The 61306-nt window shown below is 28.9% G+C and overlaps 7 protein-coding genes and 1 pseudogene across 11 annotated transcripts in view; 4 read left to right on the top strand and 4 right to left on the bottom strand.

Moving 5' to 3' along the window:
- Positions 1–693: 693 nt before the first annotated feature.
- LOC145189694 (low-density lipoprotein receptor-related protein 6-like) lies at positions 694–11080 on the bottom strand. Its single transcript, XM_090090304.1, has 19 exons — positions 10881–11080; positions 10226–10434; positions 9247–9434; positions 8391–8794; positions 8135–8260; positions 7750–7959; positions 7349–7544; positions 6838–7162; positions 6525–6708; positions 6003–6396; positions 5441–5838; positions 4594–4719; positions 4023–4413; positions 3247–3455; positions 2830–3057; positions 2604–2744; positions 2134–2223; positions 1925–2050; positions 694–1794 (listed from the first exon to the last, which is right to left on the bottom strand). The coding sequence occupies exons 1-19, from the start codon at positions 10936–10938 to the stop codon at positions 710–712; spliced, it is 5088 nt and encodes a 1695-aa protein (XP_089946430.1). The 5' UTR covers positions 10939–11080; the 3' UTR covers positions 694–709.
- Positions 11081–15405: 4325 nt separating this feature from the next.
- On the bottom strand, positions 15406–18983 carry LOC149887206 (uncharacterized; annotated as a pseudogene). The gene is made up of 3 exons (XR_016453708.1): positions 17053–18983; positions 16630–16953; positions 15406–16467 (listed from the first exon to the last, which is right to left on the bottom strand). The product of XR_016453708.1 is annotated as an uncharacterized LOC149887206 (transcript).
- A 3440-nt stretch (positions 18984–22423) lies between these two features.
- LOC145182652 (protein ZBED8-like) lies at positions 22424–23326 on the top strand. The gene has a single exon (XM_080057839.2). It carries the CDS (start codon positions 22424–22426, stop codon positions 23324–23326), a length of 903 nt encoding a protein of 300 aa, XP_079913965.2.
- A 256-nt stretch (positions 23327–23582) lies between these two features.
- Positions 23583–24113, top strand: LOC149887205 (EPM2A-interacting protein 1-like). Its single transcript, XM_090091484.1, has one exon. The coding sequence runs from the start codon at positions 23583–23585 to the stop codon at positions 24111–24113; it is 531 nt and encodes a 176-aa protein (XP_089947610.1).
- A 641-nt stretch (positions 24114–24754) lies between these two features.
- On the top strand, positions 24755–37516 carry LOC145190103 (meiotic recombination protein DMC1 homolog). Of its 2 annotated transcripts, XM_090090267.1 has the most exons (15): positions 24787–25585; positions 26692–26805; positions 28989–29039; positions 29298–29393; positions 29524–29606; positions 30241–30254; positions 30527–30565; positions 31095–31136; positions 31298–31536; positions 31955–32069; positions 32154–32185; positions 32294–32312; positions 32905–32914; positions 33027–33143; positions 37298–37516. In XM_090090267.1, exons 1-15 carry the CDS (start codon positions 25580–25582, stop codon positions 37365–37367), a joined length of 1047 nt encoding a protein of 348 aa, XP_089946393.1. In that variant the 5' UTR covers positions 24787–25579; the 3' UTR covers positions 37368–37516. The 2 variants fall into 2 exon arrangements, with proteins under 2 accessions (XP_089946392.1, XP_089946393.1); XM_090090266.1 differs by lacking the exons at positions 29524–29606; positions 30241–30254; positions 32294–32312; positions 32905–32914 and having other exon boundaries at positions 24755–25585; positions 30497–30565; positions 32154–32207.
- A 4150-nt stretch (positions 37517–41666) lies between these two features.
- LOC145190415 (V-type proton ATPase 116 kDa subunit a 1-like) overlaps positions 41667–61306 on the top strand; it is a 20896-nt gene continuing 1256 nt past the window's right edge. The window contains exons 1-19 of one of the 3 annotated variants that reach the window (XM_090090240.1): positions 41667–41839; positions 46351–46371; positions 46619–46697; positions 47529–47626; positions 47941–48069; positions 49128–49195; positions 51971–52180; positions 52734–52827; positions 53998–54075; positions 55381–55806; positions 56318–56475; positions 56551–56656; positions 56980–57098; positions 58372–58417; positions 59126–59209; positions 59304–59390; positions 59491–59706; positions 59784–59988; positions 60131–60200. In XM_090090240.1, coding sequence (XP_089946366.1) covers positions 41744–41839; positions 46351–46371; positions 46619–46697; positions 47529–47626; positions 47941–48069; positions 49128–49195; positions 51971–52180; positions 52734–52827; positions 53998–54075; positions 55381–55806; positions 56318–56475; positions 56551–56656; positions 56980–57098; positions 58372–58417; positions 59126–59209; positions 59304–59390; positions 59491–59706; positions 59784–59988; positions 60131–60200 — 2390 coding nt within the window. In that variant the 5' untranslated portion in view covers positions 41667–41743. Of the gene's footprint in view, positions 41840–46350; positions 46372–46618; positions 46698–47528; positions 47627–47940; positions 48070–48785; positions 49196–51970; positions 52181–52733; positions 52828–53997; positions 54076–55380; positions 55807–56317; positions 56476–56550; positions 56657–56979; positions 57099–58371; positions 58418–59125; positions 59210–59303; positions 59391–59490; positions 59707–59783; positions 59989–60130; positions 60201–61306 lie in introns of all 3 variants that reach the window. The other 2 variants (XM_090090239.1, XM_090090241.1) reach the window with 2 other exon arrangements.
- Positions 42227–44742, bottom strand: LOC149887204 (uncharacterized). Its single transcript, XM_090090242.1, has one exon. The coding sequence runs from the start codon at positions 44740–44742 to the stop codon at positions 43471–43473; it is 1272 nt and encodes a 423-aa protein (XP_089946368.1). The 3' UTR covers positions 42227–43470.
- On the bottom strand, positions 42227–45477 carry LOC149887203 (uncharacterized). Its single transcript, XM_090090243.1, has one exon. The coding sequence runs from the start codon at positions 45475–45477 to the stop codon at positions 44821–44823; it is 657 nt and encodes a 218-aa protein (XP_089946369.1). The 3' UTR covers positions 42227–44820.

Genomic DNA, 61306 nt, shown 5'->3' with positions numbered 1-61306 from the left:
ATTCGATTCCTTTGTATGCTCAAAAACATCCAACGCCCAAACTTCTCCATAAAGAAACTTAAAATACCAAAACTGTATTTTTAACTTCTAAGGTCACAGACAGCAATTAAAATTCAACGTATGCAAATTTTACAAAAAAAAATGCGAAAATGCCAAAATAATACATCATTTTCTTCTTAAAGATGATGCTATATACGGTTATACAGCTAACGATTACAAAATGCTAAATGATTTTGAAAAATCAATCGAATTTCTTTCGATTGGTTTTCCAAAATAATTAAGAACCGCAACAAGAAGAAATTAAACAACAAAAATAATAACACTTTCTTTTTTCTTTTTATCTCGTCCATTTCTATTTACATGAGCAGACATATATATATATATATATATATATATCATACATTTATACTTATATATCGGAAATATTACGTTACAATATATATAAATACATATGGCAAGTAATATTAATATGAAAGAAAGCGACCTTAAAATACGCATGTATATAGACATTCATTATGTGATTCACTTACATATGAAAAATAAAAACAGTGTTTTATCAATTTTGCATTTTAAAACGATTTTTTTTTTTTAATCAATAGAAAAATTACAAGAAAAAGGACTATAAACAGTATTCACAATTCCTTAAAAATTATCAAAGCTTTTAATGCTTCATCTCAATTCCTAAAAATAAAATTTTGTCTGCCAGGTTTTAGGCAATATGCAACCTTTCATTATCTGTTTGCATGAGAAAATCTCTTTCACAAGGTAAGTCATCTTGAAAAACATTATCTGTTGAAAGAAAGTAGTTCGTATCGTGAGATGTAGACATAAGATATTCAGTTCCTGGGGAAGGAGGAGGGGCATAACTATGGTAACAGTCACTATCTGCAGTCATGCTCAAATTTGGTATTGATAGACTACTTTCATTTTGTAATGAACCAGAGTCACTTGCAAGAGAAGGCAAAGGTCCAACAGAAATCTCGTCTGCAATACGATGCATATTACTGCTTTTTATCCATTGGGGAGGCTCTCTTACATTTAAATACTTAGTCCTTGGATAATATACCTTTGAATTGCAGAAAACACTAGCTGACGAATCTCTGTTTAAACAAGAGCTTGCAACCGATGGTGTAACATCGTTGCTAACAAAAGAGGTTGATATTGAGGGGACAACCCTAGAACAGTTCTGCTCTGCAAAGAAATCTTTTTGTCTATATTTTGATGTACAATATGAACAGTTTCCATTACAGCCACATTGATTATTAACACAATTTGAAACATCAACATTTGAAGATGTCATTACAGACTCAATATCACTGGGCATATACAAAGGCGTAGCAGGTGGTGCTGGAATTTCTTTTTCATTGCAAAACCTGTAATTGTTTGACCTATAATTGTTTGAAGCACGTTGGCTCACACTTGACATGATTGTTGACACTGTAGAAGGAGTTGGAGGATTTATTGCTTTTGTACTATCAGAAACATTATCTGAAGAGCCCGAAATGTAACGATAAAAAGGTAACAAATTATTATTTGCTTTAGATTTTGTATCTGGTAGGACTATGAGTTGCTCGGTATAAATACCAAACTGATATATTTCTTGCTCTTTTTTTAGACGCTCTAATTTTCGATGACTCATTTTACAGCAGAAGTATAAACCAAAAACAAACATTAGGGTTGTTAAGATAGCACCAGAAATAATTCCAGCAAGATATTTTGAAAAACTGGCAGTAGGATAAACTTTAACTCTCGGAGGCTTCCACAGAGTTCCTTGCGTTGGCTTTGTGAAGGAATCTAAATAAAAAATAATGAAAAAAAAATTTGAAGAAAAAAAAAAAAAAGACAACAACTTGAATATAGTAGGATACTCAGCCTTCAAAAATATTTTCCGCTTTATAATATCTTTTAATAAACATCTATTTACTATTGAAATGGTCACACATTGCAGGTTCTTCATCATCACCTTGGATGCAATCTATTGTTCCATCACAAACTTTAATAGCACTAATGCATGTGCTACCCAGGCATCTAAACTCCCCACTAGAACATACTATAACAAAAAGAAAATATAAGAAGTGATAACAAAATAACAAGTTACAACAGATAAACAAGCAACAAATAACCATTACTTACAGCAATCATCTTCAAAGCAATCTATACATTGTACAATGTTTTTCACACATAAATTGTTACACAAAAATGGACAGTTGACCTCATCTTGAGCTAAAAATCAATTAGTAATTAATGGAAACAAACTGACTTTCAAATAAGAAAGTTTCTAATAATAAAAATAATCAATAACCATAAAAATTCAAGATTAAACTAGTAGATTACACAAATCAACTTTCACAATCACCACATCACTTTTTTTTTTTGACAATAACAAAATGTATTTATATAATTCAACAGAGATTTTTTGTAAACTATTTTTGTTCTGTAATAATGTATTTTTGTTGTTGTTGCTAAAAGAACAACTGGAAAAATGCTATTCTGTTTAGAAATAAACCAATGATGAGTTTAACTTATCTCTCTTAGAATTTTATTAGGGAAAAAATTTACAAAAAAAAACAAACAAAAAAAAAAAAAAAACAAATCAAACATACGTTTACAAATTTTTCTGTCGCTGCTATCTAGTGTAAAATTGAGAGGACACAAACATTTTGCATATTGCTCTCCACTTTTCATCATGACTGCAGAACAAATATGGCTACAACCACCGTTACTTTTCTTGCAAGGATTCTTTTCTAAAAAAATTTTTTACAAAATTGAAACCTTTTTTTTTTTTTTACATTCCAAATTTAAAAGTGTTTTTTGTATTTGAATCCTTACCTTCCCACCGGAAGATGTCTACAATAAGTAAATCATTGACTTTTTTATATTTTCTCTCAAGCACTTTAATTTCCTTGCTCACTTCTGTGTCTAATAAGGCTCTTTTCAATTTTGTCTCATGGTTAATTATGTCATGATCAAGCCAATAAAGATATGTATCAAAAACACTGATTGCAACTGGGGTGAATTTCTGGCTGTTAAACTTGATTTGCAAACGATGACTTTGTCCTAGGTTATTTATAGGTACAATTATAACCTCATTTGGATGCTCACACTCACCAAGGGGTTTACTCAATCATACTCACATTTCCTTTTCTAGCTCAGACTCAATAACAAAGAAAATAAAAACAGAAATGATTATGCTGAAAAAAGTAATAATTTATCAACAATTAAACCAATATATGAACAAATAATGACCTTGTATATCAACACTTTGTACTGTTGCTTTGGCTTTATCAAGCCAGTAAATACGATTCTTCTTATGGTCAACAGCAATATCGTAATACGATTTTTGATCAGAAATCAAACCTATTTTCTGAAGTTCCCATAAGTTTGAACCATCATAGCGAATTGATAAAAGTAAATAATGCCCAATATTTTTTTGTTCACTTATGAAAAACAGCAGCCTAAGAATAAATAAAAAATTGTAAAATGTATTAAATTGCTGGAACAATTAAACATGTATTACAGATTTATTTATGTGATGTAATGATTTTATGAAAAACAAGTTCTTACTTTATTATGATCATCACAGTTAGAAAGATTGCAAACAATAAATTAATTTTTACAACTTGTGATTAACTGAAGAGTGAAGATACTGCCAGAATACAAAGTATGTGAACTTTAAACTCAAGGAGATATGCATCATATTAAAATCCTTGGTTGTTGAAAACAACAACAAGAATACTCATGAAGAGTAGAAAAGGTTGTATACAAAGACATAAGTTTTATTTGTGTTCAAGGTCATGTACTTGAGAGGCTTTCTGACACGTGTAATATTTATTTAAGAAACATTTTGTCTGTTTATTTGCTTGTTCATATCTTTAAATTTGAGAAGATTTATTTTATAGAATGGGTTTAAATGAAAAGGTAAATGCTATTTCTTCTTATTTTCTACATTTTTATTATAGTAACGCAAATTAACGCCACTCTCTATAAAAATATTTTATAATATAACATATTAATATACTAACCCCTTCTCTGGTAGAATGGCCAGGTTCATTGGGTAAAATCCTTTCATATTAAATACTGTTCCATAATTTTGAGAGTTGTTAAGCATTACGTATGAAATTGTATGCTTAATCCCATCGATCCAATAGAGGCAATTTGTGAACAAATCAATAACAAAAGAGACAGGAAATGCATCTGCAGCTCGCAGATCAACCATTTTTTGATCTCCATTTTCAGAGAATAAGATCTGATGCTTTGATTCATCCAACCAATATAAAGTTTGTGTATTAATATTATATTCAAAAGAAGATATATATGTTGGAAAATTTAAATGAATTGGAACTTCTGTTAATTTAGAGAAGACAACTCGGTAAATTGTTGTTTCTTCACTGATCAGAATAAATGTTTGAGGACCTGAATAAAAAAGTTTCAGAACCTAAAAATATTAACTTTACTAAGTAATTATAGTTAAAGAAAAAATTTAATGACTGATCAAATACAAATCTATTGGAACATTTTAGAAGTTGAAAAGAAATTTCCAGAGATTACAAAAGAAATATAAATTGACAAAACAAAAAAATAAAAACAACTCACCTTTACAAGTGCCATCAACAGGGTTAAGTTTATAGTGAGTCTCACATTCACAATTTCTTTCTGATGCATTTACTGCAAAGCATAATTGTTCACACCCACCATTATTTAATTCACAGATATTCCCACCTAGATAAGAAAAACATAAATAAAGTACTACATACTTAAAACAATGATACTAAGATAATAAAATTACAGAGAGCAAATGTACTTTTAAAAAAAGCATAAGAATAAACTCTTCACATAATATTACTTGATTTTTATTTTTCTCATTTCAAAGGCATTTCTAAGATATTTTGTTGATAATCAAAAACTCAAATAACAAAAAAATCAATGAAAAAAAACAAAAAAAAAAAACAATCAGATAAATGTTTTAAAATGTTATTTACCCAAATTTTGCAAAAAATGTTTTTTAAAAAAATACTTTTTTAAGTATAAGTGACTTTATGAAAATAATTTTTACTATAATTTATATATAACATTTTACAATATAATTTAATGAAATATTATTACAAAATATTTTACAGTTTAGCATTGTTTTAAAACAATATTAAACTGTAAAATTTTTTCATTCTTTATATATTTCTCAAAATATTCGGATTTTAAATATTTTTATTCTAAATATTTTTACTTTAAATAACATGATTTTAAAAAAATATATTGTTGATAAACTGGTCTTTTTAATTAAAATGAAAATAGTGTTTTTTAACTAACAAAGAGGGTTATACAAGTTTTTAATGACAAGTCATTAGTGACAAATTTAAAAAATTTAAAAAGTAATTCTAATTAAAAAGAAAAAAAAAATCTTTAAAATTTTCAAAAATTGACTTTAAGAAAGAAAAATTGTTACCTGCTTGGATGTTAGTATGTAAAACAGCTAAGTTTTCGCATTTGCCATGAATAGCAAACTTCAATTTCCCTTCTCCATTCTCTTTCCTCACAGAAGATATTCTGCCTGATACTTCAGAATTTAATGATTCGCAAAAATATAATCTATCAAGATAAACCAACAGACCAACTGGTTCATCAAGACCATTAGCAACAACTGTTGTTGAAATATTATTGGGATTAATTCGTTGTATTTTATGACTATTTCCCCCAATCCAGTATATGTTGCTATCGTTAATATCAACAGCTAATCCCTTGACCTCTTCAGTAATATTTATGATAAACCGTTGCAGTGAGCCATCAAGATTTGATTCATATACAGCTGAATGATTAGTAGCCTCTTCTATCCAATATAACTTCCTGAAAAATTTTTTTTATTCTTAATCTTGGCCTGTTATTAACAATTTTATACAGACTTTTTGCAATTAAAGTAAAATTAAACAAATATTTCTGATGTAAGTCTTTTCCACTAAATTCTATAATTCATCAATAAAACCATATTCATTTTAAGGATATTAAAATACCTTGTTAGAGGGTTCAAAGCCAACAAGGTGGTGCGAACATGTCTATCAGTACTGATAATAGTTTTTCGAAAACGCCCATCTAATCTAGATACCTCAACTTTATTCTGTTGACTCCAATAAACATTAGCACTAATTTGATCTATTGCTAAACCGCCAACAAAATTATTAAATCCTGTTTGAGAAATAGTTATATCACTAGTGTGGTTAAGAGGAGCACGCTTGATTGCACATTGGCCTGAATTTTCAACCCAAATCATTGTACCACTTTTCAAATGCACTGCCATAAAAGTCAAATCTCTACCGCTTACTTTTAGAATACCTGTGCTATTAATTTGCTCCAAAGAAAGAGTACTGATTGATGTACTAGAAGAATATATGAGATGGGCTTCAAGAGCTAAAAACAAGTGAAAAAATTTAAGTATAAAATGGCTATATAATTTATTACCAACTAAAATTTGCAGATCTTGAGCATTCCTAAAATAATCTTTGAACTAAGCTTTTTTTTTTCCCCACTAAACTTACGTTTACAGCTTTTCTGATTTGGATTTAACTCATAACCATTTGGACACCCACACTTGACTTGGCCACTGGGCTTGAAAAAACAGAAATGAGAACATCCAGCATTACCATAACATGCATTTGTACCAGAGGCTTTAATACTTGCAGCTTTCACACCCATAATGTCAGGGATATCATTAACAACCAACTTTTTAAATAAACAAAGAGTTTATATTTACAAATAATAAAGAAAAAAAAACAAAAACAGACTGATTTAAAAAAATGTATATGATAAATTTTTAAAATATAAGCAAATTCAATTTAGGATTAAACATACAATTTTTTTTTCATTAGATATATCCATCTTGTATAATGATCTCTCAGTCCAATCAGTCCAATAAATAAAGTTATCTAAAACCGAGACACCAAACATGTGGGGTGTGCTTGACCTTAGATGACCTCTAGATTTACTGTTCAAATCATAGTACTCTATCATATCTGTACCTCCATCTACCCAATATATACGTCGTTTTTTAAAGTCAAGAGATATACCATTAGGCCAATGAAGATTTGAATCAACAAGTTGAACGCGGTTTTCTCCATCCAAATCTGAAGATTCAATCTTAGGGTTTTTAGAACTCCAATCAGTCCAGTAAAGTCGACTAAACAAGTAAACAAAAATTAAAGACAATTTAAATCAGAAACTTATTTGATTTTAAATCATACATCTCAATCAAAAATCTTCACAAAATCATCTCAATCAAAAATCTTCACAAAAAATCTTTTAACTGACATTTAGTAGAAATAAAAAAAATCATTTCATTTGAACAAAAAAAAAGGATTAATACCCATATTCTGGATCAACAGCAATTCCTCTTGGTGCATCGAGGCCACCATCAACAATAATGGCACTGGCTGAGCCATCTAAATTTTTCACATATATTTTATTATACTTGGAACACGTCCAGTATAAATTACGCGCAATCCAATCAACTGCTAAATGATCTGGCAAGGTAAACCCATCTTGTACTACAGTCTCAACAACTAAAAAAACAAAAATACGTGTTTCGTTTGCGATTCAAGTAAAACCTGTTTTTAAATTTTTTATCATTTCTTTATGTTATTTTATTCACAAATATTTATTACATTGTTGATGAACACAATAAGTGTCAATTACAAGAGTTAAAATAAGGTTTAATAGTTAAGTTATAATAAAAAAAACTGCAACTAAAATCTTATTATTGTTTACCTGATCCATTAAGGAATGCTCTTTTGATAACACCATATCTATTATCTAATGTATCAGTCCAATATGCCATCATTTCTACTGGGTCAAAATCTACTGCAGAAACTGTTCTTAAACCAGATATTGGAAGCTTTATGCTAATAAAATCTGTGGTGTCCAAGGAAACAATTTTCAAATCAGGACGTGTTGCTATCAAAACAAACTTCTCAATAGCTAATAACAAAATTTTATTACTATAGTTTACAATCACTTTGTATATTCAAGAATAAAAAAAATTATTATAAAGTAGTAAATTAAAATAATATAGAATATAAAAAGAAGGAGAAATAAAAGATCATCATTCAAATTATTTAAATTTATATTTAAAATTTGACGTGAATTTTTTTACCACTTGCACATGTCTGCCCATCATTTAAAAGCTTGTAACCTGTGGGACAACTGCAGGAATACCCTGAAGGCTTTAAAAGACAAAGGTGGCTACATCCACCATTTTTTCTATGACAACCAGAATTAACTAAGAAAAATAATATGAAACTACAAACAAACAAACAAAAAAAAACAAAAAACAAACAAAAAAGATCACATTAAAAAATTGTGTTTATCTTCTGAATGTAAAAGCTAATAACTAATAACTTAAAACATACAAAAAGGTTGCATTTTTTTCCCATATGCTTTGATGGATGAAACTTCTAACAATCCAGACACCTCTGTTCGACAAAGTGAAGTAGAACCATTGAATTTATTGCAAGATGAAATGGAGTTTTTTTTTAAATTAGAAAAATAAATTCGTGAACTGACTATTGCCATGTTTATGATATGATTGAAAGTACTATCTTCTGCTATAAAAATAATTTTCCGATCAGTGCCATCAATGCGCATTGATTCAAGTGTGAGCTTTAGACCATCAAACCAGTAAATTTGATCTTCATCAGCAATTATTATATTTGGGACTAAAATGTTTTTGCTTACAAACACTTGAGGATCAGTTCCATCCATATTCATTTTCTCTATACGTGCATTATCTCCCCAATCAGTCAAAAATAAAATGCTAGAAAGAACAACAAGTTATTTAGATTATTGTCTTTATGTCTTTCTGAATTCAAATAACTTCTTATTTAAAAAAGTTTATAGAAAAAAAGTTTGTAGATTAAAAAAAACTTCTCTTAATAGTTTTTTTTTTTTAATAAAATTTTGAAGAATTTCTTAATAAAATTGGTAATACAAAAGAGCAAAACAAAAGTAAACAACTGTAAATTATGATTTTTATATAAAAAGTAGCATTAAGTTTTAATATAAAGGTAGAGATTTACTATTACAGAAACAAACAATTTCCAAGTATAGGAAAAGTTCAAAACATTCTTCAGTTTCCAGAAAAAAAAAGATTGCTTTAAGTTTTTCATACTTGTTTTCTCCTTCTCTGGCCTGTTTTGGAACCCTAACTAGTTTTAAATAATATGCTCTATATATGCTACTGCATTAATTAGCACAAGCTATTTTTACCCTTTGCTTGGAAACACTGTCAGTCCTTTTGGGTTGTTAGACATTCTATAAAATAGAACAGATCTTTCTAAACCATCAAAGGAACAAACTTCTAGCCTATTTGTGAGTTGATCAGTGAAATAAAGCTTTTTTGTAATCCAATCAACTGCTAGATGCTTAATGTCTGCTTGCTCGTTATCCAACACAACCTTCATGAAATAAATTAAGATTTAAAATAAGTAAATAACAATAATAATAATAATAACAATAATTATAATAATAACTATGATAGTAATAATAGTAATAGTAATAATAATGATAATAAAATAGTAACAACAACAACAACAACAACAACAACAACAACAACAACAACAACAATAATGATGATAATAACTCAAAAAAAAACAACATTAAAATACTAACTTTTATAACAAACAGACAAGCAGCAAACATCTTTTTAAGTATTAAGATTTCCAATTAAAAAAAAAACCTAACTAAGATGATAAAACCTGACTAAGATGGTAAAGAATAATAAAAGTAAAAAGCAAGATATAATAAAAAACTTATTTATCTATTTTTTTTTTTCTTTTAAATATTTTACAATATGATAAATTTTTCTATGAACAGCACTTCAAATTTTGATATTACTTATTTTAAACTGGCAAGAAGGTTATACTTCCAACTAATATATATATATATATATATATATATATATATATATATATATATATATATATATATATATATATATATATATATATATATATATATATATATATATATATATATAATTACTTAATTTAAACTTTCTGTACAAACCATACAAAACTTTCTGTACAAACCATACAAAACTTTCTTATATAAACTGAAGACCTAAAAATACAAATCATAAAATTTATACTTTGAATATATTTACTACTAATAATTTAACTCAAAGATGTAGAACATAACTGAAGTCTAATTTTAAAACATTTTTTTTATCAGGGTTAGTTAAAAATACCTTATCATCTTTTGTTATAATGTTCAAGGAATGTATTTTTCGAGACTCTGAAACGTAGAATAAAGTTTGAGTTTCATAATCAAAATCTATTTCGACAACATCATGTAAATTTTCTGCCAAGGTTATATTTTTTTGTAGAGTGACTTGATAGAGGAGAATTTCATGATTTGTAGCATATAGAACTTCATCACTATCTTGAGCAAATGAAGCTAAAAAGTTTTCAGTTTTATAATAAAATAAAATCAGTTATTAAAAAAACTTAATACTGTAAAAGTAAATACAACTTTATTATGTATTGGTTATTATATATTAGTTATTATGTATGTGGTAAACAGCTGTTGAACACCCTAAAACAAGTGGAATATTAAGCTATTATATTTTTATTAAATGTAAGAGGAAATGGTTAATATTATTATATTTTTTTATTAAAAATTCCCTGGTTAATATTATTATATTTTTTTTATTAAAAATTCCCTTTTTTTGTGTGCATGCTATACATCCTTGTGTACAGATTGGCTATAATATGTGACAAAAACTGTAGTCATGAAAGTTATTTTCAAAGCATTACTTTATTTTCAAAAATAGTTTATCAAAAAGTAAATTACATTCGCAAGTAACTTTGCCGATAGGATGTGTAATTATTTTAACAACTTACCAAAAAAGTACTTAAAATGCATTAGGAATAGCAATAAACGGTTAAATGAAAACCTCATGCTTTGTATTTAATACTATCCATTGCTAAATCTCTAAGTACAAATTACATAAATAAATAATTGTGTGTCAATGAGATATACACTTGGATCACACACCATTCGCCTCCATTTTAGTTCTGGTTTTTCTCCGATTATTTGAAATAACTTTTAAAAAATAACCGGGGGTTATTGCTTCACATGGAAATTAATTTTAAAAGTTAAACAACTTTTCATTTAAATATTCATTAACTTTAAATAATATGATAACGTAACTCTCTATTTCAATTTTTTTATCAAAGTTTAAAAATGTAAATATTTGGTAAAATCATATATTTTAACGCTATTTTAAGGTTTGGTTGGTTCTTCGTTCTTAAGGTTGTTGCGATCGAAATTTGCGAATAAAAACACCTTAGGCTCATTAAATCTAAGCTCTAAGATTATTCGAGTCCGTTTTAAAAAGTTAAATTTTTTATTAACAATTGGCGTTAATAAAAACGAAGACCTTTTTTTTTTTTTTTTTTTGAGCACAGAGGTCACCATAGTAAAATGATAACATTAGCAATACAAAGAATCTGAAGCAACTTAGTTTTCATATCTATTTGGCTTTGATATAGTAATATCTTTTTAAATTTATAAAAACGTTAAAGGATTAGCGTATATTGAAAGAAGGAAAGATTTTGTTAACTTTCCTATTTCTTTCCATATATTTTATGCTCACAGTTTAAGTTCTGTGTTATCGTTCTTGTAAACGATATGTAATGGGCAGTCTCATAAACTTCCAGCGCGTTTAAATATTTAACTAAAAATTCAAGTTTAAATTCTTAATTTTCAAGGTAAATACTGCGTTCCTTTTAACATTATAACAAAGGATGATAAGGTAATTTTACTTAAAGTTCAAATTGAGTAATTATATTTACTTATTTAGTTAAAAATGTAACCTCCTTGCCTGCTTTAAAAAATTATTATCGAAGCTATTATTGATGACCTTGTGAAAAGCTCTCTCTGCTATATATATATATGTATGTGTGTGTATACATAAATATATATATATATATATATATATATATATATATATATATATATATATATATATATATATATATATATATATATATATATATATATATATATTTATATATATACATATATGTATATTTATTTATATATATATATATATTGTTTTTAGAGAGTGAGAGGAGAGAGAGAGAGAGCTATCTACAAACTTTACACTGGAATCTTATTACTGAATACAAAAAATAGTTCAAACTTGATTTATTTCAAAAGACTGATATATAATTTCGTACTTTATTCGTTAGTAACGGAAAATAAAAACGCCAATGTTTTCCTTAAATCCCTAGTATAGGCGTTAACTAAAGGGTTATAATACATCGTCCCCCTTAATGTAAAACTAACCTAATCTAAACTAATGTAAAACAGCTAAATATTCGATGTTATTATTAGGTTTAAACAACTCTAATGCAATAGCACAAAGTCTTGTAAATATCATTTAGATCTATTCTGATGGTATGAGCCCTTCATTTTACCAGGGGAAGGTTTTAAGCAAAAGTTTGGTTCCAAAATTTTGATCCTGCGGGGTACCTTATTTCGTGAAGGCTCACCTTGGTTACTACAGTAAGTACCACAAGGAGGCAAAATTTTGAAAAACTCCTTTTACAACTGTTCATCATGATGGTTTTGTTTTCAACTTTTTAAAACTGTTTTCAACAATGGGTTTATTTTCAACGTTCAATTTTTTTTAACTTAATATCCCGGGCAACGCCGGGTAGTTCAGCTAGTATAATATATAAGTTAAATCTTCTAAAACTATATGAAGCGTCTTGAGCTAGACTAGCTCCAAGGGGCGACCTCTTGAAAGTAATTCTGGAAATTCAACTGAAGCTGTAATTAGATGATTGTATCTATAAGTAAATATTTTTATACTAATAAATACTAATTCCATATTAATAGTGCACTTTTGTAGGTGCTTAAAACGTAATTGGGAAATTTTTAGGGTAAAGGCCACTCTGGCTCTATACGCCTCTCATTTGATGCGTTTATAGACTGTTTCTCCTTTCATCATTGGATCTGATTTTTATCTAATAGGTTTCGTTATCATATTCATCATTTTAATAAAGTTTTCAGCTCTTTTCTAGTCCTTTTTTAAATATTCCGAACCTGTGCAGATAATTGTTATGAAACTATGGAAGAACTTGCAGAGTTTGATGAAAAATAAGGGGAAAATATCTGATCTTCGCAAACTCTATAAAATGATTAAATTCTTTTTTCGACATGAGAAATATAAATGTTTTCCAAATAGACGCAATGTGATAATGACATAGTTGCAAAACTCATGACTATGTATGCATTCTTGGGTCATTTCTACACTCTTGCAGGGATAAACGCTTATTGAGGAGCAGATGCACGCATAAACAACCTCCAGTTTGTTAATAATTTTAGAACCCTTTTACTAACGTCTTGACCATCAAAAATAGAAATTCTGGCCATAAATAACTACTTTAGATTTTTCGCTTTTAAAGTGGAAACAAAATAATACTAAGAACACATTTACACTTTGTTCACTTGAAAACAAAACAAATCAGCAAAATCATGTGGAAAGCATGATTGCATCAAACCAATTTTTGGAGCAATTAATAGAATTTTAAAGCATCTACTAATAGAGTGAATTCAACGTGATATCGGGACTAAAGTCTGTAAAGAACTACCTTTTTCTGTCCCCCTAACGTTGTCCATTAAACATAAAATGTTAAAGCTTCACATGTTCTACAGAGACTATTATGGGAAGTGTAAAGATTGAAAATATTTGAACTCTCGCAGCTCTGGCTGTTATCGGGTTAGCCTAACAATACTGACAACCCATACTAATCTCTTTAAATGATAATTTTGGCAAATTTTGAGAAGTTTAGATGATTATTCCACTTCATCAAGCTCCATTATCATCCAATGAAACTCGTTTGATTTCAATTCTTTTTTTTGTTTGTTGTAATCTTTAAGGTACTGGAGTACACTTCTAAAGTTGTGCACAGAGCAGCAGACAATGAAATTTTATAAGAAATTTTGTGAGAAGTTCTTGTGACCTGCAAAAGCAAAACTGTTTGATGCTATTACTTTTGTTAAACCAGCTCGATCTTTATTTTATTTAAAACATTAATAATAAAAAATAATAACAGCAGTTTTTCTTTGTTTATATGCCTGTCTGTCCAACCACTTTTAGATAAAGAGAAAATATTAGTTTTATAAGAGAATTGTACTGAAAGAAAAGGAAAGAGAAAAAGAAAGTGCAAGGTTTTTAAATGAAAATAAGAAACTGTTTCATGCAGACTATTAACATTTTGAGAAAAACAAACGTTTACATTCTGATGTACAAACTCAAGATTTAGAATTTTTGATTAACCAACGGGGATTGAGAAATTTGATTTTGGAAAAAGAGACACAAGGTTTGAAAACAGGTTATCAAGATCATGCAAAAAAGAAGTAGAATGGATGAACGTTTGAAGAACTGGATTCAGGATGAAATGATCAATACAAATGACAACGAAGAAAATAAAGATGAGAATGATAAGGATTAGCAGTAAAGAACAAAGAAACCTAGAAAATTTGAAACTTGAGTTCTCTAAGAACTTCATGGATGGCCCTAATTTTACAGCTACACTAAACTGAACTGGGAAACCAAGAAGAAAAGCAGTAGCTTTGGTTTCTACAATCTTAAAGAAAGGCAATGTAAATGCTGATAAAACTGATCTTAATAACTTTTTCTCATTCAAGTGTGAAGAAAAGTAGGAATTAAATTTAATAATCTGTTCTCTTTTAATTGATCCCCACTAAATTATACAAAGTATCTATGTCATTATAAGAGCATTATAGAAAAATGTAAAAACAATCACAACGTTTATCAATTTTATAAATTGTTTGAAATCGGTATTTACAGACCGAATTTCTATTACCGATGGTCTAAACCAGGGATGGCCAAAATGTGGCTCGCGAGCCGCATGCGGCTCTTGGAATTTCATTTCGACTCTTTTTGTATCAACTTTACTTAATCGCAAAACTTATTTTTTTGAAATGGACAAAGTCACTGATAGTCCGGTAGAATTTAGTCTTAACCTAGAAAAAATTAGTATAAAGACATGTTATATATTGTTGGAAAGCTTATTTTTTCCTCTTTTAAATGAGTAATTGGTAATTTTTTTTATTTTGGGGAAAAAAAGTTGTGACGTCATAAAGATTAGCAGAAAAGCACCAAAATTGACGTTTTTTTACTAAAAGAATTTATAATTCAAGCAAGTAAATGTAATATATTTTTATATTTATTACTCCTAAGTATTAGTAGTTGGTTTAATGAACTGAAAGCGAAATAATAATAACTAAAAGTACGGTATAAAGGCAGAGGGGGACGCTACTTTAGCCAATTTTTTGAAAATTTGACTTAAAGATGTGTTTACAAAACAAATATATTCAAAATATATAAAATACTGTTAAACGTAATTATTCTGTAATGTTACCAAGAGCATCTTAAAAAATATTTACAAAGAAGTTTATCTTTATGCATTAAGTTTATCTTACTTATTCTGATTAAATTAAAATTTATGTAAAAACATCTGAGAAGTGACGGTCATGGGCTGGTTCATTTTCTTCGTCAACTTTTTCAATATTTGTACAGTTAATCCCGTGACAGGTAGCACACGATGAAGTGCAGTGAAGTCCCATCTTTCTGCAGGAACATCGACTCGAACAGGAGTTTTTACACCCACATCGAACAACCTTTAGGATATCCTCTGGACCTGCATTTTCATCTGTCGCTATTGGTGAGTACATAAAGCCATTTAATTTCCATCCCCAATTAAGTGGGTCAAGATCAATTTCACTTAGACATCTCCAAATACGCACTTGATGATATACTCTCAATCCATGGTAGTAAGCAGCTCTAGGAGATGGTGGAAGAACAGAAGGGTCTGTGTTAGCTCGATCTGAGTTTATCATTTCCTCGTACTTTTGCTTTCGTATTTGTTGTAGATTTGATGTTGAGGAATGTAGCAGCTGAAAGAAACAAATTGATGCATTTCCAATCTCATCAGGCGATTTATCATCATGGTAAAAAATATTTGCTGCATTGCACAAGTCTTTGGCTTCAAGCTTTCTAAAAATTGAAGTCTTTCCAAAATTGTGAATTGCTGATGTTGTATCACAACCTGTAAATGCGTGCGCAAAAAGAATATTGTTAATGACATGTTCTGCTGTACTGCCAATAATCTGATCAATGTCATAACATTCATGCTGGCAATCAACTCTTTTTGTCATACTTGTTAAATATATTTTGTGTAAAGATTCAACTGATTTACAGTGGTGTAATAAGAGGCAAAGAATATCGCTGTCATCAGCAAATATTGTGACGGGCTCTGTTTTGGAAAAGTTAAGTGCAATTTTAACATTATTAACTTGACGACTCATGTAGGCAGCCCAACTTGGGCATTGTAATTCAAAGATATGCGACATGTTCCAAAGTATATCAACAAGGTTTGGCTTTAAAGTAACCTTAAATAAAAGAAAGTTAAAAGTTATTGATTGTCTCATATCATCAAAAATCTCAAAATAAATTGTATCTATAGAAGTTTTTATTATATTTTAAACTGTACATGAAATTTAAACACTAATTTTTTGAAACGCTATCCCTCTTAACCCCAGTCAAGTAAATACCTTTGTAAATTCTTGAAATTTTATTTGAGATAAAACCGGAACGTCAGAGCTGTAAAACTGAGAAATTGTAATCTGGTTGTCAAAGTTTATGTTGGACCAATAATCTTTTTTATCCCTAGGCAATCTTTTCTTATTTGAGTTCTCAATAAAATTTTCATTTGCAATTGATATGGAACCTAATCCGTGATGTGTATTTTTACCATCAATTGTTGCTAAATCATGATCTGTGTTATCCCCAACAAACTGAATAGATGTTGTACCTTCAGGGCAAAGTATATCGTTAATTTTATCGTGTTTCACTATGTTCTGCTTGTAACGAATGACCTGTTAAATAAATTTAGTTTTTCTTGTATTCTATATTGTTATGTGTAAAAATTTTTTTAAAAAACAAATACAAATAAAAGTATCACTTAGTAAACAAACCTCGTCGTAACTTGATGCAAAACCCAGTTTAGCAAGTAGAACATTTAGCCACTTGGAAGAAAGTACATTATCAACGGTAACGGCTACACCTAACTGCATTGGCATTATTGATTGTGGCCTCACTGCAGAAAACAATGCTTGTGAAATTGACGTTTGTTTTAATGGCACAGGAATTAGTTCTCTGATAAACACCTTCAGCAATAAGGGTATGCAGGTGTTTTCATTGTTAGCTACATCTTCTATTAAAGGATACGTTTTTACATTATGGTCAAAATTCTTTATACAATCACTCAATAATTTTGCTGCTGCAGTTAAAACTCTGATTTTTTCGTCCTCTGCAATTGTGTTTTTTTCTGGTGTACCAGTTTTCGCATAATATATGTCTAAATCTGTCCAGTATAATTACATTACTTTTACCTTGTCGCGAGACTAATTGCATAGAATCTCCGTATTTTTCTTTTAATTTATTTTGCGTCATTTTAAGGGAATATATTTCTTCTCCTAATGTTTGCATCATCTCGTAAAACTCAGAGACTGTGTATAGATCAATATCTTCCTCAAGTTTTATGGATGCTGCATTAAAGACAGTAAGCTTTTCTGTTGATGTTGGTCTTCCACAGCTTGATGTAGTAATAGGTTTTTCAAATTTTGCACGACAATAGATGTGATATCGTGCTTCAACAGCTACAAGATCATTTATATTCAAAAGTCTAGCTTCAACTGTTTTAGATAAAAAATCGTTACGTTCGTTGCATAATTCTAGAGTTGCATGATAAATTTTTGATGATTTTGTTCTTACTTCTATGAAATTATTTCTCTCAGGATGGCGACTGTCAAGTGTGCACATATTTCCACAATAAAAACATTGCTCTTTAAAATTAAAAAAAATCTGTTCTGATCGAGTTGAACGTTTTCTTTCAATAGGAGTTTCCATCGATGCTTGTGATCGTTTAATTGATTTTGATTGGTTTCTTAATTTAGTTCGACACGATGAGTGAATAAAAACCTTTTCTCCTGTCTCTTGTTTTTTATTCAGTTCATTTACCAATACATTTAAATCCAATTTTAAAGCACATTCAATTAATTTTCCAAGAGCTCCTTGGTTATCAACATTCCTTCCAAATCTTGCCCCCACTTGGCTCAACGAATCTCCTTCTAATTTCATTTTACCACACAATGCACATACAGAGGATTCATTTTTTAAGTCCATAATTTTTCAGTTTCAGAACTAGTTTTATTATCACTTACAAGATCAGATAATTTATATTAAAATCTGAAAATAGCAAATCATTACATAATTATAAACACTAAGATAAATAATTTATTAAAAAGTTTTTGATAAATATTGCCAAAAAAATTCGATTACATTTCGAATACAAAAAGAATATTACATTCTAATAACTTTAAAATTCGAAATGTAGAACAAGGAATTTTTATTCCCTCTACCCATTTTTACTTACAGAAACAAAGTTTAACAAAAATATTTGACAAAAACAAACAAAAAATCAAAAATATTCCTCTTGCAAAATTCAAAAAAGGTCCTTTGGGGGGCTGTGGCCCCCGCGGCTCCGAAAGCCATGTTTCTAGTAACAAAAAATATATATATATACTCAACACTTTTATATTATTTAAATATAAGTGTTATTATAGTTACAACGCAACTTATTGTACAGCATACTTAAAATTTATCAGCAACGTTTAAAATTTCGTATTTTACTCCTAATCTTTGTGACGTCATAACTTTTTTTCCCCAAAATAAAAAAAAATACCAATTACCCATTTTAAAGAGGAAATAATAAGCTTTCCAAATATATATAACATGTCTTTATAATAATTTTTTCTAGGTTGACCCCACTGATCTCTATAATAACTGGATAGCGCATCTCTAATATCAAAATTCACGCCAAAATCGCCATATTGGAAAGCCCCAGAACAATGAAATCTGATATGTGCGATAAAGCGATAAAGCGATAAGCCGAAAAACAGAACTTAAAGCTTACGGGATTAAAATTTTTGGGGCTTTCCAATATGGCGATTTTGGCGTCAAAAAATAAGAAGTTTTGCTCGGAGTTGCGCTATCCAGTTATTATAGAGATCAGTGGTTGACCCCTTTTTTGGTGAAATTCTACCGGACTATGATCTCAAAATATAACTGGATAGCGTATACCAAAAAATTTTTTGAAGCCAGTTTTGGCCTCCCAAGATGGCGGCGGAATTAAGGAATGGTGATATGAAAATTAAAAAACTGATGATAATCAAGTTTTATATCTTAAGCTCAAATATTGATAAATATGTAATCTTCTAATAAAAATCTAGTTTTTTTGTTTAACATAAGATTTTTTTCATAAAAATAACGGAATATTACATATTTACATAAATTTCAAATATAAATATTTTTTTATTTAACAAAACATATTCTTACAATAAGTTGCTCTATATTAACTTTCTGTTTTTCGTTTTTTAGAATAAATATAATAAAATAAAAATTCTCAATAAAACTAAGTACAAATTTTAATTTTAATTTGCTTAAATTAATTTGGTTTAATAAAAGTAAAGAAAAAGTATCAGTTTGCTTATGCAGAAATCTCAAGTTTCAAATAGTTAGCATTTGTTATATAATTTATGTACCTTTTAGTTCTTAACTACCCAATGCTGTGTGCTAGAAGGTTAATAACACAACAGCATGGTAGGCAGCTGATTTTATTTTTAAGATAAAATGTTTTTTAGGCATTAGTTCATCAGATAGGCACTAAAAAAATTATAAATGCTGCATGAACTATTAGCTGAGCTCTGTGATTACACACAACTCAGAGGTTCCTTCTAGAGTTATTATATACATATATATATATATATATATATATATATATATATATATATATATATATATATATATATATATATATATATATATATATATATATATATATATATATATATATATATATATATATATATACAGTGCTCGAAGTGAGGCGGGATGGGGCGGGATGCCATCCCGTTACCTTTTTAAATTTTGAAGACCATCCCACCTCTTTTTTTTATGCATATTTTGGGGTGGGATGCCATCCCGGTACATAATAAATTAATGGAAATTTTATTTTATTTTCCTCCTATAAATAAACTTGTAAAAACAATTTTAAAGAATTTAAATGAACTAAAGTCTCAGCTGTTATTTAAAAATTTGCGGTAGAAATTTCAAAAACTAAATCGATAATTATAAAACATTGTGTCTTTTCTTTTGTATTTTAAATAAAAAGTTACCAAGCAACAAAAAGCGACATTGGTTTTTTTTTTTCGATAAAGTATCATTAGAGTTTTTTTTGGTGAAATAAAATATAGTACACAGTAGATTTACTCAACATTAAATGTTATGATTTAAAAAAAATTTACTTATTTTAAATATGGGTAAATGGCTAGCAAGCGGAAGGAAAAGAAAGTTAAGCAGTGATAGTTCTAAAAGTAATTTGGAAAATGACACTGAAATAAATAAAGAAGTGACAGATTTTTCGAGTATTGAAACTTGCCAATCCTTTCCTCAATGTGATGGTATTTTTTTTCAATTATTTAAAAATTGGTAAATACAAAAAAATAAGACTTGTTTAAAAATAAAATGTTTAAATATATCATTGTTTTTTGATTGCTTAATGACGTTTGATGTGAAACTCAACTCAATATTTTACGGTGACAGTCTCTTAAGAATATAACGGACCTCAAGTTGTTTTTTTAATATAGGTTTTTTACTATAGGGATACTCTAGGGATTTATAATTCCTTTATTTAATCTACACAAAATACGAAATCTATAATTTTAGGATAGGTGGGATGGTGATTAGAAAGTATTAAAAACCATCCCGCTACCTTTTTTTTCCCACTTCGAGCACTGTATATATATATATATATATGTATATATATATCATATCATATCATAAAAATATTTTTGATTGGTTTTTGAATAGGATAAGTTTTGTTAACTGCTTCCTAAGCTTTTTTCCAGTTATTTTGGCAGTTTGTTTTTTACCTAGGTGATAAAGATATATTTTTGCATAGTTTTTTGAAATAAGTTTAATCAGTGCAAATAAATGGTATCAGTTATAGCTGAGTCAAACATATGAGAAGTTTGTTCATTAAATATTTTTGAGCAATCAACTGATTTCAAAACAGCACTAGAAATGCCATTTTGAATTCCTATTTCATATGGAAGGTGGCCATTTATTGAGGCAAGCAACCTTTGGAAACATCTTTCAGTTTCTTTGCATATGATAGCAACACTTTTAGTTGGTTTAATTAAACCTCCTCTGTCTTTGAATTTTAAAAAACTGGTTTGTTTGAGATGATAAGAAAGTACTAATGCATTCCAATATTTAATGCAGATAGTTTATTGTAAATTTACGTATCAAAAATTTTTTGATAAGATACATAATGTTGATAATGTTTGATAACATACAAAATATATGTCATCAAAACATTCCCTTAATAATTTGTTTTGAATAACGAGTTAAAAACAATTGACTCAATTATTGAGAGCTGAAATATTACAAAGCATAATATATAAGTAAAATAACATATATTAGAAAATAATATTTTGTTCTTAATATTTTTATTAAATACTATATCCATTAATTACATATATGTATTAAACAATCCTAGAAGGAACCCCTGAGTTGTGTGTACTCACAGCACTCAGCTAATAGTTCATGCAGCATGTACATATCTGGTATCTTGCTACAAAAATTGAAAATATAAAATTTGTCAAAATTGTAAGTAGACACCACTGCCGCTTACCATACAGTCATGTTATCAACCTTCTAGCACACTGCATTGGGTAACTAAGAACTAAAAGGTACATAGATTATGCATAAATATTATTTAATCGTAAAGTATATCGAATATTTTGTACCTTAGTATCAAAATAATTACTTTAATCATCTGATTTTTTTTTGAAAATCATTTCATTTCGTTAAAGTCGTTAAAACTTTATTTCATAGTCTAGTTTTTCTTTCAAAACTCTATTTATTTTCTTTAATATTTCTGTAAAAAGCCTTATAAAATGTACATAGATCACCGGCGGTGATTCACCGCTAAGAGCTCCGATCGCCGCCATCTTGGGAGGCCAATTTTGATTTCAATTTTTGTTGAAAAAGGTAATTGAATACGCTATCCAGTTATATTTTGAGATCAGTGGGACAAAGTAAGTACTAACAATAATCCACTTTGCTACAACAGTAAGAAAAGAAAAATTGATGACGAGAAAAGAATATTTAATGAAGATTGGACAGAAAAATTTACATTTATTGAAAAAGAAAATAAACCGATATGTTTAATTTGTAATAAAGAACTTGCTCACAACAAGTCAGGGAATATTAAACGCCACTATGAAACTAAACATAAATTTTTCCGAGGAATATCCATTAAATTCAGATTACAGGAAAAATAAAATTGAATTACTCAAAACAATAATTAACAATCAAATGAATGCTTCATCTTTCAGTAAAGAATCAACTATTTCTACAGAAGCAAGTTTTGTTATAGCATGGAACATTGCAAGAGTAAAATATTCTTACTCTGATGGAGAATTTGTAAAGCAAAATATTTCAGATGTCCTCTTAGTTTTAGATCCTAAAAATAGCAAAATCCAAAGGTTAATTTCACAGATTCCTATTTCTCGACATTCAATTGAAAGAAGAATATCTGAGATAAGTGCTGATATTGAGCAGCAATTCTTGAATGACTTAAAAAACTGTGAAGCATTTAGTTTAGCTCTGGATGAATCAACAGATGTTCAAGATAAATCTCAAATGGCAGTATTTGTTAGGTATGTAACATCAGATGTAATTGTGAAAGAAGAATTACTAGATTTAGTTGAGCTAAAAGATACAACTTGTGGAGTTGATGTAAAGGAAGCTCATGAAACAGTTCTACTTAAAGCCAATGCACCTATCAACAAACTTGTTAGTGTTGCTACAGATGGTGCACCAGCAATGGTTGGCAAACATGTTGGACTTATTGGTTTATTAAAAAGTGATCCTAAGTATCCAGAGTTCATTCCAGTTCATTGTTTGATTCATCAAGAACATTTAGTAGCAAAACATTTTAACTTTTCAATCGTTCTAAAATCAGTGACAGAAATTGTAAATTACATTCGATCAAATGCTAAAAATCACAGACAGTTTAAAAACTTTATTGATGAATTGGATCTCCTGACAAACCAAATGACCTATCATTTTACTGTGCTGTACGGTGGCTTTCAAGTAGTGATGCTTTATATAAGTTCGTAGAATTATTAGAACCAATTAAATCTTTTTTGATTGAAAAGAAAAAGACTTTTGAAATTCTTGATGATATGAACTTTTTGCAAGATCTTTTGTTTTTGACTGATATAATGCAACATTTACAAAGTCTGAATTTATCTCTTCAGGGAAAAGAAAAAATTATATCTGATCTTGCTCAGACTATTTTTAGTTTTCAAAAAAAAATTACCCTTTTTCAGAGAGATCTTACTTTAAAAACCTTTAACCATTTTCCTCGAAGAAGATGACTATTTCTAATCCTTCAATTCAGTATGATGACCATAAGATTGAATCATACAGGAAAAAATTACAGAATTTACTAGAAGACTTTCAAAGAATGTTTATAGATTTGCATGCACTTAAATCATCTTTAGGATTTATAATAAATCCTTTTTTAATTGATATTATTAGTAATGGTTGTCCTATTCCATCAAACATAGTTGAAGAAGTATCTCAATTTGAAACAGAACTATTAGATCTCCAAGAAGATCAAAATCTTCTGATGCTGCATAAAACACTAACTTTATTGGAATTTTGGAAGATAGTGCCTGAGGTTAAGTATCCCCTACTGAAAAAGATTAGCATAAAATTTATTTCAATTTTTGGTTCAACATACACATGTGAATCTTTATTTTCCATTATGAAATTTGTCAAATCAAAGTATCGTGCAAATCTAACCACTGAGCATTTGTCAGAATTACTTAGAACAGCAACTACAACCTTGAAGCCAGATTTTAAGAGACTTACCAGTAAAGTTCAGAATCTTAGTGCCTGATTGGAAAATTCATAACTTTGTAATTTTGTTACTTTTTTAAAAACTTATGACGTGAATATGCTTCTTAAAACAATTCTATAACTAGTTTTTCTTGTATGAGAGTAAAAGGGAATCAGATTTTTATTTAACTTGATTGAAACGAGTTTTTCGAAACACTCAAGATAATTTGAAATTCTAAACAAGCTTACATTTAAAGTAAAGTTTTTGACTTTGAAAAATTTTTTTTTTAATTTAGACATAAAAACTAGTTGTAAACATGAAATTTGTACACAAAAAGTTTTTTAGAAAAAGTTCTTTAGAAAGATTTATTTCTTTTCATAAAAATTTAAGTTTAACTTTATGGAGTATTTTACAGCACTTTCTTGCCACCAGTTTCTAATTTTTTTGTAAGGCAAAATATCTTTAAAAAAAGAATGCAGAAAAATTTTCTTAACGAATTATTTAATGCGGCTCATTATTATTTAATGCTTCTGTCCATGCGGTTCACGAAAGTATTTGAATGCGGCTCTCATGCCAAAAAGTCTGGCCATCCCTGGTCTAAACGGTAATATAAGGGTTCTACGAGTCTTTTAAACCCATTTTCAATACCCACCGTCCTCTCCTGTAAGAAAAAAAAATTACGCGGCTGATATTTGTAAAGTCCGATGAATGCAGTGCGGAACATAAGGTTAATTAAAAATGTGGTTCTTTGTAACAACCAAAAGCGTAAATATTTTACTCAATACCAAGAGAGGGCCGGTCTAATATGAGAATTTCACTACGTTTTTTTACTATTTTTTTCACATTAAATTCTATAGAGTCGCCTCAGACCAAGTTAGATTGATGCGTCCTATGGAGACATTTCATTTCTCAACAATTGAAATCTTTTTTGTAATTAATTTTCTCATATCAAAAGATATGCATTCTGCAATTCTTTTATTTGAAATATTTACACTGCTTCCATATTAATCAATGTCACCTGCATTGATTTATTCATCATTTTTAATAATAGGCTAACTTTTGACATTATCATTTGAAAATTTGTTGTTTTGTTGAATATTTTCATTATTTACAGTTTTCTTTTTGTATAAGGACAAACTTGTTTGATTATATTTCTTTTTCAATACTACGTTATTACATTCTTCAAGTTGCAGTTACTTCTATTTGAAATAATTACAGTAAATGGTCATATCAATGGCTTTACAGGCTTTACACCTTTTTTAAAAATATGTTTATGATTTTATGATAACACTTTTGTTCCAATAGCAATACTATACTTGTGATAGACCCTCTTGTCATATTATTACCATGTTTGTGACTTTTGGATGCTTTTTCATCAAAAATACACTTCTTTATTTCATTTGTTTTATTGAAAGTTTCCAAAATTTCTTTTTTATCTTACCATCTTTCAGAATAGCATTATTACTTAATCAAATTCAAATCTATATCAATAGCCAGAACAGCTTGTCTTTGATAGAGTAATACAAATGGAGGTAACCTACTTCATGTTACCTTTTAGAGTTGGTATACTTTTTAATAATGCTTTCACTTGAAGTTTCTTTTTGTTTTTTGCTTTTTGACAGTTATCTCAGTTATTTGGCAGTTATCTCAGTTATATCAGTAGTAATGTCCTTGACTATTCAATACCAAAAAAATATATTTTGAATATGTTTTGTTTTTGAATTGATTCTTAAGTGACCAGATATGAATTTGTATCATTAGAAATATCATTACCATCATGCCAGACTAAAATAACTTTTCTTTAAAAAAAAACAAAAAAAAAAGTTCATTTAAAATTTTGAATTTTTTAGGCTAAAAACTGTGCCCCACAATAAAAGTATAGGGCAAACTAAGCTAGTATTACATTTATAAAAGTCACTCAATTGGAAATATAATATAAATACAATTAGTTTAAACAACTATAAGTTTACCTTTTTACCCATATGACACTACTCATTTAAAATGATGAATCGTTTTTTTTTTTTTCTTCTCCAAAAGTTTGATTTAGCGAAAATTTGATTTAGTTTTTAGGTATATTTTGTCTTTTAAAAAAATATAATCATTAAATTTTAGATTATGCATATACCACTAATAAAATATTACAAAAAGGTGAATAATATTTACTTTAAGTGAAATTTCTTCTTTATTACTTTAAAAGAAGCCACAATATTTAAAACATTCAAAAGTGCTGACAAAGATGTAACATGCTTGCAAAATACATTTTTACTTAGGGAGTAAAAATCACATAATGAAAGTGGAAAATTTAATTTTAGATTTTTTACTGGAGACAAATAATTTAGTTTGAGATTTTTACTGGGGTGAAAAAAAATACGTAAAAATCTCTCACACCAATTGAAACATTGTCCACATTTTTTATAATCTATTTTTTCCTCCCTGAAAAAGCGAATAAATTTTATAATTTGGACATATTTTCTTTAAAAATCTATTTTTATTTTTCTCATTTTTTTATAAATTGTTTTGAAAGTAATTATCCATTTCTTCTTTTCTATAAAAATGAATAAAGGAAGTATTAAAGAAAAATTTAAGAAATACTTTTTTTTATAAGTTCTTTATGAATGCATTTATTTTTTTGGTATAGAATCAATTTAGTAGGATGGACCAAGTTGTTGCTGAACAAGAATATGAAATGCCAAATGAATTTGAGGAAGAACTATTTTTTCAAGACATTGATGTTTTACAAAATCATGGAATAGTTAATAGTGACTTTGTTGTTATTTTTTTCTCAAAGAAAATTTTTCTGGCTGCATATATGTATGTGTATATGTGAGTGTATCATGTATGTATGTATGTATGTATTAGGGCCCTGCGAATCGGCATTTTTGGTTTCGAATCGAAGCAGGTCTTGATTTGCGAATCGAATCGAATCACGAATCGAATCACTAGTTGAAAGAAACTTAAGTTTTTTATCTTTATTTTCATGTATGCTATACAAAATATTACAAAATTTGAATGTTATTTGAACAAACTCTTTTTGTTACTTCTAACCCAAATTAACCATTCCGCATTTTGCTCGGAAAGACTACTGCGTTTACTGTCAATCACTCCTCCTCCCACAGAGTTAACTCTTTCAGACGAACAATTTGTAGTTTGAACAGCAAGAAAATCAGTTGCAACTTTTGATAATAAAGGGAAAATGTTACGTTTGTTTTTCCAGTACAGAATAGAACAATCTGGACGTCCCAACGTTTTCTCTTCGATGTATGCAGTAGTTTCAAAATGTAATTGCTGATCTAAAGTTCTTTTCTCTGGTAGAGTACGATTTCTAGTGATATGTTCAAACATTTTATCGAAAATTCCATTTGCTTCAGATGACAAATTTGCTACTTCGAGTTGAATTTCAGCGGGAATCATAGTAATATTTAAATCGTGTTTTTTCAGATGTCATTAGATAAGATTATACGATTTGTTTCTCTGCCAAAGTAAACATTTCTGATTTAAATCGAGGGTCTAAGAAAGTAGCGGTAAGAAAAATGTCTTCACTTAAATCAAACCTCATTTCCAACTGCGTAATATGATTGTCGACAAATTTACCCATCCCTCTTTTATCCATCAAGCGAAGATAATTTTTCAAAGTTGTAATGCACGGATAAACTAAACTAATGCTTACGCTTTTTTCCGCACTTAGTATAGTAGTGGCTTCAGATACTGCATTAAAAATAGGAGCGACTGTTGTTAACAATTGCACTTGTGTTTCAGTTAGACAAGTCGGTGGCACTTTCATTCAGTTTTTTTTTTGTGAACACTCAACTAGAGCAATCTCTATAGAATCAACAACCAACAGGATGAAATAAAGTGGCAAGTAGAAACAAGAAAGTTATCGCCATTGTCGGCTTTAAAGTGATCAAAAGTGATGCTAGGTTTGGAGATTAATTGGCTTTTTATACTTTGTTGGAAGTTAATATATAAATCATCGACCATGTCACCTAAATTTCGAGATAAAGTGGTCGGGTGTGGTGGATGATATTGCCCTTGAGTAAGCACCAAGCACAGATAAATAAAGCTAGATCCAGAAGTTGTCTCAAATGATCTTCCATCTTCAATTACAAGTCTAAGCACTGCACGGTCGTAGTTTTTTTTAATAACTGTATCTATTGAAATAAATATAGTCGAATAAAATTCGAATTTAACGAGGAACTTGATGATTGCTCGATTGTGTTATTGGAATTCTTTTTTCTTTTAGTAGCAGATGTGCGCTTTTTTGTTGCTTCTACGAGTAGTTTTTTATGGTCACGTTTTAAATGGTTCCATAGATGAGATAAAGTTCCAGTTTTCTAAACAGAATACTTTTTGTTGCATTTTTCTTGTTTGCATTGCCAGAATACTCCTTTTTTTTCAAAGAATTCTTTAACTGCCAATTTTTTAGAAGTCATTTTATAGCTTGATGCAAAAATAGCTTGATGTAGCACAAACAAAAAGTATCGAATTTAAAATTACTTTAGTGAAAGCGAAGTCAAACATTAACGACGCAAAAAATAAAACCTAACTTTTGCGTTACTAATTTGCGTTCCGCTCTGTTTAAATCCCTAATCGACAATTTATTGTAATGAAAAGTATGTTTACGTTCCAAAATTACTCTACCGCTGAATTTTCTGATAACATAAATATTGATATTTTGAAAACTTTTTAACGCCGTTTGTATGAAAACATAAAGTAATTTAAATAAAAAAATGATTCGAAAAACTCGAATCATTTTTTTCGAATCGAATCGGCATTTGATTCGCAAATCGAATCGAATCGAAGCGATTCGCAGGGCCCTAGTATGTATGTATGTATGTATGTATGTATGTATGTATATGTATATGTATTTTAATATAATTTCATAAGTTTAATTACTTAGTTCATCTGTTTATTGACATCTATTATTATTATCTTAAGAATGTTGCAGATATAAAGAAGTTAAAATCTGTTGGAATATGTACTGTCAAGGTTAACAAATTTTCCTAGAGTATTTAAGAATTTTGTTTATACCACACGTTTTCCATCAAAATCTTTAGAATCATACCAATAGTGCCAATAGTGGGTTCTTTTTGGATTTTTTAAAATTTTTTACTTGAGTTTAACTTGTTTTTATTTTTTTAAGTTTCTTTGAAAAAAAAAAAAAGTTGTTAACAACATTTAACATAAACAATTTTCAGCTACAAAATCTGATTTAATTTTTGTGTATAAAGTTTTGTTCTTTTTCAGGGTGTTCAAATGACCACTAAAAGAAAATTGCTTCAAATAAAAGGAATTTCAGAAGCAAAGGTTGACAAAATTAAAGAAGCTGTTGCTAAATGCAGTGTAAGTCTATTTTTTAATTCTATCAAGCTGCAGTATGTATTGAGTGTTCTCTTTAGTATGTTCAAGTCTAAAATTGCACAAACCTTATAGTTAATTTATACAGCAGTGTTTAGTTTTTATGATTTTTTAGAGCAGTGGGTTTTTTACAGCATTAGAATATAGTGAAATAAGAAAGCAGTGCTTTAGAATATCAACTGGTAGCCTGGAACTAGAGTGAGTTTTTAAAGTGCAATAGAAAGTAATAAACAGTATGCTAATTCATATTTAGAAAACTTTAGGAAAGAAAACACAGTACAAGAGATTTACATCATTAGAAATGGAATAATACTTCACTGTACCATCATGTTTCCATCATGTTCTTTAGACTTTCTTTTTTTCTTGCAGGCAAAAAACAAGATTGAGATCTAAAATCATTCTTTGTGATATAAAAGTACCTGATTAAATTCAGTCAATCACTGATTATATTGACACATTTTATACTAATGAGGTTCTCGGTTAGTGAACACATAAAATAAAAAAATGTTTAATTTTAGAAATAAAAACTCTTTCCAATGAGATAGAACTTTATCTTGCATTAGAATATTTGTTATTGGAGTTTTTGATGAGTATTTTTATTACAAAAATATTGCGGTCTTAATCATGCTGAATCTTTTGATTGATGTGTTTTTTTTTTCTTCTTGGATTATTTTAGAAATTTTTATATTTTAAGTTTTTATGAAATTTTTTTTATATTTTTAGAAATTAATTTGATTTTGTTTATAACTGTTTTAAGTGAAAATTTTTGTTTTTTTTCATTTTATGACTTTTTTTTGCACTCCTTACATATTCTTTTTTATATCTATTTTAGCAAATTGCTTGGAGGTAAAACTTTTCACATAATTATTTTAATTATTTCTCTGTTACTCTTTGCATAATTATTTCTTATAATTATTTTAGTTAATTATCTGGTAAATTAGCTTTGCTCATATTATAACAAAGATGTTTTGCTTCATTAACTGCATACTTACTGAATTAAGTAACTTTGTTTTAATAACCATAACTATTTAACATTTATGCAATTCTTTAAGAAAATAGCAAAGTTATTAAAATATTTTATTAAATAGCAAAAGAAAATTTTTTTTTCTTATATCTAGGTGGTATTGAAAGTATGTCCATCACGGAAGCATTTGGAGGTAAATAGATGGTAGGATAGTGTATATTCAGCTAACAACCTATTTTATTAACGATGTTACTAATTTATGTTTTTTGCGCAATGTAACCTATATATTATATTATATATTCACATAATGTATATACAAGTGTGTATATATGTAAGTTAAACCAGGGTATAAATAATAGTCATTTTCTAGATATTTACAAAACAAAAAAACTGTTGTAAAGAAGCAAATATAGAAAAATATTACATTTATGTTAAGTTGCAACTTACAGTAGGCCTGAAATCAGTTTTTTTTGTCTAATATGTGGCTTTCAATAATCTAAAATTTGGTTCTTTAATAAACAGGAGTAAGCATTATCTTATTAGTTGTAGGTTTCTGCATAAAAATAGATTATACAAAAAGTGAATGAGCCATTAAATTTGTGATGAAAATTGAACACACACCAAAAATTCAACCAAGCTGTTTACAAAAAATTAGACTTATTAAATACCCTAAATGTTACTTTTTCTTTAGATAAGTTTTAATTTTTTTTTCTTATTTCTAGAATTTCGGACTGGTAAAACACAAATATCTCACACTTTATGTGGTAAGGTATTCATTTCTAAAATATTGGAATGGTAATATAACAAATGTCCCATACTTTATTTGAGAAAGTACCCCATTTAGAGTTTTGTTTGAGAAAGTGCCCATTTAAAGTTTTATTTTGATTTGTACCATGTGTAAAAAGTTTTTAAATTCTTTTTTTAGTGACTGCTCAGCTTCCAGGGCCTAATGGCTACCCTGGTGGTAAAGTCATGTTCATTGATACAGAAAATACATTTCGACCCAATCGTTTACGCAGTATAGCTGATCGCTTTAACCTTGATCATGAAGCAATGCTTGGAAACATTGTGTTTTGTCGTGCTTATACAAGCGAGCAACAGTTTGAAGTACTTGATATGGTATCAGCCAAATTTCATGAAGAAGCAGGAGTTTTTAAACTGTTGGTATAAGATGTTGTCTGTAGTCTACCTGTTATTAGGCTGAAATCAATTTAAATTTATACTATATTAAGTCCAAATTCCCCAACATTGCATAATTATCATTTCATAGTTATGGTTGAAAAGGTATAGCAGATATTTAAATGTACAAAATGCCAAATATTGAGTTAAACAGGTAGTTAGGATTAGTGGCAACTTAATCTACAGCAATTGAAAGGGTCTTTTTTGTGTGCAATATAAAGCCTGAAAGAAGATATTTAAATAGTCCTACTGTTTGTATGATATTTCTCCAATTCAATACTTCACAAGTAGTACAATTGACTTGATTAGCTTCTTATAACTTGAGCACTTGTTACTATTTTATTGACTCATCAAGGTTTTTTTTCTTTTAACTCTTAAATTCATTAAAAGTTTATTTTCTTAGATTATTGACTCAATCATGGCATTATTTCGGGTTGATTACAGTGGTCGAGGTGAACTAGCCGACAGACAGCAGAAATTGGGTCAAATGCTTTCCAAATTACAAAAGATTTCTGAAGGTAGTACGCAAGTTCTTTTGCTAACATTTTTGTACTTACTGAAGTGTTAAAGCAATATTTTGAAGTTTCCCAACCTTGTTTTAGAGTACAATGTTGCCGTATGGATAACGAATCAAGTCAGTCATTTCTCCTTATTTAGTTCTTCTTTATAACAAAAGTATATTGAAATAATGATTAGTTTTGAAAAACTAATTCCTTCTAAATATCCTCTGATTGTTATTTAGATGACTGCTGACCCAGGGGGTAAGTTTCAGTAGATTTTAAGGAAAATTTAAATGTGATTATATGATCCTTACATGTCGATGTATATCTCTAAATAAAATACTAATTCTGCATCAGTATTTGGTTTTTCCATTAACAACAAAAAAGTACAAATTTGTAAATCAGTCTATTATCAATATTGAATTTTCTGAAGTTTATTAAAAAAGAACTCTTTATGCAGTTAAAACAGTAAAAGGTTTTGGTGTGACAAATTTACATTCATACATAGTTTGTTATTTTTGAGAGATAAGTTAAACAGGTTTAATTGAATACCTATTCTGTATTATGTCTTAAAGGGTTGAAACATTGATATAAGTGAAGTATGGCAAAACTTTCTCTAGAGTCTTATGAGTTTTTATGTCTAAATATATAAATTATTCTAAATTCAATTTATTTCAAACGAATGATAATAGTTCGTTATTTTTTATTATTCGTTGTTAACGGAAATCAAAATGCTGATGCTTAATTTTGAGTTTAGAATTTTTAATGTTATAAAGTCGTCTACTGCACCCAAATTTTTGTAAATAACAAAAATTAATTTTTCTCTTTTTTTTCATGGCAACTCCAATAACAGCAACTATGTCGTGAGTGTTTTTTTTTTAAAATTATTATTCGGGTGTTTCTTAATTAAATACAGATGTTAACATTTTTTTAAATTTATATTAGTCGTGTTAAAAGATTTTGTTTTTATTGCAGTTTCCAATCTGATCCAAAAAAACCAATTGGCGGGCATATTCTGGCGCATGCGTCTACAACTCGTATCTCACTCAGAAAAGGACGTGGCGAGTTGAGAATAGCTAAAATCTATGACAGGTATGAAGAAAATTGATAAAAGCTATGACAAAAATAGGCAAGAGGGAAAAAAAGATTTTTGAGAGAGATAATTTCTCTCAATAGCTTTGGATGCTTTTTATTGTTTTTAAAAAAAAACAACTAAAAAACAAAAAAAAAACTTGAAACTTGATATAAAAGTCTTAACAACAAATTACGTATACTTCACAGTTTCGGAAACGCCTAGATAAATATAATCACCATAGTTACTGAAAAAGTTTCATTTAAACTAGAATCCTTGTTTTTTAATTGAAAGAATGAGAAGAAGCTGTAAGTTTTTTTTTTGTTACATGGCCCCAAGTACGCATAATCGTGCCCAAGCAACAAATTGACCGATGATCTAATTTAGTTTACTTTATATTTGTTACTTTTCAGACAGACAAATACACTTTTAATTTTAATTTTTTAATTTAATTTTTTATTTTTTCTTTCATATTAACTTAAACGTTTTTAATACAATCTGAAATCAAATGACATTCTTTCTGTTCAATTTTAAATGTTCTAACAATTAAAATAAGACGAAAAATCGCTGACGTCGATTGTTTTTCATAGCAAATAACAACTTTACTAATATAGTACCACATGGCCTACTATATTACACGGCCGTATATGTTACATTTTAGAGGCCGATTCTAAGAGGCCTATTTGCGCAAAAAAAGTAAATGACACAACTACAAGTGATAAAGTGTAAAATTGCAAGTGTAAAATATTAAACTTGCATAAGATTATTGGTTTAAAAAGGATATATATATATATATATATATATATATATATATATATATATATATATATATATATATATATATATATATATATATATATATATATATATATATAGCTATTTTAGAAAGTTAATAAAAGTTTAAAAAGTTAAATCATATCATGGTTAACAAGTGTGTTGCATATGGTTGTAAAACTGGATACATCAGTTCTTTGGAAGATAAAAAAGTTGCTTCTTTTCATTTTCCTTTAAAAAATGAAGAGTTACTAAATTATTGGGTTCATTTTGTAAACCGTAGTGATTGGATGCCTTCACCTAACTCTGTTTTGTGTGAAAAGCATTTTAATGAAAAGTACATTATCCGTGGTGTAAAATGCAAGTTAAATTGGAATTTGGATCCTATTCCTGAAATTTTTTCAAGTGAGTGCTTAAAACGTCCTTCCACACTACCATCACCTATTGCTATGAGAAGACCACCTAAAACTCGGATTTATCAAGAAGATGAACTTAGTTCTTTTTCTAAAAATGATAAAATTACTGACTGGAACATGTTAAATAGTAAACATTCACCAGAAGGCTTTGAATTTAAAAAACATCTCAATTGTATAATTTATTATAGTTTAGTATTTGATCCAATTACACATTTTCCTTTAATTCTTGAATCAATAAAAATTGACAATTGTTTATGTGTAGCTTTACAATATAAAGGAAATAATGTTCCACTTCCTCCATGGTTAACTAAAGGTCATAATGCCAAATTAACTTGTTTGAGTATGTTAGAGAATCTTGCTTCATACATAAAAATCATTGCTTCTTCTAATAGAAATATGCTTCTTGATGAAATAAATAGTCGAATATACTATAAATCCAAGGGTCAACCACAGTATTCTGCCAATATGATTAGACATGCTTTATTATTAAGATATACATCTAAACAAGCATATAAAATGTTACTTGAATTTTTTCCGTTACCTTCAATTTCTTTATTGAATAAAATAAAACAAGGTGGAGTTGATGCAATAAAGGGTGCTAAAATACTGCTTGAGAAAGGTTCAATACATGAAGATATAATACTAATTGTAGATGAATTTTATCTTCAGAAACAAGCACAATATTGTAGTGGTGTTTATGTGGGTGCAAATGACGAGGGTACTCTGTACAAAGGAGTTGTTGCATTTATGATAGTTAGTTTAAAAAAATCTATTCCTTTTATTATAAAAGCAATACCTGAAGTTACTATAAGTGGTAAATGGCTTTCAGATCAAATATCAGATTCTATTAGTTCTCTTTCTCTATCTGGTTTTAAAATTCGAGGAATTGTTACTGACAATCATCAAGCAAATGTAACTGCATTTAGTTTACTTCATTCTAAATTTGGTAACCAATCAAGTTTGTTTATTCATCATCCTGATAGTCCGAATAATAAAATATACTTATTTTATGATAGTGTTCACTTAGTTAAAAATATCAGAAATAATTTATTACACTGTAAAAAATTTGTCTTTCCATCGTTCACATACAATATAAAGGATGATTCTTATAGTTGTCCAGCTGGTTATATTACTTGGGGAGATTTTCATCATCTACATTCTAAAGATGAGCAACTTCAGGGTAATTTAAGAAAAGCTCCAAAAATCACATATCAAAGTCTTCACCCTGGTAACAGAAAGCAAAATGTTTCTCTTGCACTGTCCATTTTTGATGAAACAACAATTGCAAGTTTTAAAAGTTATTTTCCAGAACGAAAAGACATTTCTGGTTTTCTTACTATTTTTCAAAAATGGTGGACTATTTCAAATTCTAAACAACAATTTAGTCCAAATAAACTTGGTAATGCAATTGTTTGTGATGATGGTAAAACAACTTTTTTTAGGCAACTTGCTAATTGGATTGAACTTTGGCAGAAATCTCCATATTTTACACTATCAAAACAAACATCATCTGCTCTTATCACAACTCTGCGTTCCCAAGCTTTACTTATAGATGAGCTTATTGAAGAAGGATATTCGTATGTGCTCACTTCACGACTTCAAAGTGACCCAATAGAGCGTAGATTTTCACAATATAGACAGATGAGTGGGGGGAGATTTCTAGTAAGCTTAGTAGAAGTTCAACATTCAGAAGTTATTTTAGCATGTCGGTCTTTAATTAAGGAGAATGTAAATTTTTGGAAAGAGGATCTAAAGAAAGACCATAATAACCCTAATAATAAAGAATTACTGGAAATATTAGATTTAAACTCAAATGAGATATCTGAATCAACTCTCTTACCTGATACAGAAGAGGTTGCAACAACAATTGCTGGTTATATAGCTAAGAAATTGATAAAAAGAAGCAAATGCAGTTATTGCAAATCTATGCTAGCTACAGATACAAACAATATAGTTATTTGTCCATATCTACAATTACTTTCAAGAGGTGGTCTTACTGTACCTTCACTTTCACTCAAAGATTTTACATGTGGATGTTTTGCAGTCTTAGATAAACTTTCAAATTTAATAACTAAACAAGGGGCTAATGTCAAAGAAGTATCAACCTTTGTTTTATCAAAATACTTCCCAACAATTACTTTTACTTGTGATTTACACAAAGAATGGGGTTTTAACTTTGCTTCTAAAATTATAATTAATATCTTTTTTAACAATAAGCAGAACCTTATCAATGCCACTGTAAGAAAAGATGCTGTTAAAAGTTTTAAAAGTAGACAGAGACAAAAGTAAAGTTAAAAAAACAAACAAATATTATAAATAGATAAAACATAGAAATGGATAAAATATATAAAAGAACATAAACCTTAACCTGTGATTTCTTTATAAATTCCCAATGTTGTTGTCAATTTAAATGTATTATTAACAGATATAAAAATGTATATTAGACACAAATATATATAATATACATAGATATATATGTTTATATATACATAAATCGCTGGTATGAAAACACAAAATGCCAGTTTTCTGTGAATACTTTTTATTTGTACTCGTAATATTACATTTATTTCGCATGAGATATGTTTTTTCTCTGTAATTGCGCAGCCATCTTATTTATAAATAGGCCTCTTAGAATCGGCCTCTAAAATGTAACATATACGGCCGTGTAATATAGTAGGCCATGAGTACCAGTATTAAAGACTACCAAGTTTTAGATTTTTATAAAGATTACATTTAAAGATGTAAAAGTAATTTCTTTCAAAATTTTTTTAGTTTTCTGATTTGCGCATATTCGCGATTTAATTTTTTTTTTCCTCGATTTTTTAAAATTGACGCTTTACCATTGAAAAGTTGAAGATCTATTTTTTAACAATATGCACTATGTATTTATTTTCTCTAATTTGATCCTATTTTCTGGGTAATGTAAAGATCTATAAGTATCAATCATTTAAATCAAGTATTTTTTTTTGTTTTTTTTTTTTCAGCCCCGATCTTCCTGAATGTGAAGCCACGTACGCCATCACGAATGAAGGTGTTACTGATGCAAAAGAATGATATGGTTTTGAGAACGTTTCTTTTTTATCAAAAGATGTTGAAATTCTTTTTTTGAGACTTTGAGTGCAAATCTTGCAACTACTTTTTTTTCCACTCGTCTTTCATGAGTTAAGGTTTTTCTTTCAATAATAAATTTGAAGTATCTTCAATGTTTGTTTTATGGCTGTTTCTGGAACTTTAAAAATAAAAATTTTGAAAGTTCAGAACAAGAAAAATTTCTCCATGTTTTTTTCACTCTTAGAATGGTTTTGACAAAATGACGTAATTTTCACTTTTAGTTAATGCATGTCGTAAGGTTTACGATTTTAATTTTTAATTGTAAACAAATGGATAATATTCCCTCGATTTAAACAGTACTAAAATTGGAATTAATAGCAAAAAACACAAGGTAAACAAGGTAACAGCCAAAAACACAAGGTGAACATCTGAGCAACTGCGTAAAAGATAAAACTGTCATAATTGAAGTTTAAAATTGGTTTCGTAATAAAAATTTTAAAAACGTTTACGTCAGTAAAACAAAAATTCAGTTTTTGGATTCACGACCCAAAAATTGTAGCTATTTTATAATTTTCATGATTCAATGAATGATGCAAAACAAGTGACGTGTAAATAAATTAAATGGTAGCTAAAAAAAACTTGAACCATGAGAATCAAGGGAACCATGAGTTATAGTACTCTACTACTTTGATTTCAATACCAAAAAAAAAAGATACAAAAAAGCATTGATTTTCATAAAGCGCAGCGTAAACATGTTTTTTATGCAAAACAGTTATATACTGGCACAACAAAAAACAAAAAAATTACATATAGAAAAAATATTTTAATTTTTATTACCAAACTAAAGCATATTAGATGACATACATTGATTGTTCTCAATAAACCCCTGAGTCATTGGCTCGATAACTTTGTAAATATGAACTTGTTTTATTTGTGACCAGTTTGAATTTTCTGATACGATTCTTCATCATTTCTGAACCTATCATATAAATGTACCTTACTATCAACCTGTTTCCATAAATTCTCAATAGGATTTAGGCTAGGAAATTGTACAGGTCATTGCATTACAGTGATTTTGTTTGCATCTAACCATGATTTAATGAGCTTTGACATGTGTTTGGGATCAATCTTCTGTTGGAACGTCCTCTTTATGTTTTCATCTGCAAAGAGCATTTGATTCACCAGAATTAAATTATGTATGCATTTTTTTTGTGCAATAAAAAGTTTTTCTTTCTCTTTGAAATTGTCAAAAAAAAACCTTGCATGATTAAAAATAATATTTTTAAAAATTTAACAATCACATTTATATATTCATATTCGGAAAAATAATTTCGAGTTGATTTTAAGCCCTGGATCAATAAATACGAAAGGCATCTCTAGGACATTGGAGGGCACAACTCCAAACATCATAAAATAAGCAGGATGCTTTGTCCTGAACATGAATCAAATGAATTCTGGAACATCTTCAGGAATTGAGTTCTGGAATCTTCAGTAATTGAAACGCTAATGTTGCGATCAATCCAACTATTTGAAACTACTTTACTTTACTTGCTTACGTATAAATCAAAGATTCCAAAACCATAAGCCAAAACAATAGGCCGGGTGAGTAAAAATGAGCAATTGCTTTTACTCAGTAATTGGTCAGCTTTACATGAATAAAAACTTTAACAACTTTGGTTTAGTTTTTATTCACGTTAAGTTGATCAGTTACTGAGTAAATTGCTTAAGTTTACGTGAATAAAAGTATGAGAAAAACTCCTAAAGTTTTTATTCACGTAAAGCTGACCAATTACTGAGTAAAAGCAATTGCTCATTTTTATTCACCCGGCCTATTGTTTTGGCTTATGGTTTTGGAATCTTTGATTTAAACGTAAGCAAGTACAGTAAAGTAGTTTCAAATAGCTGGATTGATCGCAACATTAGCATTTCAATTACTGAAGATTCCAGAACTCAATTCCTGAAGATGTTCCAGAATTCATTTGATTCATGTTCAGGACAAAGCATCCTGCTTATTTTATGATGTTTGGAGTTGTGGCCTCCAATGTCCTTGTAATGCCTTCCGTATTTATTGATCCAGGGCTCAAAATCAATGCAGATGTGTGCTTTAAAATCGTGGAAGACTATGTCCCAATAAGTCAGAAAGTCCCATGAGTGGCTCAGAAAAAAAAAACCGGATTTTTGAGGGAACGTTTTGTGGCCATCAGGCTCCTCAGAATTTAAACCCTCTAGACTACAGTATATGAGCATATAAGGAGTCAAAGGCATATAGATCTTCCCACAACAGTATTATAGTTCTGAAAGCCTCGGTCATCAAGCAGGAGAATGCCATGCTCAAAAAGTATGCTCTAAAGACATGTAAGAGGTTTAGGCCCAGACTTAAGGCTGTGATCAAGCCCAATGGTCCAAGCATTGAGTAACTTCTTTAAAATTCATGAAAAAATGACATGAAATAAGTTAATTTACCGAAAGCATTTCCTTGTTTTTACGACTTAACTTTTTCAAAAAATAGTTTCAAAAAATAGATTAAGGGCGCATGCTGTGCTTGCAGAAAAGAACATATCCGGATAAAAATAAATCAGATTTCGGTATGAAGAATGACACCAGTCATTTTTACGGGGTTTGGCACCTTTTTCTTTTGTTTTGAGAACTATTTTATTCTAACAGACCAAATGCCAACAAGCCAGCTTTACCAATTGGCTTTTGTGTATAGTAAACAATAATATTTAAAAAAAATATTGTTTTTTTTTTATTAATTGGGACTTAATTAATTGGGATTATTGATTGGAAAATAGATATCTATGTTTTAGTCTAATAAAGATGTTACTAACTTGGTTGCTTCCATGGAACAAGACACGTGTGGCTCTTCTTCGTCAAGCATAAGGCATGAACGTTTCGATTAGATTAAGCTGAACCACTTTTCGTTAACATGAACACAGTTATACATGCTCTGAAAATAACCGTTTGGCTTTGCGATAGACAAGAAAATTGCTCTGGAAAATGAAAATGGCCTGGTTAACTTTTTTTTTTTCCTCTTAAATATAGCCGAATAGAACACGGTATGCGTTTAAAACTGGTACCACGTTTAAAAACATCAAAAAGAGTTGAATTCGGGAAACCAATAGCAGCAGCTAAACTACAAACTGATCCAATGAAAAATTCAAAGAAGCATTTTTCATTTTTGTTAAACTTTCTGATAAATCCTTACCCTGAACCAAGATCGTGAAGACGACGTTAAGCAGTTCTCTCTGACATCTTGGTTCTAGACTGTTCGAGTTTATAAGTAATTGCATCACTGGATGGTTTTCGGTTATTTTGTTTAGTATTCTTTAACCGCGTGGTGTTGATTTTTTTTATTTTTATTACATCTCCTAATTCTTCTCATCGTCACACTCTCCGCTTATATCTTCATAATATTTAGGACAGACACCCAAAAAACATCGCATCTTGTTGCTATATCTCTTTGAGAATAACTTATATAAGTTAATTTAATTTTTTTTGTGTTAAAAAATCTCTTTTCTAAAAAAAAACAAACAATAATTTTAAAAAATTAATAAGAAAAATAAGATTTTATTTAAATAATCTTAATTGTATAACGTGGCCCCTAATAAATTGTCACACGGCTCTAAACTGTTTGTTACTACTTACAAATTTATGAAGAAAATTTATCATTCAAAATAAATTTACTGTCAATTACAGTTAGTTACAGAAAAATTTGAGAGCACAAATTTTCATATTCCATTACGGAATCATTTATAAATTGGTCAGAAAGATGCCTTAAACATTATTTCATTGGTTTAAGTATCTTTTTGCAAAGCATTATGGTACTGAAATATTACGCCTAAGCTAAATTTTGTCATTTTTGTATTTTATCGTTTGAAAAAAAGTTGAAATTCGTAAAATGATAATAATTTTACTCAATACGATCAGTATACTGTAAAGAATAAATGTTTGTACTAGGAATACGTCACAAAAATTTTTATTTTTGTATGATAATGTTTTGATATATATCAGTACTAACTAGTCTGGATCATCATGTTGTTCAATTATATTTATCATGATAGAATTATGATGCGTATCGATTTTGTATAAATGTAAAACGCTAACGTACTTCAGTTTAAATGGTTAGATTAGAACAATAAATAAACAGTTTTTGAAACAGTATTACTTTAAATAAATTATAGATAAGTTAATACTTCTGTTATACTATATTTTTGCTAATAATTTAAAACTTCTGTTGTATACTAAACCACTCATTTTCTTGATGAAGTTTAAAACTGTGAGTGTATTTGATTATCACAAACTTTATTCTTATTAGTATATATGTTCAAAATATTTAACTAAAATTAAAAAAGTGCAGTTTATTGAACCAAAAGAGCAAGATGACATCAATCTTTAGGTCTGAAGAAATGGCATTATGCCAGCTTTTTCTTCAGTCAGAATCTGCCTATGCATGTGTTAGTGAACTAGGAGAACAGGTAAATTCCAAAATTCATTTTATGTTTGACCAATAGACTAATTTTAATTTTAATTTTCAATATAAAGTGTGTATGTATATATATATATATATATATATATATATATATATATATATATATATATATATATATATATATATATATATATACATACATACATACATACATACATACATACATACATACATACATACATACATACATACATACATACATACATACATACAAACATACTTATACATATATTATGGCTCAAATTTAATGGATTGCTTTTTTTGTTTTGTTTTTTACTTATTTGATAAACTTCTAGCCTAGAAAGTGTCAAAGATGTACATATTTAGGCTGAATGTAAAGTTATGAAAATAGCTGAAAGGAAAAGGAAACGGAGCTTCTTCTGCTTTAAAACAATCAACATCTTATTTGTTTTTTTTTTTTTTTGTTTTGTTTTTTTTTGTTAAAAATAAACTGGTAAGCTATTTCAGAGTAATAGTTAAAAAACTTTTTATAAATATAAACAAAGTTTTCAGAGTGATAATCAATAATTCTAGTTAATTTGTTATTAAATGAGTGACCATCAAAAATCATATAACATTTTTCAAATCTGTTTGATTTATCATTTACATCATCAAGACCAAGGAATGTTTGCAAGCTCAGTGCAACAGTTAATGACCTGTTCAAGCAAGGTAAAACATTCAGGTTCAAACAAGTGGCTGGAAGGACATTAGGAACCATCAGTGACTTGATTAAAAGTACAAAATACTTGGATATGTAAAAAAATCAGCCAAGATCAGGAGCTAATAACAAAAACAACACCCAAAATTGATTAACAATTTGTTAAGATGGTGCAGGAAAACAAATTTTTTATTAGCACCAAAAGTCTCAAACCTTTTTAAAAAAGATGTTGAAGTTCAAGTGAGCCTGTTAATTATTCAAAATTTGATTGAAAAAGAGTGTATAAAAGCAAGAGTTCCACACAAGAGACCATTCCTTTCAAAAACCAATTGAGAGCAAAGACTTGCATTTGCTAAGAAATGTTTAAATATACCATTATCATTCTGGAAGAAAGTTTTATAGATTGATTCTCATTTTGAAATCTTACCACACTTAGGGTAGTTTCTGTTCTGACTTAATGTCCAATCTGATTTATTATAATAATCCTTTTTTTACTCCTTTTTTTCTTTTTTAAAATGTTCTTTCTTCTACTGTCTATATTTATGAAACTTTTTTTTTTTAATTTTATTAAAACCCTTTTTCTATTCTTTATATAAAAACTCTTTGTCAGTGATTTTCTTGCTATTAAATTATTTCAAAATCATTTTTTATTCTACAAGCATCGAAGTATAAAAAAAATTTTGAGTTTCACAATCACTCACCATTCCTAAAGCTTAAATAAGTTTTTCTCATATTTTTATAACCAAATAAAATTTTAATAAGAAATTAAATCCTAATTAGTGATCCTCAAGTTCCCGGGAATTTCAATTTCAGGAGTATTGGGAATGAAAAAGCTCATTCCCGGGAATTACCGTTACCGGGAATAAGCTTTGAAATATTTTTTTTCTTTCTAAAACCTGAAAATTTTTAATCAAAAAATACAAAAAACAATACAAAGAACTCAAAATTTATGTTTAAATCTACTTTATTAATTTAATTCGGAAATAACATTTAAGAAAAGATATAGCATCGATGTTCTCATCACAAAGACAGTTGCGGAATTTGCTCACAAGAATATTTGCTTCCGAAAAACGACGTTCTGCAGCTACTGATGTTGCTTGTATTGTCTTCAGTCCCTCGAAAAGTCTATCCAGAGTTGGTGAGCGTACTTTTGTCTTCGCATACATCTGCATCTCCTTTTTATAGTCAATAACTTTGCCCGCCTGCTCGTTGGTGACCTCTCTTGAAGCGTGTAAGGCAAGTGTCAGTTGCTCAGCTAAACTTCTTTGAACCTGCTGTGATGTTGATGCTGATGGTTCTTCTTGCTGTTCAGGTTGTTCCACACAATCATCATTTTCAGTACTGAAGAGTCTTTCCATCAGTTTGACTGCAAGTTTGCTCATAGTTGCAACAGTTGATGTAGCAAAGTGATTTGGCCCATTGATGCTGTTGATGTTGTGCAAGTAAAGGATGAGTGATTGAAGAACGTCATGTCTGTGTTTGTTGATTTTCTCTTTGATAGCCAAGAAGATGTCCTGCGAGAGCTGATGATCATGCATTTCTAAATTGTCCAAGAGAAACTTGATAGTTGTGTTGCAATCAATGAGATTTACTGATTTCTTTGACAAGAATTGAATTGCCAACTTTGCTGGACTCAGAACTTCTACTAGCTCCTCCAATCTTTTTGAGTCGATATCTGCCCATAAGTAGGTTTTGTCAATCTCCCTGTGGTTCAGAGCTTCCTTCACAGGTTTAAGTAACTTCAAGAACCTTTTGCAAGCATCATGAAGGCTGCCCCAATGAGTCTTTGAATCTAACTTCAGCTTAAGTTCTCTCCTGTTGTTCATCCTCTTAACAAATTTTTGAAGAATTTCATTTTTGACCGATCGATGGAAGAGGCTCACAATTTTTCTCAATTTGGTGATTGTTAATTGATAAGCAAAAACGATTTGAAGTGAATCGGCCTCCTCTTCATCGTCTGATTCTGTGTCCTCGCCGGCATCAGGTACATCTTCATCAGGTTCATCTTCATTTCCACACTCAACAAAAAAGACACCATCGTTGTTGTCATCCACTGGAGCATCTGCTGACTGTTTCTTTAGATAAAGAACTTTAGTAACACGCAGATGAATTCTATGATCACTGCACTGGACGTGTTCTGATGTGATCATAAAACCAAATGATACCATAGCGCTTGCACCATCACCAGAAGTGCCAACAATGTATTTCTCTGGATCCAAGCCAAATTCCATCAATCTTGCTTCGAACTGTTAATAAAAAAATAAAAAATAAAACGATTAGAAACCTAAAAAAAGAAAAAGATTATAATATCAACTTACTAGTTTTTTAATGTTAAGAGCAGTTGCACTTCCATAAATTGGAAACATGCCCAAATTGATTTCTTTATCAACACCATTTCCAAAATAATGAAGATTAATGTTCAAGAAATGTCGCCCTGCAGTAGAAGTCCATTCATCAAGGGTTGTTGAAAAGAAATGTCCTTCAGCTAGATGAGTTTGAATCCACGATTTTATTTTAGCCTTAATGTCTTTATGAAAACCTAGAACAATCTTTGCAACACCAGATTCATTCTTTGGGAAGTTTTTCGTTGGAAACTTCTCTTTCACATGCTCTGCTATTATATCTGAGTTGACGATCTGTTCGAAGTTCAATCCATTTAAAGTAACTTCTTTAGAAATGGTTTCCTCAAACGATGCTCTAGTAAAATCTGTCATCAGCTTTTGCCTCTTTACTGGAGGATTGTCAGTGCTGCTTGTGCTTGGTTGAGCTTGGTTGCTAGTTGTCGGTCCAGATTTTAACGGATCAAGTATCTGATGAACACGCTTTAGATGTTCTATCAAACCCTTCGTTGAACCTCCAGCACAATTGAAAACAGCACTACACTTTTGATTGCCCAAGTCTATGTAACAGCGTGCTTTATCTTTGTTGCCCGTTTCCCTTTTGAAGTGCTTCCACACAAAAGACATGCTATTTAAAGTTAAAAGATAAGATATGAAGAAAAAAGAAATGAAGGAAAAAGAAAAGATATAAAAAAAAAAGATATAAAAAAAAGAAAAAGATTTGAAAAAAGAAATAACATAATATGTACTATATTTATCTTTGATAATTTGTCGAAAATAACTTTTTCACTTTTAAAAAAACTTGCACAATGCACTTTACATTTTAAAAAATATTGAATAACTAATTACTAATTAATTTTACGCGTTTTTACATTGCAATAATTGCACCACCAACTACAAGTAGACTTTAAAGTAAAATTTATAAAGATTCATTTTGATACATAGAATTGCAGGTATATTTAAAGATTAAAACTTTTTTAACACCTGTAAAGTGTATTTCCAGGTATGAAAAAAGTTTTAAACTTTAATTATACCTGCAATTACAACTATAAACTTTAAATATACCTTTAAAAAATGATAATCTACATATTTGTATTTTAAAAAAATTCCCGGGAATTTCTTGGAAAAAAAAACAGGAACGGGAATAGACCAATGAGATTCCCAGGATTTACCGTTCCCCGGAATTCCCTTGAGGATCACTAATCCTAATTATATTTAATATCTAAAAAATATAACTTTTAACTATAGTTTTTGTAATAAAAATGAGCTAAAATATTTATATGACCTGTAAAATAAACCTCAAATATTGTATAACATTCAAAAGTAAGCTTAAATGTTTTGCAATAACCTAAAAACATAAAAAGCTACTTGCCCTTTCTAATGTGATATGGTTTTTTAGATATTTGTAGTGTAAAAATTATCTTGAGATGCTTTATAATTTAGAATGTTTTATTTAGTTATCCATAAGTATATGATTATTATTAAATATTGTGTTTTTAGGGTGTTGCTGAATTCAGAGATGTAAGCTTTTTTTTTTTTGTATTTCATAATTAAGCTCTTAAAAGTGCTTTTAACTTAATTTTTCAAGAAAATTATTTTTGCTTACATTCAACTAAAAGTTTTTGCAACTGACAATAATATGATTACTAATTACTTTGGTTCTACCACCAAAAATGTATTACAAATTAAAATCTAGTTTAAATTTAAAAAAACATTTTGTTTTCATATATTTTTACAAAATAAGATATTTAGCTTCATTTTTTTTCAGCTCAATCCTGATGTAAATGCTTTCCAGAGAAAGTTTGTAAATGAGGTCAGGCGTTGTGATGAAATGGAAAGAAAACTGCGTAAGTATTTGAAAATCTTGTTTCAATTGCTTCTCTAAACAAGTGAAACTTTTGATGAGCTATCAAATAGTAAAAAATGTAAATTCCATCAAATGTTAAAAGCTTCCAGATAAGTAAGCAATATAACAGAGTGCTGCTTAGTTACGTAAAGCTGTAAGGTAATTCCATGCTAAAATATTTTTGCCTGATTCATATCCTGTTAGTTTTTACATCAACAAAGTATGAATCAGCCAAAAAATTTAAATCTCATATCCAATTAGTTTTAAAGTTAAACTGTTTAAATACATCTTAAATTTGCATAAATTATTTTTTTAATTGGTCTCAAGATGATGTTTATACAGCGCATGAAAAAATGGATATGTCCAAAAGATGTGTTCAAAATCCTTTGATAATAATATTTATGTTATTCAAATTAATCATATATTGGTAAGATATTCTTCATATAGTTCAAAAAAGCTAAATAAAACTGTAAAAAGTAATTTTAGATATTTTATTTTGATGTCAAATACTTGTTACAGAAAACAAGTTTACTTTATTTCATTTACCAGAGAATTCACACAAAGTTTACAATAAAAAGAAAAATTAAATAAAAAGAAAAATTAAATAAAAAGAAAAATTAAATAAAAAGAAAAGTTAAATAAAAAGAAAAACAAAAGTTTTAATCACAGTTTCAGAAAATTTTGTTGTTGTTGTTATTTTTGCTTTTTATTATTATTTTTTTTATATATATATAAAGTATTTTTGCTTATTTGATCCACAGTGGACAAGAAAAAACAAAATGAACAACAAATGACAAAAAACAACACTGAAAAAAATTATTTAATTTTGTAGGTTTCATGCAAAAGGAGATTGACAAAGCAGAAATTGCAGTTGTTGATATACCTGTAAATCCAGATGCTCCTCATCCAAAAGAAATGATTGATATGGAGGTATGATGTTTTTTTTTCCCCCTATTTTTTTATCTTTTATAAAAGTTTAAAGCTCAATTTTTTTGAAAAAAAAAAAAAAAAAAAGAAAATAATAGTAATAATCTTATTTTAGTTATCAAAAATCCAACTAATTTTTTTGGGTTTTTTTTTCCTGTCATTCATTATTTCATATCCTTTATGCATTCAAAAGATTGTTTTAGCCTTAGAATCCAGCTATTATTATTTTTTTATTTTTTTATTATAGAGATAATGTAACATTCATATAATATTATATATGCTATCATTTTGTTCTATATAATAGTTCAATTGTTTAGGCTAATTTTGAACAACTAGAAAATGAGTTGAAAGATTCTAATTCAAATTATGAGGCCCTCCAAAGAAGCTCATTGGAACTTATGGAGCTGAAACATATTCTGAGAAAGACTCAAGTATTTTTTGATGAGGTATGGTTTTTTTTTTAAAAAAAAAGGAAAACCTTTTAAAAAGGTCTTATCTTTTTTATTGTACAAATAGTAACCATATACAAGAGTTTATCTGCAGATGCTCCTGACATTACAGAATGAATCTTTCATGAACTTTTTACTGATTTACTGTTTCTTGCTGATGAGTTTTAAAAAGGTTAATTTACTCAAACACCGTTTCATGCTGCAACTGCTCATACATTTCATTCATGTTGTTAAAAAAAGCCCTTTTTTTATTACATAGGGAAATATAAAAATGAGTGTGCATAAAATATTAACTGTACTTATTATACATATTCATTTGCAATAAAAAAGTTCAATTCTACTTATTAAACTGTATTCTGCATTTACTGTGTTTTGAATGTCATTTGGATTATTCACACATAAGTGGTTTTACAGTTGATTTCTTGTAGTTTATTTTTAACTATCATAATAGTTATGGAAGTGTTAAATGACTTTTAAAGCCAGCAAATAATTTCAGCTGAGAAGAGTGTGTAAAATACAAGATATACAAAAAGTATATTATAAAGTATATTCAAAATATACAGAAATATTCCAATTAATATATATATATATATATACAAAATACAAGATAACTATCACCTGACAATGATACTAATGCTCTTCACATAAACTGGACCAAATAACACCACTCAAAAGCTTACATAAACACATCATATAATCTCCATTAAATTCAGGCTGAGCATCATGTTATGCAAGAGCGCATCAGCGAAACACCACAAATCACTGCAGAGGAAATGTCATTGCTTGTTGATGCAGATTATATCTTATCATCTCACACAGGTCGCCTTGGGTAAGTCAGGCAGCTTTGCACATTATATAACAAACATAATGTTTGGCTGTTTGCGCATTAGGTGACAAAAATTCCATTTTAAGTTCATTTTCTTATGTTATAGATTTATGCATTATTTATGCATTAATTATTGTTTAATTAGATTAATTATGTGAACAGCCAAATGTTTTGTTTTTATTGTTTTTTTGTTTTTTTTTTTCCTTTCTTTTTTAAACAAATTTATCAGGAAACTTATGCAGAAACAAGCTCAAAACTTGCAGATTCTGAACTTGCTGCTGCTGGTGGACAGCTAGGGTAAGTAAAGTAATAACAAAGTTATATCTATAAATTGAATTCATTTATAAAATGAGGACTATAAAAATGTTAAATCAATCTCATACTTTAGTCTGGATATTGTTTCATTCTCTTTTGATGGTGGTAATTTAGGTTGTTTTTTTTTTCCTCAAATTTTTCAATGTAAATGATCTCACAGGATCAGTATGTCTACAAAGATATGCTAGATTTTGTTTGAGCATATCTTTGTAGATATGCTGACCCAATTCCTAATGAAAACTAGTTTTAAAATTTGGTTTTTGTACCTTCAATGTTATCCATACAATTTTGTGATTAAAATAATGTAAAAATAAAAAGATTACAAAATAATGTAAAATTGAGAGGCTATCTGTTGCCCCCTTCAAGCCTAAAAACTCTTACAGAGATTTTGGAAGTGTTAAAAGTTTCAAAATTAATGGTTTACAAAATGAAATCAAGCTTAAAAGTCTATGGGGATGTACTAATTAAAAGTAAAGAAAAAAAACAAACTGTTAGAACACAAAGGGTAATTTCTAAGATCAGTTCCAAGATAATATATAACCCAATGATCAATGAGAAAATGGCCAAGTTGCTTAATATACCAGAGGCAACCATAAGAAGGATGTTCATACATGACCTGAGTGGCAAGTTAAGAACTAAGGCATCAGATCAGCTGCTTACTTTAATGGCTTTTATGGTCAACATGTAAAATGATTAAATCATTTTTTTAAATACTGTATGCAATTGCAAATTTTGTAAAAAAACTATTTTTTTTGACAAAAATTAATGTAGAATGAAAACTTAAAGTAAAACAGAAAGATTTATATAAGAAGTTTTAAGAATTACATTTGCCATATTTTTATTCAATGTCTTCCTCAGCATCAATCTTCAAGTTGGCTACTGAACCTGGCATAGGTGATCTGGATATAGTCCTTGGGCATCTTCTCCCGCTTGCTCTTGATAACAGTCTTCAGAGAGCTGACAACATTTTCATCTGGAGAGTAGTGGGCATAAATCCAGGGTTTGACATGGGTCTCCAGTATTCGAATGTACTCATTGGTGTCAACTTTCTGGCCAGATTTGATGAAGACTGGAAGCACTTTTAGGCCATTAGAAGAAATGAGGCCAAACATAACTGAGCCTAAATGTGGGGTCTTTAATGTATACTTTATATGCTCTGGGGCTACCTGGACTGGCTAATTGTTAATAAAACAATTGGTTCTGCTGTTTGAGACAGAATCAACAGTAAACATCTAAGAATAGGATGGTTGTTGGTCTCTTCTAATAGGAGGTTCAGAAGTTTCTTTGATTTTTCAAATCTTTTTTCTTTGACACTTGGGGAAAACAGGTGTTTCTTAATCCTGGCTCTTGATTTTGCCTTCAGATCCTTCCTGACCACATTTCTGATGGTGTGCTCACTGACAGATAGCTTATTAGCCGTTTTTTTAGTTGACCATACTGGATTCCAAGAAATTTGACCCTTGACTTGGCTGCATACAGTATTTTAAAAAATGATTTTATCATTTTACATGTTGACCCTAAAAGCCTTGATTAACTGAGGAATTTGAACTGACCTCTTCAAACCACTGCCAAGCTTCCTTTCAATATGACCAGTCATTTGAAAATATTTAACCACAGTGTAAACAGTACTTAGAGGCTTGTTTAGATCTTGGAAATGTATTTGGGCGCAGTGCCATTCATGGTAAGGTCAATGTGCTTGTGTTTACTACTCATCTTCACTTTTTGGCTGCTTTTTTCATTTTTATTTTTAATTATTTTTGCATCAACAATAACAAACTATGTGCCTAAAATTAGCAATAGAACATCTACTTTAGAATCACCAAACTTATTACAAAATTTACGGTCACATACAGTAGGAGGACAAGATGTGCTGTTATTTTATGATAACGGAAGTTTCAGGACAATTAAGTTCAGAATTCACTTAACTCTGGCTTCTTATTTTAAATTCTATACCTGTGCCCTCTAACCAACTTTTATTTTTTTTATTTTAAATGTTCTGTCATATAGTCTACAAATCACTTTAAGAAGAATTAGTAAAACTTTGATGTCATAAATAGACAGTTGGTTGAATACTCTTTTGTATCAAAAATGCGGATCACATGTATCACAGTTGTTAAAGCAATACTTATACATTACACTTGCCAATAGTTAGATATATTTTATAGAACATATTAAGAACTTAATAGATGAAGAAATAAAGCTCTGCTTTTTATTAAAATATAGAAAAAATAAAAATCTTTCTAGTGGCCACAAAACTTTTTATCTATAAATTGTTTAATCCTTGCCAACAGTTTTTGTAGCTGCAAAGATAACTACTGTGTTAGTTATAGCTTTGGTAGTTAATATAGTAATCACAGCTTTTGTCAATGATGGAGCCAAGATACAAAAAAAAATAATACCTTGTTTTGAAAAAAAAAAAAAAAATCTGAAAACTCCAAATCAAAATGGTCTTGCTCTATACTTCACAGGTATTTTACACTAGATAAAATACCTGTAAAGTATAAATCAAGATCATTTTCTGAATTTCATTAATGTAAAGTTATGTGAATTTTAACTTTATTATATATATTATGAATGTTAATTTTATTATATATATATAGTAAATATTTATAATATTTAAAGGGCTTTATTTTGGTATTTAAAACACAGTAATTTTATTATCTTACAAATGTAATACTTCCCAGTTGTGCATAGTTTTAAATTAATTTTTATATCTCCTTGTGTTTTAACTTACAAATTGCTTTTCCACAAAATCAGATTTGTTGCTGGTGTAATAGCTAGAGATCGAATTGTTGCATTCGAGCGTTTGCTTTGGAGAGCTTGTCGTGGTAATGTTTTTTTTAAGCAAGCAGAGATAGAATCCATGCTCTACGAACCCAGCACTGGTGACTTGACTTACAAATGTGTATTCATAGTATTTTTTCAAGGAGAGCAGTTGAAAATTAGAGTGAAGAAAATATGTGAAGGGTATTTATTTATTTTTCTCAAAGCAATATTGGTGTCTAAATTAAAAAATATTAGATATTATTAGTTTGAAATATCTAATGTGTTTGTTTTTGCGCATTCCAAAAATGCTAGTTTACTTTTTTAATATAAAGGTTTTTCTTTAAGAAATATTAATTTTCAATTGGTAATATTGTTTTTAAACTTGGAAAGCTCTTTTAAAGTTTCATTTAAAAGTAAATAAAATAAAGTAAGTAAATAAAAATTTAAAAGTAAAAAAACCCTAATTTTTCTAAATATTTTCCAGTTTGAACAAATGAATTCTTAGCTTCAACAGTTAAAATAATGCCATTGTCAAAAAATGAAATTAACTTTTTAGAACACCAAGATTTCATAATATAAACTGTTTGAGCTATTATTTATCAACATTACATGATTTATCTTTTAAAACCTCATAATATTAGGTCAGCTTACACTTTAAAAGATTTTTCTTAAAAATTTCTTAAACAAAATTAATTTTATTTTCATTAATGTTAAATGTAATTTTCCATTTGAAATAAATCTAATATCATTTTAGTTTCCATGCAACTCTCTATCCTTGCCCAGAAACACCAGGTGAACGAAGGGAAATGGCAATAGGTGTTATGACAAGAATTGAAGATTTACAGTCTGTAAGCTAATCATTCTCATCCATTTTTTATCTAGATTCTTCAGTTAATTCTCTGAATGATTATTTTATGAACACTCTTTATAAATCTTCATGATTTCAAATTTATGAAAGTATTGGATATAAATATAAAGTATTTTTATATCAATTATGCTACCAGATAAGAAACTTCATTGCTGCAATATAAAATAAAACCAAGGAAAAAAACCCTTGCTAATGCTATTGAAAAGCAATCCATTATCATTAAAGTAAATTGTCTGATTATTTTTGCAGATCGTTTTTCTCCATTAATAGTTTTGATCGCTATTGAATATTTCATTCCAATATCAAAATAAACAACTTTAACAATAATTATTATAATCTTAATAACTTTTATCCAGTCCATTCCAGTATAATAATACCGCTCTGATTACATTTTTATAGTATTGTATGGTAATATTGTTCAGTGCAATAAAAACTTTAAAAACTATTACAAACTTTTCTTCACCATCCAGCAACATCTAAAAGTACAAATACTTTGAAAATCAAAACTTGGCTTGTCATTCATTATTAGAACTTTCCAGAATAACAAAGCTGTATGTACATGCATATAGTTTAAGTGCTCATTGTGATTGGCTTTTGGACTTACATTGTGTGAAACTTACTAGACATGAAAAAAGTAAAAATGGACATACAGCCATATTATTTAAGGATTGGTTCAAAATCTATTATAACTAGATCAGATCAACAAGCAACATGAAAAATCTATTATAACTAGAGTATGGAAGTTCTCTGGACAAATGGTTTTGTAAAAAAAAAAAAGGACCAGATCAACAAGTAACATGAAAAATTGCAGTTAATGAATATATGGCTGTGTTTATCTCAGGTCTTGAGCTGGGTCTTGAATCTCATATTCCAAATTTCAAGTTTCATACTTTATTTATATTAAAGACTTCTTGGTTTGCAGAAAATTCTGCAATCTTTTGCTGCAACACATTTTAAATAATAATGTAATATAATGGAGATAATGTAATGATATTGTCTGAGTTTTCCATAAACTAGTTAAGCTTGCTGTATATTGCTTATCAGAAGTCTTATTTGTAGCTGAACAAAAGGATTAAGACAAACACTGTCTAAGCATTTAAGTCCAGTTGTATCCTTTATTTTCAATAGTAATTGCTTTTTTATCACATAGGTCATCAATGAAACCCAAGAGCATCGTAATCGTTTACTTCAAACAATTGCAAAAAATATCAATGTTTGGTTGATAAAGGTATACTCTTATTTTTGTATTTTTTAAAAAAAAGAATTTTTGTACCTTATTTACTTAGGTCGTTAGGAAAGTTCGTAGAACTTCATCTATAAAGATACAATGAGACAGGAAATAATTAAATATTTATATATCATTTTAAACTGCGTTTAATTATGAACATTTTAAGTACTTGTTGAAGTATTTTGAATGTTTATTAAAAAAGTTATTTAAATTTTACTATATACGTTTTCAAGAAAAAATTTAAAAATGGATAAATTTGAATATCGAGCATATATTAAAACCCGTGCTCTACTTGGAGTTTCAGCACAAGCCATAACCGATGAGTTGGTTTTAGTTCATGGTGACCAAGCTCCAAAATATAGTACAGTTGCCAAGTGGGCTACTTTATTTAAAGATGGTAGAGAGAGTCTCGAAGATGATCCTCGCTCAGGGCACCCTCAAACCACGTATACAGCTGAGAATATTGAACGTGTGTGAGCCATTATTGAAGAAAATTCTCATGCAACACATGATATAATTGAAGCCCTGACATCGATTAATCGCTTTACAATCAACGAAATCATTCACAACGCACTTAAAAAAAGAAAATTAACATCACGTTGGATACCCCACGAGTTAACCGATCAAAATCGCAAGAATAGAGTTGAGGCATGTAAGGAAAATTTAGCTCTTTTCAGAAACGGTCCATGGAGACTATGTGATATTATTACAGGGGATGAGTCGTGGTTTTATTTGAGACAAGTTGGACACAAGTCGGCTAACGCTAGTTGGGTCAGTGAAGGTGAAAGTCCAAGAACTATAGTAAGATGCGACAGGTTTCAGCCGAAAAACATGTTCTACATCTTCTTCAAAACAACAGGTGTTGTTCATTTGGGTTATGTTGAAAAGGGAGACACCATTACTAGCGAATATTATATAAAAAATTGTTTGAAACCTCTTATATGCAAAATAAATAAGCAAAGACCTAAAACAGGCACTCAAAATTTCAAATTTCTCCATGATAACGCTCGACCCCATGTGACTGAAACCGTCACAAATTGTCTAAACCAAGCTGGAATTACAATAATTCGCCACCCACCATACTCACCAGACTTAGCTCCATCTGATTATTGGCTATTCGACTTTGTATAGATAATGATGGACATTATTTTGAACATTTGATAAAACAAAATTAAAAAAAACTCTTCTTTTTTTTTTTTAGAGGGGAGTTCTACGAACTTTTCTAACGACCTAAGTAGCTTAATTGTGATAACTATTCTGTATGTTTTTTTTGTTTTTTTTTTTATTTAGAACAATTTTTTTTAGGTGAAAAAAATCAAAGCTGTTTATCATACTATGAATATGTTCAACTTAGATGTCACCCAAAAATGTTTAATTGCAGAGTGTTGGATACCAGTAGCAGATCTTGATCGTGTTCAAGCATCTTTGCGAAGAGGTACTGAGAGAAGCGGAGCAACTGTTCCATCAATTGTAAATCGAATGAGTACTAAGAAAACACCTCCTACTTTTAACCGCACAAACAAGTTTACACACGGTTTCCAAGCTATAATTGATGCTTATGGTGTTGCAGACTATCAAGAAGTAAATCCTGCCCTTTATACAATCATAACTTTCCCATTTTTATTTTCTGTGATGTTTGGTGATTTGGGACATGGTGCAATTATGGCAGCATTTGCATTTTTCCTAATCTTTTATGAAAAAAAGTTAGCTCTTTGGAAAGCTGGTGGTGAGGTAGCTATTTTTCTAAACTTCATTATTTTTAATATATAAATCATATTATAAGCAGCTATCCAAAAACTTATTCTGTCTGCCACAGTAGTTTTAGCTGTATTATATTATCAAACATTTATGCGGCGTTATTATATTATCAAACATTTATGCGGCATTATTTTTACACTTTAATCCTCATCCAACCTTTAAACATGTAGAGAGATTGGTTTTTCTAGTAAAAGTGGTTCATCTTTTGAATTTTGCATTTAAACTTTTATATTATTTGCATTTGATTAGTATGAAAAAATATTATTATATTGTCCTCAATAGTTCAGTCTAAAAAAATGGCAGAAGCTGGTAATTTCTTGGGGATTCTCTCTCCTCTCGATAATCTTTTAAATCTTATATGGTCTTTTGTTTTGTTTTGTTTTGTTTTGTTATAGTTATATAAAGTTATAAAAGTTTTTTATATTTTTTTATTTTTCACAGAGGTATCAATAGCTAACTCTTTAAATCTTTTTAAATTTTATAGATGTTTGATACGGTTTTCCATGGTCGTTACATTATCTTTTTGATGGGATTATTCTCAATGTATTCTGGCTTAATATATAATGATATATTCTCAAAGTCTTTGAATATTTTTGGTTCTGGATGGGTGGCTATGGGAGATTCAAACAGAACTGATTATGAGTAAATATTTATAAGTCTTTTATATTAATAACAAAAACAAAAGTAAATATTTAACATTTACTAATACTTTTTTAGTTTAAATTACCTGAAAGAATTAGAACATGAAAATTCAACATTAACTATAATGTTAAATCCACTTGATGCAGCAAGAGCTACTCCTTATTGGTTTGGTATTGATCCAGTAAGTGGCTTTAAATAACTTTATTTAATATAGTAGTAATTTTTTGCTAGTTTTTCTAGTAGGCTTTCTTTTTTTTCTTTTTTTATTCAGTTTAAACTAATGCTAAAAGTACCTGACTGAATGAGCCCAAATAGACTTTCTATTAAATTTTTTTAATCATATTAGATGTGAAAGATCATGGCATTCTTATCACATTTTATGCAAAACATACACTTTACTTTAGTGTGAAATATGAATCTGGTCATACTTACCCATATGGGCTTGCACATATTAAGTATGACTTGAAAATATTGAGTTCAAGAACTTCAATTATATTCTTACAGGTTTGGCAGTTAGCTGTGAACAAGTTGGTTTTTGTAAACTCATTTAAAATGAAAATTTCTGTCATATTTGGTGTAATTCACATGGTGTTTGGTGTTGTACTCAGCGTCTTTAATCATGCGTAAGCTGATTTTTGTTTGAGTTTAGCCTTGGGAATATTTCTTTTTGATTTTCTTTTTTTATACATTTGAATACTTTTTTTTATACATTTGAATACTATGTACATACATGGAAATGCTAAATTTTGTATTTACATGATATAATAACACTTAAATCTAATAAAATTTGTTTTGACCAATTGCATGCTTTTTTTTTAATAGAAGAATTTTATTTTATTTTCATCTTTATGCTATGTCATTTTTTTCACAACTTTTGAATTTGTTAATTTATCAATTACCTCTTTAAATTGTTTTGATTACACACTTTTTGTTTTTGAATGAATTATTAGTGTTATCAAAAAAAAAAATTGCTTTGAACTACATTATAAGAGAAAGAGAAAAAAAACCACTTGTTTAATTTTTGACATGGTTAATAAACCATGCTACATACTCATGTTTCTTAGACCATAGTTTTCCATGCTTTTTGTTTTTTTTATAACTTTTATGCTTGCTCTTTACAATCCAGTATTAAAATTCTCTTTACGGACATTCCTGATCTTTAAGCCATTTGTTTAATAAATAGCCTACTAGCCTTTGAAAGTAAATTTGTATCCTTCAAGATGTATAAAATTTAAATGGGTCAGATTCAGGTCCTATCTAAATTTCTTAAGGCAGCCTTCCAGATGATTCAAATTTTAGCAACAATTTTCCCAGGCTATATTAAAATGTCTTTTGTGTTATAATCTGTGTATGTAAGAGAGAGATTTAGTTGTTCTTTTTCATATAAAGAACCTAGCACCCTAACCTAACACCCTAACCCTAATCATCATCATCTCATAATCATCCCATAATCACCCCCTGTGATCATCTGTTATCATCCATGTGATCATCCTGATAATCATCCCCTGATCAGGACCGCCTGCATCCGAAGGGAATGATCATAGAAGATGATCATGGGGATGATTACAAGATGATGATTAAGAGATGATGATTAAGGTTAGGGTGTTAGGTTAGGGTGTTAGGTTAGGGTGTTAGATTCTTTATATGAAAAAGAACAACAACTAAATATCTCTTTCTCTTACACACATCATAATTTGTGTTTACTTAATCTTTTAAGTCTCTGTCCTTATTTTCCAGAAGTTTACTATAATCTTGTGCAAGATTTCAGCATTTTATCCTGACACTGACTTCTTATAAATAGAGAATACTTTATTTACAATGTAAATGCATACTGTAACTTAGTTCAACATGTTTGTATTTTCACATACATTTTTAAATTTCAGTATTTCATTTTAGACATCATAAAGAATGGATTGGAATATTTGCAGAGTTTGTCCCTCAGGTAAATGTTTTTTCACAAAAAAAAAATTCCTCTTCAGTTATAACTCTGTTCTGCCTGAGGAAAACCTAAAGAATTTAAAGTATCTTTGGCCTAAGTAGTAAATCTATAGTTGAACTTTTTAGCAAAAAATTTCTAATAAATCATACTCCCCTTTCTGCTGTATCATAAACAAGTCTTAATCCTACTCTTTGTACATAAGAAATTAGTAAGATTCAGACTATCAACCTCTTTATCCAATTAGAAATCTGATTTTTTTAAATTAGAATATGTGCTTTTGTGTTCCCATCATCATCATCATCATCATCATCATCATCATCATCATCATCACCATCATTATCAGAGTTTTTGCTCTTTTTAAAAATACTCTTTACAGCATTTTTTTTTGCAAAAAATTCAAAATTGCTGCTGTTGCCATGGCTTTATTTATTTTTAAATAAAACTCTTGATGAAAATTCAGGATCAATGTGGCAGAGGATAATGTTATCCATTTAAGCTGAAAATCCCCCCCCCCCCCCCTTTTTTTTTTTTTTTTTTTTTTCTTTTTTTTTTTTTTTTTTTTTTTAACCAGCAACTTTTTAGACCAGTTTCTCACTAATATTTAGATTCAGGAAAAAAAGGCTGTACTAATTTTGCTGGATTAGGAATCTTTGTTTTTTTTCTGCTCATAATAAAAGGATTTTTTTTTATTGAGAACTTTAATATCTTTAGCTGCTGTTCATTGGATGCATATTTGGTTATCTCATCTTCATGATTTTCTATAAGTGGTTGGCATTTAGTATTTACAGCCCAAATGTATGTTACGTTCAATATGTGCAAAGATCTCATTTTTAATTTACATTTGATAGCAATAAAAAGATTTAAAATTAAAAAAAATTTTTCCTCTTAGCAACCTAGCATTTTACTCGCTTTGATTGGAATGTTTTTGAACTTTGCAAAAAAAATTACGGATGAGGATCTCCTTTACAAAGGACAAGTATATTTTTTTGCTTGTAGAACTTTGTCTTTAAATTTTCTATGGCATTCAATTGGAACAATTATATTCTAATTTTAAGTAGTACCAATGTCGTTCTTAGGATACCGTACAACCTATTTTGGTTATTGTTGCTGTGCTTAGTGTGCCAGCCATGTTACTTATTAAGCCATTTTACCTTCGTGCTGTTCATAATAAGGCATCTGGTAAACACTTTGGAAGGCTGGAGGAGTCTAATTTGCATATCAATGGTGTTAACAATCCTGAAGACTTGCATCCTAAAGACGAAGAAGATGAAGAAGTGTTTGTATTCTCTGAGGTAACAACCTTTTTAATGGAGTTGTGCACTTGAATTTAATGTTTTAAAAAATTTATGTGTTCTCTGTCTATGTATAGGTTTTCATTCACCAAACCATCCACACCATAGAGTATTGCTTAGGTTGTATCTCCAATACTGCTTCTTACTTGCGTCTTTGGGCCTTGAGTTTGGCACATGCTCAACTTTCTGAGGTTTTGTGGTCAATGGTGTTTTATAATGCACTTTCCATGAAAGGTGGTGCTGGTTGCATCGCTGTTTTTCTGCTATTTGCTGCTTGGGCTGGTAAGTAATACTGCAAAGTAGTCTGACAAATTATTTTATAGACATTTTTTTGTTTATATTATTCATAGTAAATTGTTTTTATCGTAAATAATTTACTTTTTATATTATGTAAAGTATAACTAAAAAAAAGATTTTTTTTTAGTTTTAACTATTGCTATCTTGTTGATCATGGAAGGACTGTCTGCTTTCTTGCATACTCTTCGTCTTCATTGGTATGTTTTTAAGTTCAAATAATGCAATTAAATGGAAATATCTTCTGCGATTGAAATGTAATGTGTTATTTAAATAATGTATTGTTACAATATCTTTTATTTAATATCTTCATCATCATCATCATCATCATCATCATCATCATCATCATCATCATCATCATCATCATTTTTATTCTTTGCATTATTGTTATTATCATTTATTGTTGTTGTTGTTGTTATTGTTTTTATAATTATTGTAGTTATTATTATTATTATTATTATTACTTTTATTATTGCTATCATCATCATGATCATCATCATCATCATCATCATCATCATCATCATGATCATCATCATCATCGCCATCATCATCGTTATCGTTATTTTGTGCGCAATTAGATTTACTTAACATTAGTGCTGTTATCGACTTCGCTAAATCGACTAAAAGTCGACTAGTCGAAAGTCGAAATAAGTTGACTTTGAAAAATCAAATAGTCGATTTAATCGACTATGGGTCTTTTACTAATATCTTAATATCCTAACTGACCTGTGAGTAATGAGTCCTAACTGACCTGTGACCAATGAGTAAAGAGATATATTTATAAGTACTTTTTCTTGTAAAGATAAATTATTTAAAACTATTGAGCCATGCGCAGAAATATCAGTCATAGCGGTTTTTTAAATTCAACCAAAATATCTGAACATCGAACCTAAATTGCTGTATCACATAAACTTAACTCTTAGCTTACTGTATATAGCACCACTTCAATAATATTTCCTTTTTTTCATAGTAACCAGTTGATGCTTTTTAAACCAAAATGTTAAGTAATGTGTTATGGTAGTCAGTTAAGGATGCGAAAATGTTTTATAAATCTGCCGCCCCATCCGCCCCCACCTATCTACGCCATTGTTTTTTTTTTCTTTCGTTAAATTTTCTGTTAATTTTTTGCTTTAATTGTTGTGAAAAATGATATAAAATGCCCATCTGTATTTTTTTTTCCTTTCCTGTTTATTCGATTTTAATTCATCTAATAGATTAGATGAATTAAATTGAACAAAGAAAATGCATATCATACATATTACAAAATATTTTATGTATGACAGGCTGCAAAATATTTTGAACATAA

Source organism: Hydra viridissima, unplaced genomic scaffold (genome assembly GCF_058129835.1).
Source record: "Hydra viridissima isolate aposymbiotic clone 2 unplaced genomic scaffold, HvirCarnegie_v1 scaffold_6, whole genome shotgun sequence".
NCBI lineage: Eukaryota > Metazoa > Cnidaria > Hydrozoa > Anthoathecata > Hydridae > Hydra > Hydra viridissima.
This window is presented reverse-complemented; position numbering and strand designations above follow the sequence as displayed.

What these genes read in the sequence shown, in the direction of transcription:
- LOC149887203 (XM_090090243.1), bottom strand. Translation starts at nt 45,477, where the DNA reads ATGTCTTTTGTGTGGAAGCACTTCAAAAGGGAAACGGGCAACAAAGAT.
- LOC145190103 (XM_090090267.1), top strand. An exon ending in TTGGAATATGTACTGTCAAG is followed by an intron (nt 29,040 to 29,297) that starts GTTAACAAATTT and finishes GTTCTTTTTCAG; the next exon opens with GGTGTTCAAATGACCACTAA. An exon ending in CAGGAGTTTTTAAACTGTTG is followed by an intron (nt 31,537 to 31,954) that starts GTATAAGATGTT and finishes TTATTTTCTTAG; the next exon opens with ATTATTGACTCAATCATGGC.
- LOC149887205 (XM_090091484.1), top strand. Translation starts at nt 23,583, where the DNA reads ATGACTATTTCTAATCCTTCAATTCAGTATGATGACCATAAGATTGAA.
- LOC145182652 (XM_080057839.2), top strand. Translation starts at nt 22,424, where the DNA reads ATGAAACTAAACATAAATTTTTCCGAGGAATATCCATTAAATTCAGAT.
- LOC149887204 (XM_090090242.1), bottom strand. Translation starts at nt 44,742, where the DNA reads ATGGAATTTGGCTTGGATCCAGAGAAATACATTGTTGGCACTTCTGGT.
- LOC145189694 (XM_090090304.1), bottom strand. Translation starts at nt 10,938, where the DNA reads ATGAGGTTTTCATTTAACCGTTTATTGCTATTCCTAATGCATTTTAAG. An exon ending in GCATTTTAAGTACTTTTTTG is followed by an intron (nt 10,435 to 10,880) that starts GTAAGTTGTTAA and finishes AAAACTTTTTAG; the next exon opens with CTTCATTTGCTCAAGATAGT. An exon ending in GAAAAAAATGCAACCTTTTT is followed by an intron (nt 8,261 to 8,390) that starts GTATGTTTTAAG and finishes TATTTTTCTTAG; the next exon opens with TTAATTCTGGTTGTCATAGA.